The sequence below is a fragment of the Capra hircus genome, chromosome 4 (genome assembly GCF_001704415.2).
Source record: "Capra hircus breed San Clemente chromosome 4, ASM170441v1, whole genome shotgun sequence".
In the NCBI taxonomy this organism is placed as follows: Eukaryota; Metazoa; Chordata; class Mammalia; order Artiodactyla; family Bovidae; genus Capra; species Capra hircus.
Window position 1 is genome coordinate 27,585,663 of NC_030811.1, and position 71,575 is coordinate 27,657,237.

The 71,575-nt window shown below is 45.1% G+C and overlaps 1 protein-coding gene across 1 annotated transcript; it reads left to right on the forward strand.

The window, feature by feature from the left end:
• RBM28 (RNA binding motif protein 28) lies at positions 4,444 to 37,442 on the forward strand. The gene is made up of 19 exons (XM_005679435.3): positions 4,444 to 4,676; positions 8,289 to 8,447; positions 8,745 to 8,839; positions 9,270 to 9,345; positions 9,761 to 9,853; positions 10,631 to 10,702; positions 11,336 to 11,507; positions 11,676 to 11,818; positions 17,243 to 17,315; positions 19,450 to 19,559; positions 22,084 to 22,157; positions 23,165 to 23,300; positions 24,321 to 24,385; positions 26,102 to 26,260; positions 29,317 to 29,466; positions 29,765 to 29,839; positions 32,251 to 32,507; positions 33,076 to 33,175; positions 35,618 to 37,442. Exons 1-19 carry the CDS (start codon positions 4,559 to 4,561, stop codon positions 35,750 to 35,752), a joined length of 2,262 nt encoding a protein of 753 aa, XP_005679492.2. The 5' UTR covers positions 4,444 to 4,558; the 3' UTR covers positions 35,753 to 37,442.

Below are 71,575 nucleotides of genomic sequence, written 5' to 3' on the forward strand. Positions count from 1 at the left end.
TTGGAAAAGCCTAGATGAGGCAACAGCAGCAGTGGTTCTGCAAGAACAGAAAGAGCAGCAGTGTTTGGGTGGGGTGGGTCCATCTCACACCCTAGTGAGTCCTGACCCAAGCGAGTCTTATCCTCCACATGACCTTTCCCCATAGATGGCTCCATGGCCCATCGGGATGGGTGAAGGTCCTGGGAGTGGCCCCTTGAAGATCCTTCTGACTCCCCAGGAAGTGGCTTTTCAGAGATGGAACACAGCTCTGAGAGGTGAGGCAGAAACTCTGCAGTAGTTGGTGGAAATGTCTGTATTCCTAAGGACCTAGCTTTACATCCTGGGGGACAACTGGTTAGGGACTAGTTAGTGGCAAAGTCCTTCATGGAAACGTTGATATGCATCTCAAGAGCATGATCACCTTGAGCTGGGATTCCCAGTAATCTCCCTGCCACATATCTAGAGTAATTCACAGAGGCCTTTTGGATTCACAGAAGAAATTGCTCGCTCCATCTACCAACAGGACCTCTTCAAGTCTGCACTCACAACCCTCTTCCCTGGAGAACATTCATCTCCAACAGGTGCAGAGCCTCCCTGGGGAAAGCCTGTCTTCCCCAAGCCCCAGCACCATCCTACCCCTCAAAGCAGAGCTCACAGTGCAGAGACCCAGGAATACATCCAGCCACCAGGCACTCTAATCCCTCCCTTGTCCAGGGCATTTGGCTCTGAGCGCTGCAGTGTGCATTTGTCATTTGGCTCAAATGCAGTAAGTTCAGAGTGGCACTAAAACAGAGCTGTAGATTTTAGAACGAAATTCTGGCAGTGTTTTGGCAGATGTCCTGCACATCACAGGGAGACCCACAGGGGCACACATACTAGGCTTGAAGTGGAAAAACAGGAATAGGAATGGTTTTTTCTTCCAACTCTGCTCATCAGCTCATGAGGATTTGAGAAGGGAAGCAAGGGAGCCAAGAGGGAAGCAGGCTGGGAGGGGGTGGGGCGCTCACCAGACCAGGTCTAGTGCTCTAGTGGAAGAATTACAGCACTGCTCAGCTCGCCCCTGAAGCTCTGTCTTGGCTGAAAGGAGCATCCAGGGCTTGGAACCTCAGAAGGAGAAGGGCGGTAAGTGAGGGTCATAGTAGGGAAGAAAAGGAGAGGAGGATAGGGCAGGCACCGCTGAGGGATGGGACCCGAGTGGTTCTGACTGTGTCTTCTCCATCACCTGGCTCAGCTTGGCTCAGAAATTCCTGCTGCATCGTCACCCTGGGCTGAGGCCCAGAGAACTGCCATCCTCCTAATTACAGGCATTTCTCACTGGTGTCGTAGTGGCTGTAGCGGCCCCAGCCTCAGAGCTGCTTTGTGTCATGGAAGGAGTGCTTGTTGCTCTGAGAAATTGTTTCTTTTCTTCCCCACGTACACCTCCATCTGCCTCTGCTCACACTCAGCTCCTCTCTGCTGTCTCTTCCTCATTGTAATGCTTTCCAGCTGCTCTCACTCACTCTTCCCACCATGGGTCCTTGAGTTCAGGTACACACCTCCCAGCAAAGCAGTCCAAGACCCATGTACCTCCAGTCACTCTGTCTCTCTCTCTCTCTCTCTCTCACGCACACACACACATACACACAGGCTCCTTTTCTGTCTGGACATTCTGAATGGGGCTGGTGAGTTGGGAGTGGGGTGGGGGAATAGAGCTTGGTGTACATCAACTCCATCACTTCTTTGATTTTCCTCAGTGGGAATCGCCTAAGCCCTTTGACTTGATCAAGAGGCAGAGGCTTTGGTGAGACAGCCCTTCCCTTTTATCTCATGCCTCAGCCCTTCCTAACCCAAAGCAGCTTCCCAGAAGAGCCTGGGTAGACCAGGATGTACTATATACACCCTCAGTTCCAGTTCTTAGTGCTGTAGGAGACTGAGAGACAAACTCATCTTCATTCATTCAATCTCTTCAAACCATTTTATTGAGTTCTTACAATGTGCTTTGATGCTGGGAGTAAAAAGGTGACCTAGGTGAACAACCGGAGAAGGTGATGGCACCCTACTCCAGTGCTCTTTCCTGGAAGATCCCATGGGCAAAGGAGCCTGGTGGGCTGCAGTCCATGGGGTCGCTGAGGGTCGGACATGACTGAGCGACTTCACTTTACCTTTTCACTTTCACGCATTGGAGAAGGAAATGGCGACCCACTCCAGTGTTCTTACCTGGAGAATCCCAGGGCTGGGGGAGCCTAGTGGGCTGCTGTTTATGGGGTCGCACAGAGTCAGACGCGACTGAAGCGACTTAGCAGCAGCAGCAGCAGCAGCAGCAGGTGGACAACAATCCTGAGCTCGTGAAGCTGAAGCTCTTTGGGAGAAAGTAGACATTAAAGAGCACATCATATAAGTAATTCCAATAACACAAATAATTAAATACAGTGGTGAAAAGTGCTAAGAATGAGAAGTACGCAGTATTATAAGAATGTTTAGCTTGCAGGCAGGAATGGAGCCAAAAGGATGGAGCTTGGGAGAGGCTGGCTGAGTACAGCCCAGCCCTCTCCTACTTCCTTTCCAAGCTGCTGCAAGTGATGGATGAGAGAGAGTCCAGCAGTTTATTTCCCCTGGAAGCCACATTGCTGATGTGGTGCAGGGTACCACGACTCCTGCTATTTAATAAAGAACCCTGCATGTGTCCTGGATAGATGAATGAGCAAATAAATATTCCTGATTGAAGGACCGCATGGCCTTCCTGATATGAGTGGATAGGAGGAGATGCTGCTGAGGCTGAGGCTGGGAGACTGAGATGGGGAGCCAGTTGTGAAAGTCGGGAAGAATACAAAGGGTCAGCTGCACTATTTTCCTTCTCTAGGGGCATGGAGCTCCTCTGCACTGTGGGTGGCTGCTGCCCTCTGATGGGCACAGGACCACAATTTCTTTGTGTTCTGTAGGGAAGGTTTGGGTCCAAAGCATCTCCAACTTAACACTGTAGGGGGTGTCCCAAAGGGATGCTGGAGCAGCCTTCTCAGGATTCTTTCCCCAGTGCACACTGCAGCCAGGACTGGGAAGGTGTCCCCACAGCTAGGGCCCTGACGCTTGTAACTTAGACTCTGGGTATGAAATTTTTATTTCTAAGGTGGTGAGGGGGCAGGAGAGGAGGAGAAAATAAAGGAGAAATGTGGAGTTCCAAATCAACTTTATTTAAAGTGTTCAGTTTCCTTTGTCTATTTGTCTCTGTTAATCCTGGATGGAATTAACCCATGCCCTTATAAATCTGTTTCATATTTCAATACTTCCTCTGCTGAGTTATGTGTTTAAAAATAACTGTGGCATTTTCTTTTAAGCATAAAATACTTCGAGTTAGGGTTTCATAAATCTAATGTTAAACATTTTCCCTTTCCCCTCATCGCTATCAACCAGTTATCCACCAATCCAAAATGTGTGGAAAGTAGATGGGGTTTGAGGAGAAAGGGAAACCTTTTCACTGTACCTTCTGTACTTTTTGAATGTTCTACCTGCCCTGTGTTCAGGTTATACCGTTTAAAAGTAATTACTAAAAAAATCACATTGGGTACTTTTGTTCTGTACAAATATTCTGCAGGGTGCTGCAGTCTTGCACACAGGTCAGTTCCTGAACCCAATGGGGTAGCAAACACTGTCTGTGTTCCAGGATCCAGGAGCACCCAGATCTCCTGGCCAGTGAGATTACACAGCCTTGGGTCCATCTAATAAGCTGACCTGAGGAAAGCTGTCTGTGGGAAGACCTGGGTTCTAGGTCTGTGTAAGCTGGATGTATTGCTTGTTCCGGGTGTGTTCTCTTGTGATCTTGCATGGTGCAGGCTTTGATTTACTTGTAAGTTTTTTTTGTACTGATGTTTGTCTATCTCCACAAGACTATTCTCCATGAAGGCAGGAGCCCTGTCTTTTTTTAGCTCATCAATTTTATCTTTAGTGCCTGGCACATAGTAGGAGCTCAGTAAATATTTTTTGAAAGGATGATTATGTGTGACCTGCGCCTATTTGAACCTTAATAGCTATAATTTGTCAGCGAAGTGTTAAAGGCACAGATACAGTTATCTGTTAAAGTGTGACAGATGTCTCATATTCTCTGAGAACTGGAGATTTGTTCGAATGATATATGACTTGTGTTGACTTGCATTATGGCTGTGTTTTATGCACGTAATCTGGGTGCTCCTGGATCCTGGAACACAGGCAGTTTAGAAAATATTTATTAAACATCCACTATATGTCAGATCCTGTTGACCCAGAGCAAAAACAGCTTCTCTGGCCTGCCCTGCTGAGTTTGGTATCGATCCCCAGCAGGTTAGATTGTAATAAGCCTAGAAACTAAGCGAAGCCAAATTTCCGTACAGAGGCGGGGGCGGTACTTGGGTTAGGGGGTGGAGCCTCGCTCAAGAAGCTCCGCCCTCAGGCGGCACGATTTTTCTTCCCTTCCGGAATGGTTTTTCCCTTTCTACGACGTCTTCCTCCGGACTCTTTTGAGTGACGCGCACTTCCGGAGTCTCCCGGCAACTTTAGTAAGCGTGGTCCGCTTACTAAAGCCAGTTAGTTGACTCGCGTGCGCGACCTTGCCCGCGCGTTTCTCGGCCTCATGGCCGGACTGACCCTGTTTGTGGGCCGCCTCCCGCCCTCGGCTCGCAGCGAGCAACTGGAAGAACTATTCAGTCAGGTGGGCCCGGTCAAGCAGTGCTTCGTGGTGACTGAAAAAGGTAGGGGGCGGGGCGATCGAGAACAGAGTTGGGGTTCCTGGGAGCCGGATGGAGGCAGAGGACATTCTCCCAGCCTTAAGTGAGCCCTTAAATGAAAGGCCTTGGAAGTTGAATTTCTTTTCCAAACGGACTCTACACTAGATAAATCCATAGGAGCCGTTTCTGAAAGTCAAGTCAGCCCCTTAAGTTTATGTTAAGTCGCTCAGGCTCCTGTTTATCATTCGCGCTCACATACAAGATCTCATTTATTAGTGAATAACTTAATAAATGTGATGGACAGGGAGGCCTGGCGTGCTCCAGTCCATGGGGTTGCAAAGAGTCAGACACGACTAGGCGACTGAACTGAACTGAACTTGGTAAAACACCACTAAGACTTACTGAGAAGCAGCTGATTGCCGGGTACGGTGCTTGAGTTTCATCTGTGCTGCAGCTGCTAAGTCTCTTCAGTCGTGTCCGACTCTGTGCGACCCCATGGACTGCAGCCTACCAGGCACCTCCGCCCATAGGATTTTCCAGGCAAGAGGACTTTGATCTGTAAGCTCCTTTAATTTCCCCATCAGTCTTGTTGAGTCGAGAGTAAACTCTATTTTACAGATGAGAAATCTAGGGCTTAGAGAAATTTAGTAACTTCAGCTTAAGTTCGTATTGCTAGTAAGAATCGGATTCAGAATTTGATCACCAGACCCGGAGCTCTTAACCAATATGTTATTCATTCCCCCATTTATGTATTCCATAAATATTAATTGGATGTTTATACTAGATTCCAGGCAACTGTTGTAGGTCCTCGGGATACAGTAGTGCACAGACCAAATTCAGAATGTGGAAGATGGGCAATGAGCAAAATACATAGTGACGATGGTGATAGATATTGAGGAGAAAAATAAGTCAGGGAAGAAAGAAAGGGAGTCTCTGTAGTGTGTGTGGTGGTGGTGGGGAAGCTGTAGAAGAGTGAAGAATAGACAGGGGAAACCTTACTGATGTGAGAGAGTGAACTTGGGTTTCTCAGTGCGAGGAACAGCTTAGGCAGAGGGAGCTCAAGGATACTGAAGAGGAGTGTGTGTAGTATATTGGAGGAATATAGATGAGACCAGGGTTACTGGAGTGCACTGAGTGAAGGAAAGAGAATTAGCAGATGCCACCTGGTCCTTCCAGATCATGTAGGACCTTACAGGCCATCAAAAGGACTTTGACTTTTACTCTGAGATAGGAAACCACTGATTTTGAGCAGGGAGCAGTGAATATGATCTGCCTCGCGTTTTGAAAGATTCTCTGAGGCAGCCATGCTGAGAATAGGCCGTTGATAATAGGACAGGAGCCAGGAGACCAGGTATTAGGCTCTTGTGGTAATCCAGGTGAAAGGTCATGGGGTTGGACCATGTGCTCTAGCAGTGAAGAAGGTAAAACATGATTGGAATATGGATCAGATTTGGGGTCTGAGAAAAAAAGTGTCAAGTCTGACTCCAAGGGTTTTGACTTGAGCCATGGGAGGTATTTACTGACTTGTGGAATACTGCCATATGCCTCTCATTTTATATGATATTCATGGCATCACTATGAAGGAGGGTTAGTATGTATTAGAATCAGTAAGAATTGTAAGGATTTTAATTGTAGAAGCATTTCTTCTTCTTACTTAGACTGTATTACATGACACCTGATGTTGCCCAGAACACAAATTTAGCTTCCTTCCAAGTCATCAGTCTGTTGCAGTAGGTGGCTGCCTTCTTGCCTTTCAGGCTAGCAACTGGTTTGAAGTAATATCTTGGGTACCCTCTTTCCCCCCATGGTACCAGAGTGTGTGAGTAGGCAGGCTAACAGTGCGCTAATAATCATGCCATCGTTATCTTCTGTTTTCTTAGTAACAGAAATTAGATTTAAGATCATTGACATGGCTCTGATTGCTATACACACAGCTGGGGCCTTTATCATTTTAAGTATAGATACAGGCGAATGAGAGAATGAGAGTGCTGTACAGCAGTGTTTCTTAAACGGCAGATCATTGTCCATTTGTGGGTCTTGCGTGGCTCATGACTCGAGTTTGTTGGTTGTTTTTTTTTTAATGAAATAGGAGTATATCTATATATGGTAAAGGAGAAGTTTTCATAAGACTTTTTTGTTTTTTTCAGTATATAAACAACTGGGTCCACTGTAAATTGCATTTGTTGCTGTGGGTCACCAAACCAGTCTGAGAAACACTGCTCTACAATGGTTGGTTGCGTTCCAGGGAGGAGCAGGCCTTTGATTAGGAATTCTCCTTTGGGTCCTGAGAATATAGGCTACGTGTAACCTTACCTGTAGCTATGTACGTAGCCAGCATCTTTAACAAAAGCTCCTATTCCTTTTAAACAGCAACAATAAAAAACCTGCTTTCCTGTCTACACAGCCAAATGTATTGAGTACTCTACTTCAAAGGATGGGAGAGAGGGGGTGGCGGATGAGGTCTTACCAGTAGTGGTGACTTGAACGTGCCACTTACCCTCTTTAAGATGGGAATAAGTTCACAGTATTGTTGTAATTGTTTGTAACAGTGGTGTTTTTGTGAGCACATGCTTTTATTTTGTCAGCAAACTCCTTCACGTTTCAGCTGCTTTTTATTTTTGGTTGTGCTGATCAGGAGGGGCCCTGATTTTTCTTGTTCTTGTTTTCTGAAAGGTGAGTGGGTAGGCTTTTGTGAGAAGGAGTTTCAAGGATAAAGAAATATAGTATGCTTTCCTAGTGCCAGGTGTCAACTTTAACCAGTGTATGTGGCTCAGCGTCCTGTGTTAGAAGGCTTGCACCCTAAAGCAGGTTAGTGTGTAGTTGTAAAGGAGAGCGTGTGGAGTTTTGTTTCTTTTTCAGGTAACAGGCAGACTGCTTGGTCTGTCTTTTTCTTTTTTGATGCAGTAAATTACTTAAAATCTTACTACACAAAAATATTAAACTAAAAAAAAAAAAAGCATACCAGAAAGGGCAAAAAGGTGGGTTACAGCTGACATTTGCAACTGTTCATCTTCAATAATTCCTTTGGAAAAAAGCGATGATAATATTGGCTTTTCCCTTCTTGGTATGTTCTGACAAAATGGGATAAGAGATTTTCAGCTGCTTTGGAAAGGTTTAATTTGATATTGATTTCTAAGGCTTGGTAATAACAGTAATAGTATCTGCAGGCTCCTGAAGCAGTGTTTATTGTTTGAGGTTCTTTTCTCAGGGCCCCCAGCATTCACTGCTGATCTGTCCTCTTCTGAGGAGAGGTAACTGAATTATTTCATTGTAGTTTTTGAAGCTACCATCCTTATCTTTCCTACCTTCTCTGGTGATGTTTTGTTCTGTGTGATGCTGAGATCTTCTTTGGAGGTGTAATGCATATTATGGGTCCTCCATATTCTTGAGATTGCCAGGAAAGATGGAAGAAAGGGAGCTAACAGCCAAGACACCACATTAGAAGAGGAAGCCTAACAGATTTTGAGATGGGGGGCGAGGGGCTCTCATGTTAATCTTGTCTCTTTCCCTCTTCAGAACTTTGGGCAACTGATAACTGGCTGGCCTGATTGTATATCTGCCAGTTTAGGGCTGTGAGAATTTACTGGTTTAGAGATCTTGGCTTACTGTTAACCCCTCCCCCCCATACTGTTCCAGGGAGTAAGGCATGTCGAGGCTTCGGCTATGTCACTTTTTCTATGCTGGAGGACGTTCAGAGGGCCCTCAAGGAGATTACCACCTTTGAAGGCCACAAGATCAACGTGACTGTTGCCAAGAAAAAACTGAGAAATAAGTCCAAGGAAAAGGGGAAAACTGGTGAGTTTCTAGTAACTGAAAGGAGTTTTCCCCCAGGATTGAGGGGGCAGTGGATTGGCTGGGGGTGGCATCTAGACTTAAAAGCTTCCTGAATTTTCTCTTGATGTCCAGAATCATCCAGTGTGTTTTGTTACTCATTTTAGTCTTTTGTTTACTTATGAGTTTGGAAAACCTGGTGTTGCTGGACATTGCCATACATAACCCTGTGATAAATGCCTTCTGTTGCTAGTACTTCTTTCCTGTGATATTCTGGGCTCAGAGGATCACAGACTTACTTCATTGCCTGTTATTTTTCAGAAAATTCAGGGTCCCCAAAGAAGGAGCTGAAGCCTAAAAAAGCCAAAGTGGCAGATAAGAAAGCCAGATTAATTATTCGAAACCTGAGCTTTAAGGTAAGAGAGAGAAAACTAACAGTGAGTGTTCTGAAGGCTCTTGGAGCCAAGGCCTGCTTGCTGGTTGAACTCCCCACCAAGGTAGTATAATTGGGCTTCATTCCTCCTGGGAATGAATTTTAGCAGCGTTGAATTCAGAAAATGGGCCTGTATAAACAAGAATTTATTGAGGACAGAAAGCATGAAGATGTCTTCCTTTTGCAGAAACTACTGCTAAGATTGGGAGAGGAGGACAAGCTCTCTCATGTCTGTCCTTTTTACCTTTTGGGTACAAAGCAAGATGTCCGCTACTTGGGAATGTTTGATGTCCTAGTCTCAAAATTTTAAAAGGAGTAAAAATACTCAAGCTCTTCCCAGTGAACTAATTTAATAGTTGTTTTATATTTATTTGCTGTGATAACATCTCTTTCTTTCTCACTTTCTGCTTCAGTGCTCAGAAGATGACTTGAAGACAGTATTTTCTCAATTTGGAACTATCCTGGAAGTAAATATCCCTAGGAAACCAGGTACCTGCCAAGCTTTATTTTGTGTGGATTAGATTATTTTACATAATGGTGTTTTTCCATGTCACCTTTCAACTAAGCACTATTTGAAATAGAAATATAAGTTTTGGGTCATAATCTCCAAGCCCCAGATGATATGGTATATATATAAGTATAGTGCTTGACACAGAACAATGTTTATTCCCCAGATGGTGTTTTTAGTTCGATCAGAACTCCTTTTAGAAGAGGAGTTAAATGCATTGCTCTCCTGAGCCTGTGTCAGGCTAACGTCAGCAGGATAAAGGCTCTTGCTTTGGGCAGGGGCTGACTGGCTGGCAGGATTTGAGCCTTCTCGCCAGTCCAGGTTGCTGTATAGTCCTTTTTAGTGTCTGTTGGTTCCTCCTGCTACCTCTAATTTCTTTGTTATGTTTGCACACAGATGGAAAGATGCGTGGTTTTGCTTTTGTTCAGTTCAAAAACCTCCTAGAAGCAGGAAAGGCTCTCAAAGGCATGAACATGAAAGAGATAAAAGGTAAGATTTCTGTGCCCATACTATCGACTCAGATATTTCTGGTGTTCATGCAGATTAACACAGTAACCCGCTTTCTACACTTCCGAAAGGTGTTTGCCTTGTTGAGAGTTTCACTGCTAATATAGAAGCTGCTTTGGTGAACTGTTCTTAGGGTTAACCTCGACAGGACCCTTCCCAGCCTTCTCTTTTTCTTTTTTCGGTAATGAGTGTCCTTTAAATCTCTTAATGAAAAACCGTTGCTGAAATAATTATTAATATACAGGCAGATTGCTGTCTAGGGGATGTGGGATTAGCACATTCTTCCTTCGTGACTATGATCCCTATTCAGCATATGTGGGCTCCTAAACTGACCTTGAGGTTACTCTGGGTATTAATTTACCAGGTACTATGCCTAAAGAAGGGATTGGAGACTTCCTAACTTCTGAGTAATGTGCAGATTATTCCAGAATGTCTGTTTTCCCTCTTGCTAATATAACTAGAAACTTGATCTAACTAGAAGCACTGTACTAACACTTTATTTTTTTTAGTCTATATTTTATTCCAGGTTTAGTGACTGTGTAGAAAGGCAAAACTTCTGTTCATTGATAAAACAATGGTTAAGGGTTAAAAAATAGACACCTACCAGGAGTTTTGTTTTAGGACCAATAGCCTCTGAATCTGCAGTTTATCTGCCTCCTTTGGTTCCATTACTGTCTTCGATGACTAGGAAGTTGTTTATAGGAAATAGGAATGTTAAAGAGAAGAACGCCTTTCTGATGCTACTTTTGTGTCTGACAGGGCGGACAGTGGCTGTGGATTGGGCTGTGGCAAAGGATAAATATAAAAATACACAGTCTACTTCTCTCCCAGGTAAGATGCAGTGGTGTTGAGTAGGAGGGGCTATGTGTCCTAACTGTGTGTCAGTCCTCATTGTATCATCTGGTGATCTGGTCCCAAAACAGGACTTTTTGAGTCTAAGCTCACTCCTCGATGTGGATGTGAGTAATGGAGCCCAAGTTCATTATCCCTACTATTTGCTGTCCTTTCCCAGCTTTCATAATACGGAGTAATGGAACATTATAAATAGGAAAGCTTAAGACTTGAGTTTTATTTAGAAAACAGTTGGCTTTTAAGCCATCAGGAGCTCAGAGAACAGAACTCACAGAGGTTAAAGCTCATGGCTGGGCTCCAGAGTGTTCCCTGTGCTGGCTGTGGCACACAGTGGTGGACTGTTTGCAGAGGCTCAGTTGCTGAGCCAGGTTAACCTTAAGGCTTCTGATGAATGGAACAGCCTGGAGGAAACCTCAGGGATGAGGGGTTTTTGTTGTTTGTTTTTTGCTTTTTTTTTTTCCTCATACTTTCTCCTGTTGGGTAGAGTAAGAAAAATATATGAGGGTCTGTAAGACTATAGGAACCAGTAACTTGGAGTGTTAGGAACTCTTGTTTAAATGACCTTGTTTTGGATACCTGATGAATTCCTAACTTTCTTTATCGACTGTGAAGGTGAGGAGAAGAGGCCTGAACCTGAACATCAGGAATTGGGTCAAGAGAATGGCAGGGAAGAAGAGGATATGGAGGAGGAGGAGAATGGGAGTGATTATGATAATGACGAGGAGGATGAGGAGGAGGAGGATAAAGGATCAAAGCTGCCCAAGCCTGTACAGATTCACAAGAGGTAAGTGGCTCAGTGTGTTCTGAGACAACAGAGGAAGATTTAGGACTGTCCCTAAGAGGAAGATGGTATCTTTCCCTGGCCCGAACATTGAAGAATTGGCATGAGTGGTGAAGTTGGATAGGGCCCCCTCTCAACCCAGAACCTCAGTTCTGATCTGTGCCATTGCAGGGCAGTCAAGAAGCCAGCACCTGCAGAAAGCAGTGATGAGGAGCATTCTGATGACGACAGCGACCTGGAAGAAAGAGATAGTATTGATGGTGGAGAGGACCTGGCTCAGAGTGATACCAGCAGTGAAGAGCAAGGGGAGGAAGGTTTGCCTGGACTTTTTGTAGACACCTTTAAATTTGAAATAGTTTACTGAGAAATGGGCATCAGTTCCACTCAGGCCTCTTTGTCAAACTTGTGTTTAAATGCTGAAAGTGAAACCTTTATATTCCTTTCTTCTAAAGATATTTTTTGTTTTTTAAATGAGTTTGGAGTGGTTTTGAGGATTAAGATTCTTAGGGAATTTGAAACCTAGCTTACTGCTGAGGTCTTGCCTCTCTCTCTCTCTGAATTATCCATGTTGAATGAATAACTGGATAAACAGGATATTGCATCCTGCCACCAAAGTAGGTCCTCTTTCATTAATCTAATTATTTTATTTTTGTACTAAAATTACATTCTATTAAATGTGACAAACTCATTTTCCCATCCCTGCTGTATTTTTCCATTCTTGCTGTTGTCTGTAAACAACAAATTATATGAAGTAGATTTGAAAACCCAAAGAGGGTGTTTTTTCCCCTCAGTGATTAAGAGATATTATTTGAAGTATCTACAGTGTTAGCAGTGGAGAAGGAAATGGCAACCTATTCCAGTATTCTTGCCTGGGAAATCCCATGGACAGAGGAGCCTGGTGGGCTGCAGCTCTTAGGGTCGCAAAAGAGTCAGACACGACATAGTTACTAAAACAACAACAACAGTGTTAGCAAACCCCAGAAACTCAGCTTAGTATATGCTACTCAAAATCAGAGGTACTTGAATCACTGACGTACTCCTTTTCCTATTTGGAACCAGTCTGTTGCTCCATGTCCAGTTCTAACTGTTGCTTACTGACCTGCATACAGATTTCTCAAGAGGCAGGTTAGGTGGTCTGGTATTCCCATCTGTTTCAGAATTTTCCACAGTTGATTGTGATCCACACAGTCAAAGGCTTTGGCATAGTCAATAAAGCAGAAACAGATGTTTTTCTGGAACTCTCTTGCTTTTTCCATGATCCAGCGGATGTTGGCAATTTGATCTCTGGTTTCTCTGCCTTTTCTAAAACTAGCTTGAACATCAGGGAGTTCACGGTTCACATGTTGCTGAAGTCTGGCTTGGAAAATTTTGAGCATTACTTTATTGTATATTGTCACCCTGCTTATTTAACTTATATGCAGAGTACATCATGAGAAACGCTGGACTGGAAGAAACACAAGCTGGAATCAAGATTGCCGGGAGAAATATCAATAACCTCAGATATGCAGATGACACCACCCTTATGGCAGAAAGTGAAGAGGAGCTAAAAAGCCTCTTGATGAAAGTGAAAGAGGAGAGTGAAAAAGTTGGCTTAAAGCTCAACATTCAGAAAACGAAGATCATGGCATCTGGTCCCATCACTTCATGGGAAATAGATGGGGAAACAGTAGAAACTGTGTCAGACTTTATTTTTGGGGCTCCAAAATCACTGCAGATGGTGATTGCAGCCATGAAATTAAAAGACTCTTACTGCTTGGAAGGAAAGTTATGACCAACCTAGATAGTATATTCAAAAGCAGAGACATTACTTTGCCGACTAAGGTCCATCTAGTCAAGGCTATGGTTTTTCCTGTGGTCATGTATGGATGTGAGAGTTGGACTGTGAAGAAGGCTGAGCACCGAAGAATTGATGCTTTTGAACTGTGGTGTTGGAGAAGACTCTTGAAAGTCCCTTGGACTGCAAGGAGATCCAACCAGTCCATTCTGAAGGAGATCAACCCTGGGATTTCCTTGGAAGGAATGATGCTAAAGCTGAAGCTCCAGTACTTTGGCCACCTCATGTGAAGAGTTGACTCATTGGAAAAGACTCTGATGCTAGGAGGGATTGGGGGCAGGAGGAGAAGGGGACGACCGAGGATGAGATGGCTGAATGGCATCACGGACTCGATGGACGTGAGTCTGAGTGAACTCCGGGAGATGGTGATGGACAGGGAGGCCTGGCGTGCTACAATTCATGGGGTCCCAAAGAGTCGGACACGACTGAGCGACTGAACTGAACTGAACTGAATCACTGACACCTTCCAAGACGGAGACTAACAACAGCAATAAAGTAATCCATTATTATAGCAACAAACTACTGAATTCAGAATTTTTTATCTGGAAAAGCTCAGGTCTTTTTAGCAGTCATCTCTGCCTTTTATTGCATGGGCTTAGGAGTCACATCACATGGGTTCAAGTCCTGACTCTCTTATTTCCAGTTGTATGGGTCTGTCAAGTCCTTGCTTCTGGTGTCCTCATTACTTCATCTGTGACTGGATATCAGAGGTCCTCATCTGATATTTAGAAGAGTACCTTCCCTATAGTAGACTTTCAATGATACTAGTTGCCTTTGTTGCTACTGTCTTCTTTTTATGGCCTCCTCCTCCAACAGTCTTCTAAAAAATGTGTGAGTCTCATCAAGTTAGATGTGAGATGGCTGCTGATAGAATCTTCTGGCTTTAGCGGTAACTAGGATGGATGTAGAGGCAGTTTTTGAGTTCTGCTAACTAGAATGTAACCTTGGCATTCCACTGCTCCATTCAGTTCAGTGAAACAAGTCCCCTCTCCTCTTCATTCAGTTAAAAGAAATACTTATTGAACACCTACTAATGTTAAACTTTGAACTGAAAAAAAAAAAAAAAAAAAAAAAAAAAACCAATCCTTGTTCTCCTGGAAGTTTTGATCTGGCTCATGACTTTCAGTCCCAAAGAATTGGCAAGAAAACAAGCAAAGACCAACAAACACTTCTGCATTTGTAGAGGTGGTTTTTTTTTTTTAATGTAGATAAACAAATTTGAAACTGATGAATGAATGTTATTCTGTGCATACCCTTCCAAATTGTGTGCAAATAAATGCCCACGTGTTTGCTCTTTGAACTGTTGCAATAGATGCTGCATGTGACAGTGATTTTTGAACCTGTCAGGATAGAAAAATGTACCTTTTCTTTTTTAACTGTTGTTTAGTTGCTCAGTTGTGTTTGCCTCTTTGTGACCCCATGGACTGCAGCACGCCAGGCTTCCCTGTCCTTCACCATCTCCCGGAGTTTACTCAAACTCATGTTCATTGGTGATGCCATCCAACTGTCTCATCCTCTGTCGTCCCCTTCTCCCACCTTCAATCTTTCCCAGCATCAGGCTCTTTTCCAGAGTCAGTTCTTCGCATCAGGTGGCCAAAGTATTGGAGCTTCAGCGTCAGTCCTTCCAATGAATATTCAGGACTGATTTCCTTTAGGATTGACTGGTTTGATCTCCTTGCAGTCCAAGAAACTCTCAAGAGTCTTCTCCAACACCACAGTTCAAAAGCATCAATTTTTCAGTGCTCAGCTTTCTTTACGGTCCAGCTGATTTCTCTGTAGCTCAGATGGTAAAGAATTTGCCTGCAATGCAGGAGACTTGGGTTTGATCCCTGGGTCGGGAAGACTATCTGGAAAAGGGAATGGCAACCCACTCCAGTATTCTTGCCTGGAGAATCTCATGGACAGAGGAGCCTGGCGAGCTAGTCTTGGGGTCACAAAGAGTCAGACACAACTGAGTGACTAACACTACTACTACTCACATCCATACGTCTGACTACTGGAAAAACCATAGCTTTGACTATACAGACCTTTGTCAGGAAAGTGATGTCTCTGCTTTTTAATACGCTGTCCAGGTTTGTCATAGCTTTTTTCCCAGGGAGCAAGCGTCTTGATGGCTGCATTCACCATCTGCAGTGATTTTGGAACCCAAGAAAATAAAATATGTCACTGATTCGACTTTTCCCCATCTATTTGGCATGAAGTGATGAGACCAGATGCCATGAAATTAGTTTTTTGAATGTTGAGTTTTAGGCCTGCTTTTTCACTCTCCTCTCTCACCCTCTTCAAGGGCTCTTTAGTTCCTCTTCTGTTTCTGCCATTAGAGTGGTATCATGCGCATATCTGAGGTTGTTGACATTTTTTCTGATATGCACACCTTGATTTATTCAGACAGCAGATACTCAGAATGCCTGCAGTGCTGGATACTGGGTGAACAGGAGTGAATTAAGAGAATAAAACCCCATGTTTCCTAGAGATCACAGGTGCAGCTTGTTTAGCAAAGAGTTACAAATCCTGTTTCTGCTCCTTTCTTGAGGTATGACTTTGGGGCAAGTTACTTAACCTCTTTATGCCTCAGTTTCTTCGTCTATAAAATGGCTCTAGTAATCACATAGGATTGTGAAGATTAAATTATCTGTACTACTAATGACTACCAATATTATCATTGTTACTGTTCTCTGCCAGTAGTGGAGTATAAACAACAATTTTGAATTGAAATGGGGATAAAGGACCTCCTGGGGCATTTTGTAAAACTGTAACCAAACCATATTACTACTTTCATCAAGAATGTTGGGTTTAAACTCCATTTATTTATTGAGTGAGGCAGGTCATTACAGAATCAAGAGTGGTCAGTAAGTGGTCCTTTGGTTTCCTTGGAGGTTTTTATTCACTAATCAGGTCTCCCTTCTCCCTTTTTTGTAAGTCTGGCATGTTGATTTGACCATATGAGAAATCTGAGGAAATAAACTTTTTCTATGAGGAGAGAATGGTAGACACCTTAGAAGCAAAGAAGCTTTTACACTGAGAGAACTGAGAGACCTTTCATTCTGCAGCGAGATTCAGCTGTCTCTTCTTCACTTGGAAAAATGACTGATAGACACTAATGAGAGAAAATTAATTTAAAATATATGTGTGGTGCAAAAGGATGTAACACAGAAAAGTAGAAGTTCCTCACCAGTCCTCCCAGCGGTCCCCCAAAGTTCAGTTCTGTTCAGTTCAGTTGCTCCCCCAAAGTAGCCTCTGTTATTTCTTTTGTATCCTTCCAGAAATTTTCTTCATATATATAAGCATATATGTCAATTCTTAAAATCAATGAATCTCCCTTAAACCCAAATCCACAGCCACTTAAGGCCCTTTCCCAGAAACAACCTGATGGGCTACAATCCATGGAGTCACAAGAGTTGGACACAACTTAGCAAGTAAACCACCAGACAACCAGGGTTTCTTGTGTATCTGAGGATAGTTAATATAATACTTCTGTAAGCTAAAACATGAATGTATATGCACTGGTGTACAGTGTAATGTATATTTGTCTATGTGAATGTATTTTTTTTTTCTCTTCGGATGTTCTACATTTTACATTTCTAGAAAGTTTACCATCAGACAGTGTAGGGGAATCTCTCATTTTCCCCCACACCCTTACCACAATGAATTTCATCTGTCTTTTTTGATTTTTGCCAATCTTCGGTGAAAAATAATATCTCATTTCTGGTGCTATGTCTTTCTTTAATTATGAGTGAATTTGAGCATTTTCATATATTTAGTTGCATATCCTTTGTTCATTTTTAATTGGATTTCTTCTTAATTTATGTAAGATCTTTATATATTTAACAACTTAGCTCTTTGTTGTAAGGCTTGCACTAGTCCTAAATTCAGTTTGTTGCTTTTCTTTTTACTTTGAATATAGAAGTCTCAAAGAAGAAGAGGAAGAAGAGGAAATTACCCTCTGATGTGAATGAAGGGAAGACTGTCTTTATCAGGTATGAGTTTCTATCTGGAGAACTGCTGTTTCTGTTACCTTCATAAGTTTTTCTTCTCTTCTTCCTCTCTCCCTTCTTTCTTCTTCTTGTTCTTCTTTTTTCACTAATTCTGTTAGCTAGGCCAAAAAGTTAGATACATGTAAGACCATCAGCACATCTGCCTAGGAACATAGCACCACTGAGAAACGTGTAGGAGAATCAACTATACACAGGAGGTAAGCAGCAGGGGTCTTTGTATCTTGTCCCCATTTAGATGTCATTCTTTGTAATTGGGGTGGCGTCATTGGAACAAATGAATTCTTCAACTCTTATTAATAGAAGCGTCTTGCTTCTGGCCTTTGTTTTAGGGTGAATGCTGGGGAGGGATTGTACCTCTTGTCCCTAATTCTCTCCTCACGCCTGACTGATCTAAAGTCATGTCCATAAAGTGAAGCATCCTGTCTGTTTCCTGGAAAACCGAGAGAAGGGGATACCGTGTCAATGTTGCCTTTGCTGTTTCAGTTGCACTGACTGCCGTAGGTTGGCATTTTCAGGAAGTCGGGATGTCCTTGGCACCCCTCAATGGCCTTTTCATCCTTTCTTGAGTACCGTTTTTGCTCGGGCTATTTGGGTCTTATTTTAGAGATTTCTGTTTTATTCTCTTGTACAGTCTTTTAAAGATGGTCTTCATTATGCAAGTAATTTATGTTTATTGTGGGAAATTTAGGACATGAGTAGGCAAAAAGACATACACACAAAATTAACTTTCATCACTACTCAAGGAATACCCACTCATGTGTTCGTATCATAAATACTTAACAAGGATGATTTCAGCTTATACATGCTGTGCTGTAGCCCATTTTCTTCCTTTATAGCACGTCTCCATTTTTTTTTTTCTTCTGTGTTATTTGGAATTTCCATATAAACAATTTCATGTTTGTAGAGGATTCTGTGTAATAGGAATGAGGAATGTCACACTTAGAAGCCTGTGACCTCAGTACCAAGATTCCCTTCCTTATACATCTTTTTAATTTAAAGAGAACTTAGGAAAGTAAAGGGATGGAAGAGAGAAGGCTATGAACACGATGAGGCAAATTAGAAGCAATAATGTAGCTAGGATGTGTCTTATTGCAGAAAATCTTTTTTATCTTGGTTGCCTAATAAGATAAAACTGTTTATGGACCTGTTAATTGAGCAAAAGAGAAGTAAAATTGTAGATATTTATTTGGAACTCTTTTTCTTGCCCCTGGAAGGCTGTATAACTGGGTTAAGAACCTTTACACTGTGTTGAAATTTAGTAGAACAATGTCTCCTTCTAACATTTTTTAATCCCATTAAGGGAAATAGTAGTTTTCTCTCCCCACCCCCCCTGCTTTTTTTTTTGCACTTAGCTAATAAACTTTACCATGTTTGGTTTTGAGATACTATTTTGAAAGATTTTCTGACTTTTGTAAAGTTTTAACTGAAACCTAGATTTCATAGGAGTACAGAGGAGACATTGAGAGATGTTTGATTTCTCATTTGCTGTCAGTCTTTTGGTTCTAAGGGAAACTAATTTTGGCCAATTTAAGTGAAAAACCTTGTTTGTCGGATGAACGTTAGGGTAGCTCACAGAATCAAAGTTGTCAAAGAGCAACCTCAGAAAGGGACCTTTGCTGGGTCCTTTGCTGTGGAAGACTGTGTGATCCTTTCTCTGAAGACACTCATTCTTGTTTCATCCCTTGTTAAGGTATAACATGTATTCTGTAAAGTATGTGTACAACCCAGTGACATTTTTCATATATATAGCCACAGATATACATATACCTTTATATGTGGAGATACATATATATGTTATAGAACATGTTCAGCTCCCCACACTGCTGTTTTGAGATAAATCTGTATCTGCAACTTCCGGTCTTTGTATATGTGCGTTCAAGTTTTATATTCCTGGGAGAGAGAATCTGATTAACAGAGGAAGTTCAGTCGGTTATGGCCAGTGGCCAGAGTCATACATCGGTGGCCTGGCTAGTGGGGGTCACCCCTTGGTGCTATCCTTGGGGAGGGTGGTTCCAAGGAACCACTCCAGATGATGTCTGACTCATTCACCTTGTACTGGAGCGCAGGGTCTCACTTTTGTAATTGAGCTCTCTTGTGACCTGATTGTCCTCCATAGAAACCTGTCCTTCGACTCAGAGGAAGAAGACCTTGGAGAGCTCCTGCAGCAATTTGGAGATCTTAAATATGTCCGCATTGTCTTGCATCCAGACACAGAGCATTCTAAAGGTATTTGCTGTCATCTGGTTAGGCCCAAAAGGATTGAGACCACTGCCATGGGCACTGACTAGGTTACATGAGGGCATAATGTGTGCCCTCCGAGGGGTCCACCATTATCCAGGTTTCTGTGATCCATAGAAGCACCAAGGACATTCTGAGGTTGTCTTCCAGTGATGTCAAACTCAGCATCTGTCATGGTGTTGCCAGCTGTAATTTTGTCTAAGCTTTTTAAGCTCTTGCTTATTTACTTTAGGGTAATGAATTCCATTTGTTGTTCTTTGAATTTCAAATGTGATAGTATCTCATGGGTATTAATCATTCCACAGTGCTTGAAATTAGGGAGCTATTTTTCAGTTGCTTTTGTTAGTGAGGGAAGCTGATGGAAACTTTGTTGCAGTGCCAACAGTCAAAAGGAAAAGCAGAAGTGCTGCCTTAGTGGTGGTGCTGGTTTTTTTTTTTTTCCCCTAAGCTATTTCTTTTGAGCTAAGGGTTGACCACTCCTCATTCTAATATACTGTTGTTAGATAAAACATCTTTTCAACCCATTCATAATCTTTGATTTTTATCAAGTGCAATTGTTCTGCTATAGCAGTGACTTTTTAATTCATTCTGGTTCTTGATCCCTTTGAGATCTAGCAAGAACTCTGAACCCTATCCTCATAAAAATGCCATTTCTGAGTGTTTTGGAGCTCTCTGGAGGCTATCTATGGATTAATTACTTCCATTCTAAATCTTATTTTCCAGTTTGATGAAACCTGATCATTTTTAGTTTCATTAGCTTTAGAAGATGTAAAATGAGGTAGTATAATGGAAAGGTTAGGTTAGGGGTCTAATCCCAGCTAAATCACCAGCTGGGTGATTTTTTGGCACCCATTTAACCACTGTGGGCTTCCGTTCCTTATCTGTAAAATGAGTGGGTTCAACTAGAGTAATCACTTAAGGTGCCTTTAGCTCTGATACTCAATTATACTTCTTGGACCTTCTCCATTTTTATTTTTCTGAAAATGGGCAACTAGAATTGCATAGAATGTTGCAAGTACTGTCTGATTCTGCTTGACTTTGGTCATCTCTTTTATCTCTTTCTGAGTGCCCTAATGTATTGGGTTGACATTTTTAGAATGGAGTCTGTGGTTGAAATGCTCAATCTCTTTCTTGGTCTGTTAATGTTAGCTGAGAGTTAATGGTTTTAATTTTTTTCCCCCATGATATGTTGTCTTTCCCTAGCTGATATTAGATTTTCCTGGCACTTTCTGCCTACTCACACAGCCTTGGCTGCCTCCTACCCCTCATCCCTGTTAGCTGCTATTTTGCTGCCTGGAAGGGCTAAGTATTATCTGAAGACTTTTGGGGAAGTGTTAAAACTGACCCAGTGGATACCCTGGCAATTCCCATGGTAGCATTCTTACCCATTCAGAGAGAAGAACCCACCTCATTTTCTTCATATTGGACTTCTTTCTATATTACTTGTTGCTTCCTATTGAGTATCTTCTAATGGTGGATGTTATGGTACATGCTTTGGATGTAGAAACAGCCAAGAAACATGAGCTTTCTTCCTGAGACGTTCAAGTCTTTTGAGGAAGATGCTCCCTGACATCCATAATAGAAATGGGAGTGGAGGATGGCTGGGGTGGAGTGTGGGGGCAGGGGAGGGATGCAGGGGTGCTTAGTTCTGCCTGCAGGAGGCAGGGAAGACCTCACTAGACGAGGCCTTTGGCCTGCCACCTGCATCCTTGCAGTTAGTTGGCTGCCATTCATTTTTAGAGGGGCAAAAGGTCAGTGCCCCAGTAGCTCTAGGAAATATGGCACTGCCTTCCTCTGTGAGGGAAGAATTAAGGTTTTTAGGAATGTTAACAAAATATTATGGAACTTAATTTTTTTTTTTTAGTTTACTATAAAGTCAACTTTTTTTTTTTCCTTTATCAAAAGCAAAAGATTAGGATAGTTGATAGGTCCTGCCTCTAACCAGTGAAAGGTATGCCTGTGGAAATTCTATAGCAGGAGTCAAAAGCTGAGCTCATGACTTTCCAGTTCACCACTATATTCACAGGATAGAGGCCAGGGACTTTTACTCCAGGAACTAGACCTGCCCTCATCTGATGCCTCCTTAGGCACTCTGATGATAGTGAGATCTGTAGTTTCAGGCTTAAGTGATTGCTACTTCATTTTCTTTTTTTGTAAGTCCTCTAACAAGCACGTAGAATGTGATACTGAAACATTAGGCTGGGATTTCTCTAGTATTTCTTGTGGATATTTCTCGTTGCATGAGATGGTGCGACTAAAGTTTCTAAGAAGCATTAGAAAAGATGAAGGCAATAATAATAAAATTTCATTATGAGCAGGTGTGCTGTCTTGCCTGTCTTGAACCCCTGGTGCTGGACACAGTGCTTTTTAGTTAAGTTTCATTGTACTTAACACAAGGGTGCTACTACCCCTTGCGCTTCATGCCAGGCTGCCACCATGCATAGTGTTGTCTTTGGCTTCCAGGTGGGCCGTGAGAGCCTGGGATCCCACTTAGTTTTGTCTCTCTGTGCAGGCTGTGCATTTGCCCAGTTCATGACTCAAGAAGCAGCCCAAAAATGCCTTGAAGCTGCTTCTCCAGAGGCCGAGGTAAGGAAGACATTTCCTTTACTCTGTAATTTAGGTGATTGCCTTCCAGGGGCAACAGCTGATATTTCCACAAAACTTTATTATTATTATTGTCAATGATATGAAAATAATAAAGCTAAGACTTATTGAATACATAGTGTGTGTTAGGACTTCCCTGGTGTCTCAGATGGTAAAGAATCTGCCTATAATACGTGAGACCTGGGTTTGATCCCTGGGTGGGGAAGCTCCCCTGCAGGAAGGCATGGCAACCCACTCCAGTATTCTTGCCTGGAGAATCCCATGGACAGAGGAGCGTGGTGGGCTTCCAGTCCATGGGGTCACAAAGAGTCAGACACGACTGAGGGACTAAGCACAGCAGAGTGTGTGTTAGGCACTGAGCTTTACATGCATGACCTTGTTTAATCCTCACATCAGTCCTATAGGTGTTTATAAGATGAGTAATCCTTTATAGGTGAGGAAGTAGGTATAATAATCTATATTATGGGTCAGTTTCTTTTATCAGTCTCTGTTCTAGGCTGATGGCGTGAAAGACTGGGACAAGAAGGGATTAAGGCCATCTATGAAGTGGAGTAAATGTTTGAGAGAGAAAGTGTGTAGGTGATAGAGAATTTTTCTGTGTATTCTATAACCAAGTATAAATTGTTTTGAGCTGAGTTATCGTGTATTGCCATTGTCTCTTAAATTCTCATGAGTAGAGTTATCACTACTATTTCATTACCTTTCTTTAGCATACTAAAAATTTGCCTATTTACAGATCATTTTTCTTAATTTGGTCCTACTTTGGGACTAATCAACTCCCTGAAAACCAATATGTGGCCTTTGCACAGCTGTGCTAAATACTGTTCAGCTCAGTGATCCACTTGCATCCGGCTGGCCTAAAACATCCTAGCGGCGGGGGTCCGCACAACAGTGGGGGTTTGCTGGTTTTCCTTTCCTTGGTGCTCCTTGTCAGGTGTTTAGTTTCTACTCACCATGAATTTTAAGAGAGAGGTCGCAATCTGTTTCAGGGTGGCGGACTTAAACTGGATGGCCGGCAGCTTAAGGTTGACTTGGCAGTGACCCGTGATGAGGCTGCAAAACTCCGGACAAAGAAGGTGAAGAAGCCGACTGGGACCCGTAACCTCTACCTGGCGCGAGAAGGCTGTGAGTAGTGGCAGGGAGAGGGGAACCAGGCTCTGGAGTGGTTGCCATGCCACTTGCCATGACAGCAACCTGACAGCAGTATGTTTGAAGCATGTTTCAAATTAAAAGCCCTGCACCCTCCTTAATGGTGGTATACTATTATTATTGTACTTTAGCAGATGTAGCAGATATTCCACTTTAACAGAAGCACAGCTTTCTGATAGGAAGCCTTCACCCAATTCATGGATTAGCCACTCCCCATTCTCCTTTCTGACTGATTGCTTTTAGACCTTTTCATCAGAAGATTATTTCATCAGAGGGAGGAAAAACCCAAATTACCTTTGTCCCTTGTCATCATTTCTGATAGGTTTTTTGAAGGAGTTGAAAATTATGACTAAAAGTACTCTTTTGGATTACTCATGGATTTAAAATATGCACTGAGCACCTTTCCCTTAGTGTCAGAAAGATAATCAGAAATTAGCTTTAATTAAGACAAAGGAGAGAATTCCTTCCTTTAGGTCACACAGTACTGCCACCTGCTGCACAACCTTACCGCCTGGACTAGCAAATGGGAGGCCGTTAACCTTGGAGGCCGGGCCCGGTGTTATACACTGTGGCTGTTCTCTTGGTTGGCTTATCTCACCGCTTAGAAATGGCTCCCGAAATATATGAGCAGGGAGATTTCCAAGGACAGGTCATAGGTAGAGCATATTGGCATTCCAAATGCCTAAAATGTACTTATTTCCAAAACTTCCTTTAGGCCTTCCCATCTGACTTTGGGCATGACATGAACTTTTTTGAAGGGAAGGAAGAAGAAGAACAAAATCACAAAATGTTCAGTTTTAGTCCTTGAGAGCAGCTCATAGACAAGAACTTAGCCCTGTAGCCTATTTCTGGACCTACCCAGATAACCACTGTGTCCTGGCCAGCATAGTCCTCTGGGCCCTCTATAGAGAGCTTGCATCATTCACATCACATTCCTCTTATTGCTCAGTGAAAATTCCCTTGCTGATGTCTTGGCCTTTTTCCCTCTTTCTGCAGTGATTCGTGCTGGGACGAAGGCTGCAGAGGGTGTGAGCGCTGCTGATATGGCCAAGAGAGAACGAGTGAGTAGATTAGGCACCAGCTTCAGGTTCTGCAGGACTTAATATAAATCGATAAATAATAATGCTAAAGGAGCTCATCAAAGAGCCAAGCAAGTATCGGTCACAGATGCTACTTACACTATTGTTAGGAAACAGGTGTACAGGTGGAACAGCCACTAACCCGACATTATACATCATACCATGTCAACATTATGTACTGGGTCTTATTCTTTGTTTTTGTAATGCTCAACAGTATGTGTTTGCCAGATAGTATGCTTCTAGATCATGAAGTAGACAGAGGTTCAGGCTATATATAATTAGGTGTCAGTATAAGTGCAGAATAATATGAGAAAGGAAGGTCAGTGTGGGCTAGAGTAAATAGGAAGGGAAGTGTGGATGTAGGTCTTGGAAGGGAGAGAGAAGATGTATTTTGGTGGAGGGAGGGTGGTATCTCCAGAATATGAAATCATTTTAGGAAAACCCCATATTATGGGATTTCTAGTGATAACTAATATTGTTGAGTTCCTTTGCTGCTTAGCAATCTTTGTTCCAATAATTTTTGCTTTTGCCCGTATAGTTTACTTTCACAAAGCTAAGCCAGCCTAGAATAGTAAAGATGCATGATCATTAATAGAATTAGCTCCGGAGCCTGGAAGTGCAAAAGATGACGGACAGAGATGAGAATATAGTGATGGCTGGAGGCAGCATGTCTTTTCTGTGCAGGCTCTAGACTGGTGTCCTCGACAGGTGTTGGTAGTGAGCATCTGGAGATCATGGTATGTGGGGGGCATTGAATGTCCTTTTCTGATCACAGTGCGATAGTGACACATTTAATTCTCTTTAAAGTGAATTTTCCTAGCAAAAGGCTCACTAGATTATATGCATTATAATTAAACAGCAGACACAGCTTTTCCTGGGAGAAAAATCGCACTGTTGAATTTAAGCACGATAGCCCTTCAGATAGCCCTTTTAATATTTCCAGGGTATTTATTTTGTGAGTTTCTGTAATAGTATCTTTACCAAGTAAGAAGTGGCAAAAATGAAACTTGATAAAAGTTTAGCTTAAAACTTTTCTGCTGAGCTGCTCTTAAGAAACAAGTCAGGAGAAGGTCACCCTTTGACTTTAGAGAGAGGTTGTCCTGGGGCCAGTGCTTTGTGCAACATAGGTCAGGCTCTGGAAACTGTTTGTTTCTATTGACGTTTCTTTGCCTCAAGGTGGCAGAGTTGAGACAAGATAGTATTCTGTCGCGTATTCTTTAAGTAAATCCATTTCCTTTTGGAAGGAGTAAATAATCAGTTTGAGTTGGTGGATAGGTAAGGACTTGGCATAGATGTTAACTACAGTATTATTTATCATTTGCTCTGGGCCAGATATGAGCTTGGGATTTTATGCATGTTACCTTATTTCAGCCTCACATCAGTACTGAAAAATCGGTATTATATTTTGATCTGCAGTTCTACCCTGTAGGTGAAATTATTGAGGCTTAAAAAGTGTTACGTAACTTCTCAAATTCAGCCCGACTCCATGATCTTATCACCCACCCGCCCTCTTGCCGCCTCGAACCTTTCTTTCGCTGTGTGCTGGGCATCACCAAAAGGCTGCAGCATGAGTGATTCCCTTATCTTTTCTAGATGTGTGGTTACTGGATTGGGGTCATGGTTCTTTCCTGTTGGAGAATTATGTGCCTATATCTTTAAAGGGTGGATTGTACTGTTAACAGTTTGTTATTTTTTCAGTTCGAGCTGCTGAAGCATCAGAAACTCAAGGACCAAAATATCTTTGTCTCCCGGACCAGGCTGTGCCTGCACAATCTCCCAAAGGCCGTGGATGACAAACAGCTCAGAAAGCTGCTGCTGAATGCCACCAGAGGGGAGAAGGTGGTGCGCATCAAAGAGGTGAGAGTTGGCCCTGCCCACTGGGGGCTTTGGTGCTCGTCCTGGGCCAGAGCACATGTTTAGTTCAGGCTATGGTGCTAGTGGGTTTCGCTGATGGCTCAGCAGTAAAGAATCCACCTGCGTTGCAGGAGACATAGGAGACGCAGGTTTGATCCCTGGATCGCGAAGATCCCCTGGAGGAAGAAATGGCAACCCACTCCAGTATTCTTGCCTGGGAAATCCCATGGGCAGAGGAGCTTGGCGGGCTACAGTCCACGGGGTCACAAAGAGTCGGACACTACTGACGCAACTGAGTGCGCATGCCCAAGGTGCTAATAGATTGACAGATTTTCTTTTGGGCTCATTGTCAGCAGACAAGACTGAGTTTAGTGATTTTCATGGTTTGGGGAGGTTTAAAAAACTTTTTTCCCCTCTTCTAAGAACTGCTTTTCATATCTGACCAGTTGCAGCAGAATGTGCAGAAGTATCTGCGCTCATGACTTAATTCAGCAAGCATTTATTGGGTACCTGCTGCCTTCTCAGCATTATACCAGGTGCTGTAATGTTAGTTTTCTTGCAGAGAAGATAATCTATGTCCTCTGCTCCTTAGAGGAGCATTTCACTACCATTTAGGCTCTTGCACTATAGTAAGTTCTCAGTGCCCTGTGGTGAGCACAGGGAGTCACTCGGGTCTTCGGCAGTTGTGTTAGACAAACTCTGAATTCACACCAAGACTTAGTCAGGCTCTGTATGACTACAGGAACTGCTGTCCTGCCCCCGCAGCACCCCCACATGCCTCTTGTGGCGTTTATTACTACACTGTCCTGTAATTGTTCGTCAGTCATTTCTCCCAACCACACTGAGCTCTTTGAGGGCAGGTGTCATCTCATTGTTCCCAGTTGTTGGCATAGTACCTGGCACATAGTCATCTCTTGATCAGTGTTTATTGAATAAGTAGCATAGCCAGTATTATGAATCTGCTTTGCTCTGATTCATCACCATAAACTATTTTCCTACTCCTGGAAATCCTCTTCAAAATGTAAGATATTGCTGTTCAGGGAATTATAGGAGAGAATGTGAACATAGCTGACACCACTCTTGGTAAAACCATTCAAAGAGTTACTGTCATAAGAGTCAGTTATGTAATTTCTCATCAGCATCTGCAGTACTTAGTAAGAGCCTGCATATCTAACACCTGTCATTGCTTAGAGACATGTATGTGTGTTTTACAGTATTTGCATTATATTGAATTTTCTCTTTAAATCTTTTGTATGTGTAAGTATAGTGTTCAGCTAAGATAGTAAGCTTTTTGAAGATCAGAGCCTCATTTTATGCTTTTCTTTTTTTAAATGAATACCTGAATCATTTTACTATACACTGAAAGCTAACAACATTGTAAATTAATTATACTTCAATAAAAATTTTTTAAACAGCAAAAAAAATCAGTTATATTTTCTTTTGAAATACAATCCAAATTTCTTAATCACTAAGAAAGCTAAGGAAAAAAAGAGTATCAAGACACAGTTTCTGTGGCTCTGTTATAAAGCACGCCAGACGAGCCACAGGTTAATATAAATGTTCATCTCAAAAATAAAAACAACCCACCAGTAGTGCCAAGGGATGGAGTATTTAGTAACATCCCCACTGAGGATAAGAATATTTCCACATTGTTTTGAGTGTACAATTTTAATGTTTTGCTAAGGTGAGTCTTCATCACATACCACTTCATCAATGCTGTGCCCAGCCAGTCTGTCATCTGCAGTGGGCCAGTATCTCTTGATGGCCCCTCTTCTAGCTACAGGTGGTAATCACTTCACCTGCTCAGTACTGTCCTGACTCAGTCCTTTCATTCTTCTACTGTGTTTAAAAGACTGTCAGCTTCTTTGCCTTGGGCATCACAGTCGTAACTCTGAAGGTCCAGAATAAATCTGGATCCGGGCGGGTAAATTCTCAAATTGGCAAAAGCTGCCATTTTTATGTAGGTTGCTAAATAGCCATGGTCCTGCCAGGTGTGCACTGACTCCATCATCACCTGCTCCCAGAAAATGGACTAGAGGCCTTTGGAATGGACTTACCATCCAATGATCTCACTTTGGCTCTGAGCATGAAGTCGAGGGTGCTGTGCCATGCTGCATCGAGGCGAGACCTGGCCAGGCCTAGGGGCGGCAGCTGAGGAGACTGGAGGGCTGCGCAGCGTGTCTGGCTGCCAAAATGCTTTTCTCGATTTCCCTGCAGTACATGGCACCGTTTTAGGCACAGAGTGGATACTGGACATATACCAAATGCGGCATCCACATGTCCCTAATACCTAGACTTCTCCATTACCCAGCAAACACAGCTTCCTGGGAGTGAAACCCCGTAAATGGTCAGTTTTCCCAAAATACCCCACCATTCCTCGGTGCCCCAAGATGCCTGGTACAGCTTAAAGTTTTAGGAAAAAATCATACAGGAGAAGATCTGAGCTCTGAGCAGATACAGGTGAAGCTCCTTCCTGTATTTCTGAGGCTATTTGTTGGTCAGGATCTTCCTCCTGCCAGAACTTTCTTATCAAAGCCATCAGGCCTTCATCCTTCCCTTCTTGAGTAATATCTCTTTTGAGTGACTTCTTCAGTGAGGAGACCTGCAGACAGCACTTGAGGCCTGGGGCTGATCTATATACCACCCCAGGTACCACGTACCTCTCGGCTAGCATGTGCTGTCATGTCACTAGTTACCATTAAAATTCTTCCTTGGGAAGTTTCTCTGCATGCTTATTTGGAGGTCTGTGTGGATGTTTGTAAACCCTTAGGAAGCAAGCAAATACCTATTTAATGTGTTCTGTGCTCTCAGGTATATTCTAATAAAACAGACATTCATAAGTGTTACTCCAGTAAAACTCTTGTGATGGTGATATAGATGAAGACTGTTTCAATAACCTGATTTCTTGTTGAAGCTGTTAAGGATCTTTATCCTCTATCTATGGCTGATTCATGTCAATGTATGGCAAAAACTACTACAATATTGTAAAGTAATTAGTCTCTAATCAAAATAAAAATAAATCCTTTAACGATTATTTCTTTTCCTCACTCTACTGGTAGTGTCGGGTGATGCGAGACCTGAAAGGAGCTTACGGGAAGATTAAGGGTCAGTCCTTGGGCTACGCCTTTGCAGAGTTCCAGGAGCACGAGCATGCCCTAGCGGCACTACGCCACATCAACAACAATCCAGAGATCTTCGGGCCGCAGAAGGTGAGCCTTGTCCGGGGGCCATTTATGGGAAGCCCTCTGACACTTGTGTGATGGGTAAGAGTGGCAAGGCCTTGGAAAAGTGAGCGGTGATTCAGGTGACGGGATGACTGGAGGGAACTCTAAATTGGGTAGTCTGCTTGCTGAACCGGTCCCTTGCCTTTAGGCAGAGGGAAGTGATCAGCACCCTCTGACTTGCAAGCAAGAGGGTAGTGGGGGCGGGGGTGGTGAGCTTCTCAGCTCCATTGCATGCAGAGATTAAGAAATCAAATGAATGACAATCTGCCTCCTTCTGTCACAGAGACCAATAGTGGAATTCTCTTTGGAAGATCGAAGGAAACTTAAAGTCAAGGAACTGAGGATCCAGCGCAGCCAGGTACAGAATTGAAATTTTTTTCTTTTCTCTTTGCTTTTTTAATTTTGGTAATGTACGCATCAAATAAACTCTACTGTTTTTAAGCATACAGTTCAATTTTTTTTTCAGACCATATTTAAACTCCTGTTTTGTTCAGTTGTGGTTCTGTTCCCTTAAATTAGGTCTCTGCCTTGCTAGGTTCTTGGGTACCCTTTCCTCTTAGTTCCCTAGAACTCTGCAGGCCGTCTCTCCTCTGCTGGGCTGGCTGGTGATAGCTCCACAGAAGGAAAGGGAGAGGAGAATCAGCCCGATGCTGTTACCGGTCAGCAGTGCTTGCACTGCCGTGTTTGGTGATGGTACCTGTCAGAATTAATAGCCAAGGTTAAGTTGTCCGTTACCTGTAGATTTCAGCTCTCTCTTGCGTAATGCTCTTTCCATCCTGTATGCTCCAGAGGTGTGATGCCTGGTAGTTTCAGTACTGTTTCTAATCTAGTGTAGTGTAGAGGAACTCTGGGAACAGGAAGACTCATATTCAGACTCAGGCTCTGCCCCTTTCTGAGTTCCTTGGCAAGTTACTCCCCGCCTCAGCTTCAGCTTCTGGTTTATAAAAATAGGTTTAATATCATCTGTGTTTAACATGTGTAAGTTGTCTCACAAGCTACATGGTCAGTACACAGTCGGTAGTTATTCTCCTGTCCATCATGCCACAGGACATTGAAGGCCAGGTTATTCTTGATACCATAACTCTTACAGATCTCATCGATACTGTACCTTAACTTGCATATATAACACACTTGCTGTGTTCTGGGCCTTTATGATGTATATCATGAGCATGACCCATAGAAGAGGAGTTTCAGTGATTCATACCATTACCCTAGGTTGGAAAAATCTGGGTTCTGCTTATTATTTAAGGCAGCTTTGTTACTGTAGTTATAGAATTATTTACTGCCTCAATCAGAGGTGATTCTATAGCTTCTGGCTTAAAAAAAAAATTCAGGTGGCCTTATTTGTTGTCTATACTTACGTACATACCTGTCTTTCTGTGTAGAAGTGCCCCTTTCCCCTGACTCAGGGATACTTCTCAATCTCCATACTCATATTCCCCAAGTAGCATTTCCCCACCTGTCTCAGAAGAGATAAGATTTTATTACTTGTGCTTTCATGAACGTCCTTAGGCTCTTTTTCAGTTTTTTACTTGGTTTATATCTCTTTTCTCCACTGGGCTGCGAGTTCTAAAAGGTAGACACTTCATTCTTTCATCTGTACCCTTACCACTAGAGACTGGCACATAAGAGGCATAAAATAGATCTTTGTTCTCCCACTATGCCTGTTTAGATTTCTGAGGTGAAAAGGACAGAATAACATTATTATTATCGCATTGATTTCACATGAATCTTCTTTGTCTTACCCCACTTGTGCAAAATAAATATGTAACATACTTTATGTCCTCCTCCTCATGTCTTTTCCTTATCTTCATTTATTTTTTTCTCTAAGGTTCTTCCTTTTTTTTTTAATGTGGATTTGAGTTTCTAACCTGTCATTTTGCCTTTCTTAGTAAATTCATTTAGTATTTCTTGCGATGCAAATCTACCAGTGATAAAGTTCCTTAATTGTTTCTTGGAGGTGGGTAGGTGCCTCACCGAGCAGCTTGCAGGGTCCTAGTTCTCTGACCAGGGATCAAACCTAGGGCCCTGTGAGAGCACCAAGTTCTAACTCCTGGGCCCCAGAGAATCCCCAGATTTCTTTAATTTTTGTTTGTCTGGGAAAGTTTTGTTTTTCCTTCACTTTTGAAGGATAATGACATGGATACAGAGCTCTAGGTTGGCGATTCCCCTGCCACGCACACATACTTTAAACACTTTATTCTGTTTTCTTCTTGCTTACATAAGGGAAATCCAATGTAATCTTAACTTTGTTCCTTTGTGGGTAATGAGTTTTCCCTACCTCTGGGGAAAGATTTTTCTCCTTGATTTCTTGCAATTTGATATGATATGCCTAGATGTACTTTTTTCTTTCATCCTGTTTGGTGTTTGTCTGAGCTTTCTGAATCTGTGGTTTAGTGTCTGTCCTTAAGTTTGAAAATCTTCAACTCTCATTGCTTCAGGTATTTCTTCTCATTCCCATTACACCTTTGGCCCATGCTGCTGGCCCTTTCTTGTTTGTTTTTTGCTGGCTGTTGAGTTTGGGATGTACCTACACTGTCCCCTCGTTTCTGTGTGGGAAAAGGAAAATGGTTGTTTTGTGTCCCCTACCCAGTAACCCTCTGTTACGATGTCAGGGCCTGTGAACTGCTTGTGTTCACTTTCTTAAAGTCTCTGACTATTTGGGGGAAGAATTCCCCTTCTCTCACCAAACTAAGTCCTCTTCTCCTGAGTGTTTCCAGCAAATAAATCTCACCTAGTAACCAAGTAGCATTCTCTCGTCTTCTGCAGCAAAAAGTGAAATCCAAGCCTGAAACTGGTGAGCCCCAGCAGGTACTACCAGAGCCTGGGAAAAAGCAGCAACAGAAAGCAGCTCAGAACCACATGCAGAAACAAAGCCAGGCCTCCGTGCAGCAGAAGAGGACGGCGGACTCTGTCTCGTGGGCAGGGTTCCAGACCAAGGCTGAAGTGGAGCACGTGGAGCTGCCTGATGGGAAGAAGAGAAGAAAGGTCCTGGCGCTCCCTTCACACCGAGGCCCCAAAATTAGGTGAGATGTGGGATGGCTTCTCAGAGGGTTTGTCTTACTTTGCTGTGTTCCCTCTTTGGGGCTTTTGTGTGGATGAAAGGGATGCTGGTTGCTCCAGTCCCGCATGCAGTATCTCTATGCCGGCAGTCACTCTTGGACCAGATGGAGGCCAGAACAGGACTGGCCTTGGGCGCCTCAGAGGAGCCTTCCAGGGTGGGCTCTCATGCAATTTTTCTCCTCCTCTGAAGCGCTTCCTCTTGTCTTGATGGCTGTCTCAAGTAGGAGGCCCACCTACTTGAGGTTTCTGTCTGGAACAACAGATTAATGCTGTCAACAGAAACCAATCTTTACGAAATTTTTGCTAAGTAAACAATGGTTTTTGAAAGTCCCTTGAGGTTTTTAAGCCAAAGCAAAAAGACAAGTATACAAATGTTGAGCCCTAGGACATTCTGTTGCAGTATCCCTTGATTTCTCAGGGGCTTAGAAAGAGCCAGTGTGAGAAAAGGCCTTTTATCTTTTGGGCTGAGAAAACCTCAGGAGTGCCAATTAGAGGAAGAACTCAGGGTGACACTTGACCACGTTGTTTCAGGTTGCGGGACAAAGGCAAAACGAAGCCCCTCCCTCCCAAGAAGCCAAAGCCCCAGACAAGCCACCAGAAGCAAGAGAAGCAGAAGTTACCTTCCAGGCAGGTAAGTTCTGTAGGCCCTGAGGCTTCGGTATGGCACAGCTCTGCCGGGGTCGGCAGCCGCTTGAGCCTTGATTAGTTAAGCAAAGGAAAAAGCTTCTTCTAGATTGCAGTTACGTACAGGGCTGCAGATGTGGAGGTACACAGTCCTAAAAGTAGGGAGAAGAATACAATGAACCCCATGATTTTGTTACTCTGCTTCAACAATTATCTTGTTTTACTTACCCACCCCCCACCCCATCCTGTGAGTATATTACAGTGCACTCTACCTCACTTGTAGATGTACCCCATGTAGAAAGGTATCTCAGGATTCATCTCCAGCTGATCAGGCCTTAAACACACATATGGTGGCTCAGGTGGTAAAGAATCTGCCTGCAGGGTGGAAGACCTGAGTTTGATCCCTGGGTTGGGAAGATCCCCCTGGAGAAGAGAATGGGTACCTACTCCAGTATTGCATGGAGAAGTCCACAGACAGCAGAAGCCTGGTGGGCTGCAGTTTGTGGGGTCACAAAGATTGAGACACGACTGAGCGACTAGCACTTGCTTTCACTTTAAACACACATATACAGACACATGTTATACGATCATCACATCTAATGAAATTAATAAGAAACCCTTACTAGCTAATATGTGGCCCATATTAAAACACTCCCAGTTACCTCAAAAATACATATTTTAAGTTGGTTTGTATAAATCGGGTTCCAAACAAAAAGCCTGGTTACTTCTTCGACCAGGGATTGAAGCAGTGCCGCAGCAGTGAGTGTCGAGTCCTAACCACTGGACCACCAGGGAATTCCCTGTATTTGGTTTTTAAATCTCTTATATCTTTTTTCCCCTATAATATCCAGTTTTCCTTACTACACCCTTTTTTCCATGCTATTAATTAGCTGGATCACCCAGGTCCTTGGCCTGTTAGAATATATTACCTTTTGAATTTAGCTGCTTTCTTCCTTGTTGCTATCATTGAACTTGTTCCTGTAGTACCCCATGTTGCTTACAAACGGGATGTTAGCTCTAGAGCCTTGATTAGATCTAGGTTCAGTTTTCTTGGTGAGAGTATTTCATAGGTGGGGCTGTGTGCTTTCTGTTGTATTGTACCATAAGGTGCATACTGTCTGGTTGCCCCTTTTTTTTTTTACTTTTTATTTTACTTTGGATTATAACTGATTAACAATGTTGTGATAGTTTTAGGCGGACAGCAAAGGGACTCGGCTACATATACATGTACCCATTGTATACATGGGTCTAGGCTGCCACATAACATTGAGCAGAGTTCCCTGTGCAATGCGGCAGGACCTTGTTGGATATCCATTTTAAACAATACTGCAATATGTGTCTGTCAATCCAAACTCCCTAACTGCCCTGTCACCCCATTCTTCCTTGCTTGCTCCATTTTCAGTGATGCTCTGATTCATCAGTAGCCTTAGAGATTGTCTGCTTCATCCCTCCATTTGTAAAGTCTTAGCACCCATTGATGATTGCTGTTTACTTAGATCTATATTTCAGTACGAGTTGCAGAATGTAATTTCTTAATTTTATCAATCCTTATGTGTTTTTTAAGTAAAATTCTAGAAAAAAGAGCCTTCCCTTATCAACTGTTTGGTTACCAAGAAATAGCATTTGTGTAGGAAAAGCAAGGTGATTGCTTGAGTTTGTTTTTTTCTTTTTATCAGTTCCCAGAGTAATGAGTTGTTGCCCTACCAACCTTCTCTGAGAAAGTAAGGTTTTTGTAGCATTGTGAATTCACGAGTTTCTGTGTACTTGACATGTTTCAGCCAGATGCAGTCATTATTCTGTCCCATCTGAGGCCAGCAGAAGCCCCTTCAGGCTGACTCCTGAGTCCTGATGTAACCTTGCCTGTGGTAGTGTCCTTGCTTCTAACACAGCGGGATGTCCCCACTTATCTATTACTTTGTCAGTTCTGGCATTAGCTTCCAAGGGGCCCTGGTTCTTTTTAGTAGAAAGTGGTAGTCATGCGTTCTTGATCATTTGAGCTCAAATTTTCTTTTTTCCTTGCCTAGTGCCTTTATTTTAAGGGTACAAGATGCATTTGCCTTCTCATCCCACTCAAGGAATCTTTGTCTCTGGGAAGCCTCTGACCCAGCAGACTATCTTATAGAGGTCTCTTTGAAGCCCTGTAATCCTTGGTGAAGGAAAGGGCAAGCGAGACCATCTGGACTCGAGTCTGACTCATCCTTGAGGAGATCTGTGTGAGCATTCGGGAGTTGGAGTGGGAGCGGTGTTTTAGCGGGGTCCTTCTCTTAGGCATTCCTGGTCTGTTTTCTCACCAATGGATGATCATTTTGGGGTCACTCCCTGGAAGTCCCTCATGTGGTGGACAAGATCTCTGAACCTAACTCTCTTTCTCCCTTGGCTGGCCTGAGGGTAAAGTAATGCTTAATGCTTGAAACTGATTATCTTATGTTTCCTTTCCTTTCATTTGTAGGTACCTAGAAAAAAAGCTAAAGGAAATAAGACAGAAGTTCGCTTCAACCAGCTGGTGGAACAATATAAGCAGAAATTACTGGGACCTTCTAAAGGAGCTCCTCTTGCAAAGCGGAGCAAATGGTTTGACAGTTGATGCTAGAAGACTGGGTAAGGAGCTGGACTGTGTGCATCTTGGTAACGCTTCCTCCCCCCGCCGCTTGTCACTTACGAGGGAAGAAGCCCCCTGAGAGCACTGCCACTTCGGGATGTGAATGTTTGGACTTTGGTTCCTCCTGTGCATGGTTAGCTAACCACAAAGAGGAATATCAGAAAAACTTGTGATGCTTTTTACATATTCTGAGTGAAGTTGTGTCTATTAATTCTTACCCATTTTAATTGTGTTTCTCAAATGGAAACAATTATAAAAAGCATTCTTGACTGCCGAAGTTTTAAGATGTATATTTTGTTAAGTGTCTTCTCTAAATGAGATAATTTGTGGCTTTTTGAATAACAGACTCTCATTTTTAACATATGTGACTTCTTTATTATAATTTATAAATGTCTTTAAGATTCCCAACTCTCGTTCAGTCATGTAGGTCTACATACTGCAGGAATTAAGAAAGAGCAGAGAAAAATGATTTCCAACCTAATCTCTGAGGTTGGGAGAAACTTGGAAAGTAATCGAGGGCATGGGGCCTGGCCAGGAGCAGCGCTTGATAATTGTCTGCCAAGTGAGTGGGGAGTAGCTGGTAGTTACTTGAAGTCAGTTTGCAGTGACCCACAGACACCAGCCTGGCTGGTGCTAGCCTGCATCTCCTGTCTTCCAGTACCACCTCCTGTGGACTCAGAGATGTCATGGGTAGTGGAGAGAGCAGTGAGCAGGCCGGAGATAGGGAAATACAGCAGAGTTCTTAGTTCCCCAGTCCAGTCCGGTGCTGTCATGAGAGATGCTTTCTTCAGAACCACTGCTGACCGACCTAGGGATATCACTATTTCATTGCAGTGTCTTGGGAAACCCGTGAATGCTCAGAAATGCTCTTAACTGGCTTAATGATGGGTAAAAGAGAGACCATGAAAATGCTGAAAGCTTTTGGAGAGAACTCTGTCTGCAGAGTTACCTTGAGACTGTGTGACCTGGGGAATCCTGGCAGCAGCTTGGCAGCCCATCAACCCTAGGATGGAGTCAGACATGTTATTAAGGGTGTATTAATGCATAGAATATCCACAGCCTGTCTGTCCTTTGCTCTGTTTTTCCTTCTCCAACTCTCTGCCCACCAGACAGTTTTTCGCCTGTTGTCCAAATATCTATAAATTAACCTTTAAAAATAATCTTAACATTTAGGATAGAGAACAGTTGGTGTTCATTCAGATAGCTTTGCCAGATTTTCTCAGATCCAGATGTTTCTCCTGACAGGTTTAGCAACCCGGTATATTTAAAACATCATTCAGTTGCCCGAAAAGTTCTTTAAAAAGTTCTAGGGTGAATCATCCACTTTCTCAACACCCAGATTCCTTGTGTGACGTCCTCCTCGGGGGCACGTTACCACTGGTTATCTGGGCAGCCTCTTATGCTTGCCTTGGGAGTTTTAATGCAAGGAGAATTGTGCCCGCTTCTTCACTTCAGAGCCTGATGTTTCATGAAATGGAATTTTCTGAATTAAACATGAAAGTGGACTTCTGGGCTCCTTGGTTCAAAAACAACGTCAAAACAACCATTTCATTTAACATCCAAGACTGAAGGCTGTTGGTCAGAACTGTCAAGTGTCAGTAGATATTCTGGCTCGATTATGTAGCAGCTTGCCCCAGAGATACTTCTTTTAAATAAAGAGTCTTAAGATTGTGTACTGGCTGTTTCTTTGCTTTTTTTTTTTTCATAAGGGGGTGTGTAAGGGGGAGACTCGGTCGATGTGAAGACTCTGCTTTGATCCACAGTGTACAAGTCCCTTCCTCTAGACTTCGCCTGCGGCAAGGATTCTGCCTCCACTGTCTTGAAGTGAGGTTTCCAACTCCCTCTATTACAAAGTCAGGGCATGTGAAGTTGTTCTTGGAAATACTTCCAAATGTCCTCTGGTATGTTTTTGTCTTGAAAAGAGGTTTTCCAACTAAAAATTCAGAGTACAGAACCTCAAGGCTCCAGAGAGCTCCTTCTCAGCATGTATTTGACCTTCAGTCATCTGAGGAAGCAGGAGGTCACTTAGGCCTCTGTAAGTGCTGACCACTCAGAATCTTTGGTTCATAGGCCCTCTGGCTGACCCATATAGCTAGTTCATTGCTTAATATTCTTGTCACTCACTTTTTGAGAAGTGACTGACAGGCTTCTGCCAATTTTGTTGTGTAACTGTGACGCTGCCCACCCAGCTTGGAAGGTTCCTGAGACTCCTCCATGGACTGCCACACCACGGCAGGAGCCACATCATCAGACTGAGGATTCCCGAGGTAGGACTGCACTTCCGTCTATCTCAGATGATGCTCAACTGTGCTTTCTCTCACTCAGTCCTCACTGGCACTTAAAGGGCCAGGATAAGGTTGCTTTGTTACCTTTGGGCAGAGTAAAAATTTCCAAACCTCTCTTTGCCCATGGTTGACTAATTTAGAAGTTACACAGATGCACTGTCTTATTTTGGTTCTTTTGTGTTTGTCCTGACGCCTCTTCCTCTCCAGGATTAATTGCAGAGTCCGAGACTGCTCATTAATTGGGATGTTATTCAGTGGCCCAGCGGAGGATGAGGTATAAGTACATCTACAGTGACTTCGGCTCTTGATTCTGAACTGGTGTTTGGCTGCAGACGGGCTTCTGTGTGGAGTAATATAGTGGGAAGAATGTGAAGGACAGACTGACTCGAGCTCGGTAATTCTGAGAAGGAAACTGCAGAGTCACCAGAATAACCTTTTGGACCACCCCCAAATGGAGCATTTTGATGGATGGTAAATCCAATTTTCCTCAGGTTTGTCCACGCCACCCAGAGCCTGCTGCCTTTTGTCAGACATAAGACTTCACTGCTGCAGAGTCGTCCCGGGATCTCCTTCCGTGGCCTTTTGACAGAAGGGAAATCCTTTTTGTCCTTGAGGGCAGGGACTATATTTTACACTTTTCTATATACCCTGCAATACTCAACAATGATTTACCCATCGTAGGAATTCGTTTAACTCCATTGAACTCCCTGGAACAGAAGGCCATCTGTTCCAGGGTTTAGCAGGGTTTGTGAAGGACAGCAGAGTCATTTCCTGGGGTGATGTATGTGAAAGGGATCCAAAATACAAAGTGATAGAAAAAGAGTAATAAATTGTTGGTCACAGTCCCTTGAGCGTGCCACCTGTGTTCTCTCTGCTGTCCCTTGTCCATGCCAAACTGTCCCTCTCCACTCATATCCACCATTTCTCCCTGGGGACTTCATCCAACGCAGGGCATTACAGCCCCTTCCCTGGTCCCTGACGCTTTCTGGTTGGTGTCCTACTCTTTCTGTAATAATGCAACTAGCTTACTAGTCATTTCGTTGGGTCTGACCTCCCCGAGTAGACTGAACCCCCATGATGGCAATCCCAGCCCCAGGGCATGGCCGATGGTGCCCTTAGTGATTGCTAATAAGGATGATGAAGATAGGGGGTACAGCAGTCACCTGCTGTAGTGACGTCTCCCCAGCCTATCATTTGAAGTATTTCCTTTTTTCTTTCTAGTTCAACCTTGTTCCTCATAGTAGGTGCTCAGTTAATGTCAGTTCCTGTCTCATTTTCATCTTCCCTGGATTACTGTCTGAGCCTCAGTCCACAGCAACTTCCCTCAGATATTGTTCAATCTGCCTTGTGGCTGGTGCCCATCCCATTCCTGTTCCCCTCTGACCAAGGGACTCCCAGCCCTTATGTACAGGGCTGTACATTAAAGGCTGTGTGCAGAAACCCTATTAAGAAGCTGATTCTCAAGTGTCACCTTCTCACTCTCAGCCTCACTACTTTCCCCTCTTATTTTCCTCTGTCCTGGGTCTGCCACTCCATTGTCTGCATGCATTTTTCAACCAAAAGATACTCAGGTGCTGGGCTTTTGATGAGGTTTTCCCCTTGGAAGTACTGCAGGACAGATGCTTTCTATTTTAACCTGTGTTGGGGAAGACCCTATCGTGGCAATTGGCACCTCAGATGGAGGAAGAAGTCCAGAACATTGTTCCTATGAGAGGATTTAGGTGTACCCTTCTTATAAGGTAGTGTCATGTTGTGATTTATAATTTGAAATATATATTTGGTCTTTGTCCCTGTTCGTGGAACAGAGGTCCTAAAACTCTTGGAACTTCCTGTGCAGGGAGCAATAGAGGTGTCTTGTGATAAGGTGACTTTTAGAAAGTCCCTAAAGATGCCAGTGGAGCCAACCCAGCGATTGGAAAGTTGGAATTTTCAGGCCTCACCTCCCATCTCCCTTGCAGGGAAATGGGATGAAGATTCAGTCGTCAGTGGCCAGTGATTTAATCAATCACACCTCTGAGGAAGCCTCCATAGAAACCTGGAAGAACAAGGTTCTCAGGACTTCTGGGTTGATAACGTGAAAGGAGATCTGGGGAAGGTGGCTCACTTGGAGAGGGCATGGAAGCCCCCTGCCCCTTCCCAATGCTTTGTCCTGTGCATCTCTTCCATCTGGCTGTTCCTGAGTTACATCCTCTTATGATTAACTGGTAATCCAGTTTCTCTGGGTTCTGTGAGCTGCTTTAGGAGGGGGTCACTGGAACTGCGATTGGTCAGAAGCACAGGTGACATCCTGAATGTGTGATTGGTTTCTGGATTTGGGGGTGGGGAGCAGTCTTACGGGACTGGGCCTTTAACCTGTGGGATCTGATGCTATCTCCAAGTAGATAGTGTCAGAACTCAGTTGGAATGTAGGACACCAGCTGGTGTTGGAGAGTTGCTTAGTGTGGGGAAAAAAACACACCCTTTGGAGTTGGATGCAAAATTGTAGTTAGAATTATAGACAATATTCTTTTAAAAGTGCCCCAACAAACACCTCCTCCAGGAGTGCAGTGGCCATCAGTTGCTGGAGTATATGTACTTGTCCTGCCCTCACGATACCGCCGCTGCACGGCCCTAGGGAGCAAAGTAGGCCTGTGTCTTTAGAGGTGGGTAATGCCACGAAGCAAGCTCCTGGAGATGGTGAAGGACAGGGAGGCCTGGCGTGCTGCAGTCCATGGGGTCGCAGAGTTGGGCACGACTGAGCGACTGAACAACAACGCCACAAAGGAAAAGAGCAATTCCAAGGCAGAGTGCTCTGGCTCCTCCCAAGCCAGCAGCAGCCAACTCCCTCGTTATATCAGACCCCAGACGCACTTTTATGTGGTAGGCAAGCCAGAGAGCACCGTCTCTTTCAGAGATGGCAAATTGAGGCCCAGACAGGGGAGCCGGTGCAGGACGGGGCTGGGAGGTGAGCCCAGACCATCTGACACCCAGGCCAGTGCTCTGTCCTCCTCTGTTCTCTGCTGCCACCCAACCTGCCCCGCTCAGGGCCTCCATGTCCCCCTTTGCATAAAAAGAGTTACTTGAAGGAGCATGGGTTTCACTTGTCCTGGTTGTCACCAGCTATGGGAGGATGTGGCCCGGAAGAGCCTGTGACTGTTGAGAGGGATGGGGCCACAGCCACATGGGCCTCTGGATCAAAATAGCGGAGTGTGGGCAAAGGCAGGGCTGAGGGGCGGCCAGTCAACTTCATCCTGGGGCTCCAGGCTTTCTTGGGGCCATCCACCCCATGGGAGTGTGCAGACGAAACCCTGGGGTAAAGTAGTGGGCATGATGGTGGGCCCCTCCATCCCCTCCTAGCTTGAAGCTTTGCTAATGATGGGGAAGACACCATGAAGAAAAACATCTCTCCTGATTTCTTTTGCCCAAGCCGAACAGCAGGTGGGACCCTAGTTCCCTGACCTGGGATTGAACCCGTGCCCTGCTGCAGTGGAAGTGCGGAGTCTAAACCCCTAGAATGCCAGGGAAGTCCAACAAAAACAATCACAACAGTTTTTTGTTTTTTTTTTTTTTTTTTGCCTGCACCACATGACATGTAGGATCTTAGTTCCTCCACCAGGGATTGAATCCACACTCCCTGTGATGGGCGCACAGGGTCCTAACCACTAAACCACCAGGTAAGTCCACACTGAGTTTCTCATTTCCCTTCCTGGCCCTTCCCAGGCAGGGTGAGGACAGCCCAGTCATTTGAGAATAGATGAAGCTTGCCTGAGGGAAGGTGGCCTGGCTGTGACAGGCATTTAATTCGGCTTTGCAGCCTTGTGATCACGGCTCCCTTGGTGCCCACTGGGTTTGAGCATTGCTCCTTTCTCATGAAGACTGCCTGGGCAGGGCTTTCATATCGCTCATCTCAGGTGATCTTCACAACAGTCCTGGCTTGGATCACCACGGGGTGATTGTTCCATCCCTGTCTTACAGCTGACAGAAACAGAATGACGCTGTCCTAGGAGCCCTTGGCAGCTGAGAATAGGACCAGAGCAGGGCTCTGACCTGGCCCAGAGCTCTGTCTCTGGGGACTCTAAAAGGAACTTCTATTTGAAAATACTTTTTCCCGGGCACACCATGTGTTTTTAGGGTAAAAAAGAATGGTTTCTCCTTTTCAAATTACATGATGAGAAAAGGAAGGACATTTTCATCGTCACACGTTCTTTGGAAGCAGTGAACAGTTTAAGTCCTTTGCTTCCCAGCTCCTTTCCCCCCAACCCCAGGGCAATAGACAACAGTCTTCACATCTTTTTGTAGTTGTTTTCCTCTCTCTCTCTCCCTCTCTTCTCTCTCTTTCTTTGGCTACCAGAAGCCAGATGTACTCATATACATCAAAATAGGTGAAGAGAAAATTTGAGCGCCTGCTATACTTATTTTGTGATTTCTTTAGCAGTCGCCAGGGCTCCATACCTTCTGTTTGCATTGGGGCTGTAAATACCGAAAGGACAGATTGACTCTACGCAGTTTTATAACTGCCTTTCCGGGAATTCTGCAGACATCTCCATTCCCCTGGAGGTCAGATAATGGCTATTTATTTTCCATCGTATGAAAACCTCTGGGGAGAGCCATGGCAATTTGACGAGGACTATTAAAGGGACATTAGAATTGAAGTGGCTGCTCAGGAAATCACAGACCCTTGCTCCCGTCTGTGGGGACAGCTGCCAGCAGGGCTTTCCTGCCCACGGCCAGCTGTGCACGGATGCAGCTGGCGAAGGGGAAGAACCCTTCACTTCTCTTTCTCTCTGCAAGAGGATGGATGCACTAAACTCAAATATATAATGGTTCATAGCAGCAGCAGACAATTGGCGACCACATACTCTGTGTCAGGCGTGCACTGAGGATTATCTTTTTGAGTACAATGCATATCCTGTCCCTACCCCCAAGGCCAGAGGCCAGAAGAAAGGGACAGAAGGGACTTAAGTCTGTATAAGAAGGCTAGAGGTCCCTTTCCCTCCACTTGCAGACCTTCTGGGACGGGGAGCTCAGTGTCTGCCACAAACACCCCATGCATTGTCACACAGCTTGGAATGCATGTTCGCACTTGACTAATTAGCTGGGAACCCAGGGCACCTATGATGCCCTCCATGGGGCCCTTGAAAGTCTATTACTGGGCCAGCCTTCTGTGCTAGGGTGTGAGCTGCAGCAGGATGGGCGGGGTGGGGTGACTTTCCTTCCATCTGCCCGACCCCAGGCATACTTGGTAGCTAGAAGGCACTTAAGAGAATGCATTGAGGGTGCCCTCCAGGGGTGGCCCCCAACAGGTCCTCTGTCTTTTCAGGAGGCATGAATTTTCTGGGGCTGAGATGGTATTGGGAGAGCGTCCACACAACTCCCAGGGACCCGCTGCAGGGCCTCTGGGGTTTGAGCTCCTTAGTGAGATTTAGGCAATTTAGGGTTTTAACAAGGGACCCATGTTAAAACCCTTCCTTTCTTTCCCAAGGAAGCAGTGAAAGATCTGAGCTGTTCTAAGCCGGCGAGGGACAAAAGGGGAAAAGATTCTAGGGCTGCTCCCCAGAGATTCCAAATTCTGGAGGACAGGAAGCACTGGAAAACTCACCCTCTGCCCACCTTCACAGTCCCTCTTCCCGGAATAAAAGGCCAAGGGGCAAAGGGGTGGTCTTGGACAAATCACTCAGACTCTCCATTCTTCTATTTGAAAGTGAAAGTGAAATCACTCAGTCATGTCTGACTCTTTGTGACCCCATGGACTGTAGCCCACCAGGCTCCTCCATCCATGGAATTTTCCAGGGAAGAGTACTGGAGTGGGTTGCCATTTCCTTCTCCAGGGGATCTTCCCGACCCAGGGATCGAACCCAGGTCTCTTGCATTCCAGGCAGATGCTTTACCGTCTGAGCCAGTAGAGGAAATAAAGCCCATTTGCAAAGTTGTTAGCACTAAGTGAATGAAAGTGCTGTTGGAGGGGAGTGTGGAAGTTGATGGTGGAGACCAGCAGCATCTGGGGAAGAAGGTCTCTAGGAGGTCTTTTGCCCTCAGTGACCTGAGTGAATTCACAGGGAAGAGAAGGAAGGATGATTGTCCCAGAAGGACTTTGCCCACCTCCAGAGGACTGGCTAATTTCCACCTTTCTCCTGCCTGGAGTCCAGAGCCCAGAGCCCACTGCCTGTTCTCACGGGAGGGATGGCCTCACTTCTGCAGGGAGACGCAGATACGTGGGTGAGGCTCTGCTCTCGGGGCAACCTGCCCTCATTGGAGACAGTCCTGCTTCCTAAATGGCCAGGAGGATGAATCTGTCTTGTCTGGACGTTTTACCTCTGTGAGGAGCTGGCTATGCCATTTGAGGAGGTCTGTGGGTAGGAATGCTGTAAGGAGACAGCAAAGATGGGGCATCCAAGCCACCCTACTTCCTCCTTTGCTCGGGGCAATCATTGCTAACTCATCATGTCACTCCTGCCATCCGGCCTCAAGATTCTTTTCAACAAAACAGTCCAGGCAACCATACCAACAATTGAAGCTGGCACGTGAGGGGATGCCTACTTGCCAATTTTGCTGTAAGGGAACAGTCTTCTTTGTCAAAACATAACCCAATATTAGTTATTAATATTGGGTTAACTAATAACTAACATTATTAAGTTCCTGTTTTTTTCCAGCCATCGTGTAGAGTTTCATGAGCATGAGTGTAACTTCAGTCCCCACAAGGTCAGGAGGTGGATGCTGTTAGTGTGCTTATTTAATGATCTTGTGAGGCCTGAGAAAGGTCAGACCTTCTTTCACTCAGCAAGTATTAATTGATCACCTCTAGGAGTGGCAGACGGAGAAGGCAATGGCACCCCACTCCAGTACTCTTGCCTGGAAAATCCATGGACGGAGGAGCCTGGTAGGCTGCAATCCTTGGGATCGCTGAGAGTCGGATACGACTGAGCAACTTCACTTTCCCTTTTCACTTTCATGCATTGGAGAAGGAAACGGCAACCCACTCCAGTGTTCTTGCCTGGAGAATCCGAGGGATGGGGAAGCCTGGTGGGCTGCCGTCTCTGGGGTCACACAGAGCTGGACACGGCTGAAGCAACTTAGCAGCAGCAGCAGCAGTGGCAGAAAGCACTGAATAGAACTGAGCTCCTACCATCATGGACCTCACATTCTAGACACCAAGCCCTAATTTAAAAGATACTGCTCCTCTGTCCCTCCTAACCTAGGTCTTCAGCAACTGAGTTCCCTTCCCTAGAGGCACCACCATCAGGGATTCTTGTGGGTCCTTCTAGAGAGATTCTGTACTGACAAGCACATAGGTATGTACAGGGGAGAATATTGCACTTGGTGATTTCCACCAAGGTTTTTCCTTTTTATGACGTCTCCTGGAGACGGTCCATTCTTTTTCATGGCTGCATAGCATTTTATTGTATATATTTTTTTACCAGCACTTATTTACCCTGCTCCTTATTTGGTGACAATTCCATTGGTTTCTAATCTTTGCTATTACAAACTGCTAAAAAGAGAAACCTTGCATGTACATCACTGTGTTAATAAGGTTTTTTATTTTCTCTGGGCTTCCCTGATAGCTCAGTTGGTACAGAATCCACCTGTAATGCAGGAGAGCCCAGTTTGATTCCTGGGTTGGGAAGAGCCCCTGGAGAAGGGATAAGCCACCCACTTCAGTATTCTAGGGCTTCCCTTGTGGCTCAGCTGGTAAAGAATCTGCCTGCAATGTGGGAGACCTGGGTTCAATTTCATGATACTTTGACATATGGGGCTTGATCATCTGGCTTGACCTGTGGCTTGACATGTGGCATGATCACCCTGTCCCTTTCAGGGTTGTTGTTGTTTAGTTGCCCAGTTGTGTCCGACCTTTTCAGGGTTAGCTGATTCCTAAAGACAGTGAACAACTCAGCAGAGAGCATGCCTTTCATATGTAAACCAGTCAGTCCAAGCCAACCACCTCCTTGGCCTAGCTCACACACCAAGTCAATATTGCCCCTGTCCCTGGTACCCAGGACCAGGTACCTAACAACTAGGGGCCACCCTTTTAGCCTAGAGCCTGCAGAAATTATTCAGACTAGTCAATCGTAAATCTATCTGCTCTGGCTTGCCTTGTCTTTCTCGTGGAAACCATAATAAAAGCTTGTGCCCATCCTTTCTCCCCACTCTTGTCTTCTAACTGACCCTGGAGCTTCCTGCATGGCACAGCATGCATGCTTCCTGCCCTTGAGAATTGTTAAGTAACAAACTCATCTCTTAAAAAAACAGTTGTCATGGTAAATGTGTGACGTGATGGATGTGTTAACCAACCTTATTGTGTTAATCATTTCACAATATAGACATATATCAAATCAGCGTGTTGTATACCTTAAGCTTATACAATGTTGCATGTCAATCATATTTCACTAAAACAGGAAGAAAATAAAAAAGCAATTGTCTCCACATCTATCATGTCACCACGTCCGATTAAAACGAATCCCAAGTTCATTTAAAAACAGTCATTTTGTGCATGTGCAGCCCTTGCTGTCAGTTAAAGGGAAAATTTGAGCAATTCTTAAATGCAAACTCACTCCAATATTCTTGCCTGGAGAATCCCAATGGACAGAGGAGCCTGCCCAGAGGTGGGCTACAGTCCATAGGCTTGCAAAGAGTTAGACATGGATGAGAAACTAACACTTGTTTGACTCCAGGGAAGGAGTGTTTATGCATAGAGAAAAGGAAAAAAAAAAAAAGTAAGATGAGGCATCTGAAAATAAATGTTTTTTTAATGCTAAAAATAATGCATGCACAGTAGAAAAATCTGAAAAATGCAGAAGAAAACTTAAAAACTTAAAACCAACCATTCATCAAAAAGTTAAACATGTAATTATCACATAATACATACAGCAATTCTATTCCTAGGTATATGCCCCCCAAAAATTGAAACCAGAGACTTAGATACCTGTACACTAATGTTAACAGTAGCATTATTCATAACAGCCAAAGGGGAAAACAATTCAAAAGTCCACCAAAGGATAGATTGATAAACAAAATGTGGTATGTAAATTACATATAATGGAATATCAGCTATAAAAAGGAATGATATTCTGATGCATGCTATAACATGAATGAATCTTAAAAACATTGTGCCAAGTGTCTTAGTCCATTCAGGCTGCTAAAACAAAATACCATTGAATGGGTGGCTTATAAACAACAGAAAATTATTTCTTACAGACCTGGAGGCTGGAAGCCCAAAGTCATGGCACCTGCAGATTCCGTGTCTGCATGCTAAGTTGCTTCAGTCAGGTCCAACTCTTTGCAAACCTATGGACTCTAGCCTACCAGGCTCCTCTGTTCATAGGGTTCTCCAGGCAAGTATCTTGGAGTGGATTTCCATGCCCTCCTCCAGATGATCTTCCCGATCCAGGGAATCAAGCACAAGTCTCTTGATTTTCCTGCATTGGCAGGTGGATTCTGTACCACTAACACACCCTGAGCGAGAGTCCAGTTTCCTACTGATAGCCCCCTTCTCACAGTAACTTCACATGACTGAAGGGGTGAGGGAGCTCTCTGGGGTCTCGTATAAGTGCACCAATTGCCTTCATGAGCGCTCCACCCTTATGACCTAGTCACCTCCCAAAGTTCCTGTCTCCAAGTATTACCTCGTCAAGGGCTAACATTTCAATATATGAGTTTAGGGGGGATATAAACATTCAATTCACTGATCTAAGTGAAATAAGCCACAAAAGGAAAATACTGTTTGACTCCACATATATAATAAAGTACCTAGAAGAGGCAAACTCATAGAGACGGAAAATTAGAACAGGGGTTACCAAGGGCTATGCAGAAGGGAGCATGCGAGCATAGGGAGTTATTGCTTAAAAGGCATAAGAGTCTTGGTATAAATTCTGGAAATAGTGGTGATGATCACACAACATTGTGAATATACTTAATGCCACTAAGTTATTTAGCTAAAGATTACAATGGTAAATGTTATGCTATATATATATTTTACCACAATAAAAAATTAAAATAGTCAAAAATCATGCTGCCCAGAAGAGAAGATAAATATTCTGGCTTATTTTAATCCATTTTTTCCCCTACAGTTCTGTGTTTTATAAAGATTAGTTTATAATATACATATTATAGTGAGCTTTTTGGTCTTAGAGTTTTATTGTGACTATTTCATTAATTACATTGAAATCACCACCTTTAGTGATTGTGTAATTTAACATTACATAGTTGTGCAGGATTCTCCTGTCTTTGGACAGCGGTGGTGCAGTGGTAGGGAGTCTGCCTGCCAATGTAGGAGATGCGGGATACGCTGGCTTTGATCCCTGGGTTAAGGAAGAGGCAGCCCACTCCAGCATTCTTGCCTGGAAAATTCCATGGACAGAGGAGCCTGGCAGGCTACAGTCCAGAGGGTTGCAAAGAGTTGGACATGACTGAGCACGAGGATATTTCTAATTTGTCATTATTATAAACTATAATAATGAACATCTTCATATGTAAATATTTGCCTAAATTTGGTTTGTTTCCTTAAGCTAGACTTTTAGAAGAATTTCTCTATCAAGGGTGTGAATTTTAAATATCTATTTATACCTAGCCCCAGAATGCATTCTTAAAAATATAATTTAAACTTTGAACAGTATTATTGGGCGCATACAAGTTTTACTGTACCCTTATCTGTACTAAGTAGTATCACATGGCTAATTTGGAAGGCAAAATTTACCATCTTTCAATTTACATGAATTTGATTACTAATAGGTTTAAACATTTTTTATGTTTACAGTCATGTGCATTCTGTGAGTTTTCTGTTTGTGTTCACCTGATTTTCTCCTGGGTTTTAGAGTTCTTATATATTAAGAATAATGTCCACTTACAAACCGAAAAGACAACCTTCAGAATGGGAAAATATTTGCATATGAAACAACTGACAAGGGATTAATCTCCAAAATATACAAATAGCTCATGCAGAACAATATAAAAAAAAAAACAGCACAATGAAAGAAATGGGTGGAAGACCTGAATAGACAGTTTTCCAAAGAAGAGATACAGATGGCCAGCAAGCACGTGAAGATGATTAACATCACTAGTTATTAGAGAAATATAAATCAAAACTATGTGAAGTATAACCACACACTGATCAGAATGGCCATCATCAAAAAAATCTACAAACAATAAATTCTGTAGAGGATAAAGAGAAAAGGGAACCCTCCTACACTGTTGGTGGCAATGTAAATTGGTACAGTCAGTATGTAGAACAGTATGGAGGTGCCTCAAAAAATTAAAAATAGGGCTATAATGACCCAATAATCCCACTACTGGGCATATACCCAGAGAAAACCATAATTAAAAAATATACCTGCATCCCAATGTTCATTGCAGCATTACTTACAATATCTGGGACATGTAATCAGCTTAAATGTCCATCAACAGAGGAATGGACAAAGAAGCTCTGGTACATACGTGCAGTGGAATATTACTCAGCCATAAAAAGGAATGGAATAGTGCCATTTGCAGAAACGTGGATAAACTAGACTGTCATAGAGGGAAGTTAGAAAGATAAAAACGTATATAGTATAATGTTGCTTATACGTGGTATATGTGGTGAAAGCGTTTGTCACTCAGTCATGTCCGACTCCTTGTGACCCCACAGACTGTAGCCCCCCAGGCTCTCTATCCATGGAATTCTCCAGGCAAGAATACTGGAGTGGGTAGCCATTCCCTTCTCCGGGGGATCTTCCCAACCTAGGGACTGAACCCAGGACTCCTGCATTGTGGGCAGATTCTTTACTGCCTGATCCACCAAGGAAGAAAACTGGTACTGATGAACTTATTTGTAAAGCAGAAATAGAGACACAGCTATAGAGAACAAACATGATACCAAGTGGGGAAGAGGGGTGGGTGAGATAAACTGGGAGACTGACATATATACACTATTATGCATACAATAGATCACTAATGAGAATCTACTGGATAGCACAGGGAATTCCAGTCAATGCTCGGTGGTGAGCTAAATGGAAAGGAAACCTAAGAAAGAGGGGATATAGGTACACATGAACTGATTCACTTTGTTGTACAGTAGAAACTAACACAACATTGTAAAGCAACGGAGTGAGTGAGTGAGTGAAGCCACTCAGTCGTGTCCGACTCTTTGCGACCCCGTGGACTGTAGCCCACCAGGCGCCTCAGTCCACGGGATTCTCCAGGCAAGAATACTGGAGTGGGTTGCCATTTCCTTCTCCAGGGGATCTTCTCAACCCAGGGATCGAACCCAGGTCTCCCGCATTGTGGCAGACGCTTTAACCTCTGAGCCACCAGGGAAGCACTATACCCCAATAAAAATTTTTTTTTAAAAAAAGAATAATGGTCACTTATCATGTTGTAGCAGTTATATCTTCTCCTAGTTTGTTGTTTACCTTTTAGTTTTTGGCAAAGCTATTTTTTATGTTAGCTTAAGTTTTTTAATGTATAACAAATATTGATTTTCCCTTTGGATTTTTCCCATCACTTTTATGCTTATAAAGTCCTTATTGCTTTTGGAAGCGCATGCATTTTTCACCTATATTTTCTTTAAAAATTTAAACGGTTCTAATTTATACACGATATTAGTTTCCTTGGGCTTCTGTAACTAAGTACCATGAAGTAGGTGGTTTATTTTTGTTTGATTTTTTGGTGTTCTTGGCGTCATGGACCATGCAGGATCTTAGTTCCCCAACCAGGGGTTGAACCTGTGTCCCCTGCATTCGGAGCTCGGAGTCTTAACCACTGGACTCCATGGAAGTCTCAAGAACTGTCTCACAGTTTTGGAGGCTAGAAGTCCGGTGATGGTAGGGCCACACACCCTCTGAAACTTCTAGAGAAGAGTCCTTCCTTGCCTTCTCCTGCTTCGGGTAGCCGCAGATGTTCCTTGGTTTGCAGCTCTGCGTAACTCCCACCTCCGCTTCTGTCTTCCGGTGCTGCCTTCTTGTAAGGATACCAGTCCTACTGAATAAGGGACCCATCCCTAATTATTGACCTTATCTTAATTAATTACATATGCAATGACCCTGTTTTCAGACAAGGTCACATTCCAAGGTGCTGGGGGTTAGGATATATATGTTCAACCCATAATGCTGAACTCTTTCATCTTCTGGAATTTACTTATTTGGATGAGTGGTGTGAAAGAAGGTATAATTTTTCCTCCCAAATAGTTAGTTAACCAGCTGTCTCCATACTATTTATCAAAAGACGCTGCCTCTTCTGACAGGATTACAATCCCCTTGACCTGTCTTCCAATTCTTGCATTATTTTAGCTTCATTGTGTATTTAATAGCTGGTGGGATAAAATTCCTTTTCATTCCTCTACACATTTTTTTTTCTTAACTATTCTTGCCTATGTGTTTCTTCTGAGTAAACTTTAGGATAAGTGTGGCATGTTTAACGAGAAAATGACCAACTTCCTTGGACTTTTAATTGGATTGTGTTTAATTTATAGGTTAAACCTACAGTACAGTCACCCTTCCCACTTGGGAACATGTCATGCCTTTTCTGTCTAACTATTTCATATATATTAGAGCAGTTTATATATTTTTAAGATCTAGTTTTCCTGTTTCCCACACTTGTTGGTAAGGTCAATCTTGGGTATTTTCATTACTGTTATTGTTTTTCAACTGATTTCTCTGCTCCCTCTATCCATCCACCCTCATTTTATTTTCTAATTGGTTGTGGCTAGTTGATGAGGAAGCTATTGAATTTTGCATGCAGCCACTTTATTAAATTCGCCTGTTAGTTCTAATAGCTTTTCCATTTATTCTTGTAGGCTCTCTGGAGTCTTTTGCACAAACCAATTCAGATGAATAATTAACTGTAGCTGAATCAATGACCTTCCCTAAACTGAGTCTCTTATAAATTTAGGAGTTTGACTGAAAGAGAATGCTGTGTAAATGCAGTGTGAATAGGGGTCTTAGAAAGTTCTGGTAGTCTCTATAGAAAACTTACATTCTTTCATTCATAATTTCGCTGCTCAAGATCTGTCCTAAAAAGTTATCAGAACTGTGAACAAAAGAATTTAGGAATCAAGACATGCATTACAATGTTTTTTATTTATCACCATGAACAGGGAGACAACTAAATGATTAACATTTGCAGGTTGGTTAGATCAATGCTTACTTTGTTTCTACCTGTCTCCTAATCCTCTCATTCTACCCACTCCACGTCTTGCTCAGCTGCAGCCTCTCCAATCCCACAGAAAGTTCTGATTGTATTTCAGAGTCTGTCTACGGGGATACTTGCCTTGCTCAGAGTTCAGTTCCCCCTCGGAACTCAGCTTCTCCCTCCTCCGGCTAGGTCAGGCTGGTGGGAAACACTTGAGACAGAGATCTGTGTCTGATTATTGGGGAGACTTTGAGAGCAGCATCTGCCAGGAAGTGAGGGAAGAGGAGTGGGCAGGAGGTGACTTGAACTGTGATATAGTTACAACAGAGTCACCAGCTAATCCCGTGGGGAGACCTAAAGCTGGGAGGGCCCTTCAGAGTTGTTCCAAGTAGAGGGAAGGGGGCTCTGGCATCCCCCACATGCACCAGACATTGGGAGGGAGCTGTGCTTTGAGTGGGGGGATCTTTGGGGGAGAACAGCTCCTGGAAAGACACCCAGCTGTGAGCAATCACTCTACCAGCTGGGAAACAAATGTCTTCATCTGGAAGGAGGTGCTGGATGGCTGGGATGCTTAATTTTATGAGTTAACTTGACTCAGTCACAGGATGCCCAGATATTTATTTGGTTAAGTATTACTCTGGGTGTTGTCTGTGAGGGTGTTTCTGGATGAGAAACATCACTGGATGTTAATTTCCGATTAACATCATTGGAAAAGACCCTGATGTCAGGAAAGATTGAGGGCAGAAGGAGAAGGGGCCAAAAGAGGATGAAATGGTTCAAGGGCTTCATGACTTAATGGACGTGAGTTTGAGCAAGCTCCGGGAGATCGTGAAAGACAGGGAGGCCTGGCGTGCTTCAGTTCATGGGGTCACAAAGAGTCAGACACGACTGAGCGATGACAACAGCAACACTGAGTAAAGCAGATTTCCGTCCCCAGGGTGGGTGGACCTCATCCAATCTGCTGAAAGCTGGAATAAAATAGAAGACTGAGTGATAAGGGGTTCTTTCTCTGCCTTTCTTTGAGCTGGGGTATCAGTCTTCAGCCTTCAGACTCAGCCTAGAATTGGAACTTGCACCACTGACTGGTCTCTAGCTTGCTAACTTCAGATCCTGGACTTCTCAGCATCCACAGTTGCATGAACCAATTTCTCACAGTAATTGTAAATGAGATAGATACTATGACTGTATTTGTATCTGTATCTGTGTCTACGTCTCCTCCTGGTTCTGGTTTTCCGTGGTGCACCGTAGCATTCATATACCTGCTGTGGTGAATTACAGATGACTGCGAAGGACTTCCCTGGTGATCCAGTGGTTGACTCCTCCTGCCAAGGCAGGGGACATGGGTTCCATCCCTGATTCAGTAAGATCCCATATGCTACAGGCACCGAAGCCCGTGTGCCACAACCACTGAGCCCATGCTCTAGAGCCTGTGCTGCACAGCAAGAGAAACGACCACAACGAGAAGCCTGCGGACCCCAAGCAGAGAAACCCTCGTCTCTGAAACAAAGACCCAGTGCAATTAAAAAAAAAAAAAGTGTTAGAGAAAAAGAAGGCTGCCAATTCTTTACTGCTCTGTCCACTGAGAGGTGGAAAGTATTTTCACTTCTTCTATATGAGATGGCTCAGTGACAGCTTTTGTATTAGTCAGGGTTCTTCAGACTGGAGACAGAGATCTATCGATCCCCAAGACGCATTACAGAGAATTGGCTCATATGATTATGGAGGCTGAGAAGTCTCACAGTCTGTAATCTGCAAGGTGGAGACCCAGGAAAGATGGTGGTGAAATTTAGTTCAAGTCTAAAGGCCCAGGAAGCAGGGGAGCCAGTGGTATAAAGCCAGTCTGAGGGCAAGAGAAGATGAAATAAGATGTTCCAGCTCCAGTCGTAAGGCAGAAAAAAAGCATCAAATTCCTCTTTCTTCCTTCCCCTTTTTTCCTATTCAGGTCCTTTACTGAGTCCACTGATTCAAATGCTAACTTCATCCAGAAACCACCTCACAGACACATCCAGACATAATGTTTAATCTGGGCACCCATGGCCAGTCAAGCCGACACATGAAAGTAAATTAGCCATCACACACAGTCTTTAAAATAACATTATGAAATGCTTAATACCATAGAGAATGTCTTATCATCTACTGTTAAGAGAAACAAGCAGGGCACAAAAGCAGGACGACAGTTTGAGCTCAAACCGCGTGAAGGCAAAGAAGCAGCAGAGAAGCTTGGAAGACAAAATGCTGGAGGTTTACTAGTGGTCGCTTCCAGGTAAGGGACACTCCACAACCATTTTTTGTCGTCTTTATATTTTTTTGAATTTTTCACCTTTTCTACAATAAGCATGTATAGTGATAAGGAAAAGATTTCAGAAAGCAAACTCTGAGGGCTTGGACAGTATTGGTATCTCTTTGGTCCCCAGAAAAGTCAGTGTAAGGTGGCATCAGGGAGCCTCCAGCCATGACCACCTGGATGACCCTCAGCTGGGCCAGCAGCCACAGCCCCCTCCTCAGTGCGGAGCAGCCCCCTCAAATGGGAGAATCAAGCTGCTGCAGGGCCAGACTGGGGTGCTGGGGACTCCTATAGGCTCCCCCCTCCTGTGACCCACCATAGGAGGGAAGGGCAGTCACAGGAGGCCTGGGCCTCAGCTCCGTCTGCACCACCTCCCTTCACAATTCTGTGAACGCACCTGGGACACAGCTCCATCCTGTGCTCCTGTGCAAGCTGGCGGAGAAGCAGAGAGAGACATGGAGATGGGGTGTGTGTGTGCATGTGTGTGAGTGTGTGTGTGTGTGTGCATGTGTGTGCGCTTGTGTGTAGGATGCTGACTCTGCAGGGGAACCCGTGCGACATGGGAGGCCCTTGTTTGTGGTGAGTTCCTGTAGCCGCCACACCAAGACCTGGACTTCCTCTGCCTCCCTAAGTCTTTCTGATGCAGAGCTGCCAGGGAGAACCGCAGGCCACAGGAGAAAGGCCACGGATAAAATCTAAATAAAATAGAACCCCAGACCCTCTTCTTTCTAAATTTCCAAACAATTAAAAGCCAAACACTTCTTGGTGACAAATACCAACCTTGACAAAAATGATCTGTGGGCAACTTTATTTTTAATTCACCATGGAATAATTTCTTTCTTTTTTAAAATGAAAGTGAAAGTCTCTTAGTCGTGTCCGACTCTTTGCGACCCCATGGACTATACAGTTCATGGAATTCTCCAGGCCAGAATACTGGAGTGGGTAGCCGTTCCCTTCTCCAGGGGATCTTCCCAACCAAGGGATCGAACCCAGGTCTCCTGCATAGCAGGCGGATTCTTTACCAGTTGAGCTACCACGGAAACCCATATTTTTAAAAAATATTCATTTGATTTATTCTTTATTTGGCTGTGCTGGGTCTTAGTTGTCCCCAGGCACATGGGGACCTTCAGTCTTTGTTGTAGCAAGCAGATTCTTTCTAGCTGTGATATGTGATATGCGGGATTTTTTTGTTTTTAAAGTTGTAGCATGTGGGATCTAGTTCCCTGACCAGAGGTTTAACCTGGACCCCTGCACTGGAAGTGTGGCGTCTTAGCCACGGGACCACCAGGGAAGTCCCCACGGGCAAGTTTAGAGTTACCTGGTTCCCAGTTTCAGATGAGTAAGAGTAGAAATGGTTTTCTGCACCAAAGGGGCAACCAAATAGGAAAGAAATTTCACTTGCCCCCAGGAAAGAGAGAGCAGCTTCTGGACACTGCTGCTGCTGCTGCTAAGTCACTTCAGTCGTGTTCAACTCTGTGCGACCCCTTAGATGGCAGCCCACCAGGCTCCCCCGTCCCTGGGATTCTCCAGACAAGAGTACTGGAGTAGGTTGCCATATCCTTCTCCAGCAGCTTCTGGACTCATGTACAAATGATTAAATACCTTTCCACCTTTCCCCTCCCTCCAGCCCCGACCTGCCATCGGGCTGTTGTCATTCTACCCTGGCTTCCCAGACAATGGGCTCACAGGTGAATTCAGAAGGCCCAAGACAATACTCTTTAAACGAACATCATTGGTCTTCCTTAGGCCTCGTCTACTGGGGAAATAATACAAAAACTTTCTAGTCTGAGGCATGGGATCCAGCTGCTAGAGTATTAGTGCCTACAGTATTTAGTGCCTGTGGCGTTCAGTGTCCACAGTATTTAGTGACTGTTGTATTTGGTGTCTACCATATTTAGGGACCACATTATTGAGTGGCAGTAGAATCTGGTGACCTCCTGGAATTCAGTGGTTAAGAATGTGCTCTGAGTTCTGACGTATGACCCTGCAATCCCACTCCTGGGCATATATCTGGAGAAAAACATGATTTGAAAGGATACACGCACCCCAGTGTTCATTGCAGCACTGTTTGCAATAGCCAAGACATGGAACCATCCTAAATATCTATAGACAGAGGAATGAATATAGAAGATATGATACATATATACAGTGGAATAATACTGAGCCTTTAAAAAGAATGAAATGATACCATTTGTAGTAACACGGATGGACCTAGAGATTGTCATATTGAGTGAAATAAGTCAGACAGAGGAGGAGAAATATTGTATAACATCCTTTAAATGGGGACTCTAAACAGAAACGATGCAAATGAAACTATTTACAAAACAGAAGGAGACTCACAGACTTAGAATGAACTTATGGTTGGCTGAGGGGAGGGAAGGGGGTAAGGAACAGTTAGGGCGTTTGGGATGGACATGTGCACACTGCTAAATTTAAAACTGATAACCAACAAGGGCCTGCTCTATAGCCAGTGGAACTCTGCTCAGTGTTACGTGGTCGCCTGGACGGGAGGGGAGTTTGGGGGAGCATGGATATATGCATATGTGAGGCTGAGTCCCTCGGATGTTCACTGGAAACTATCACAACGTTGTTAACTGGCTATATTCCAACAGAAAATAAAAAGTTAAAAAGAGAAAGGGTTAAAGTAAAAAAAATAAAAAGTGCTCTGAGTTTCCTTTGCTGCCTCTGAGCAAACTGCCCTCCCAGCAGTTCTTCTGTCTGCCCTGTCAGTTCAACCGCTCCCTGGGCCAATGCCCTCTGCTTATAAGCAATTTTTCATTCCCTTGGGCACAGCTTCATTAAAAAAAATATACTACTGTGCAGCACCCGAAAGATTTTTCTGCTGTTCTCCTAAGTTCAGCTGTTTCTGAGTCATTTCCTCTACTTTTCTCTGCCTTCCACCCCTGCCTGGCCCCCCAGTTGAAGCTCTTCTGGCAGTGAAATCTGGATTTTCCCATCTCTGGCTTCAACCTCCAGAACCAGAATGTGATTTGGCACAAGTTTTGGGACAAGATGGGGCGAGTGTTTATCCAAAGGGTGACAGCAACTGAGCTCTGAGTTGCTGAGAGGAGGGCCACTTGCTGTGACTTCAGCCCTAGGGTCCGTGGGGAACAGGTGTGGGGTGACAGGCTCAGACTCTGTGGGCGAAGGCGGGTGGGTGGCCCATGCCCACCCCTTGGCCAGTGGTGTCACGCAGGGGCCTCTGGGAACCCAAAGGTGCTGACTGATACAGTGGACATAACAGCATCCCTCCCTCCTAGGACTGTGATGAGGTTGGAACGGGGCCCGGGGTCGGCTCGTTGGACAGTGCTAGTTTGGTGGCCTGCATTCCTAGCTGCAGGATTAGCTGAGCAGTGACAAGGGCAAGGCTCGTTGAACTGACTGCTGGAGCAGCCACACCCCTTGGGGTAATTTGAGAAGCAAAGGAAAGGTTCTTTCCACCTTTTCTCCACCAACCAGAAAACTTTCCATTGAGAGCTGGAAGTCCACTGGTGAAGAGTTCATTGTGCTCATATCTCCTTCGCTTTCCCATTTGGAATTTAAAATTTATCTGGAAGAGAAACACATCAACCAATTGGTGGAAACTCTGTTTATTAATAATTATTAGTAATTAACAAATAAAATATACTTAATTCTACAAACACTGACTGAGCACCTGCTGACTTACTATATATGAGACACTGGGCCAGGCCCCATAAATCTGAGCGAGAAAGATATAGTTTCAGTGGGAAGGAGGCTCAAAAGGGAGGGAATATATGTATATTTATGGCTGATTCACATTGTTGTATGGTAGAAACCAACACAACATTGTAACATTGGAAATAAATGTTTCCATTTCTAAATGTTTCCATTAGAAATAAACAACATTTATTTCTAATTGGAGCAATTATGCTCCAATTAGAAATAAATTAAAAAAAAAGAAAGATAAGGTTTCTGCAACTTGACAGAACTTCCCACCATCCCTTCACTCCCAGAGCTTGAGGAGGGGGTTCCTGGGTCCCTGTTTGGGTCCTTGGGGGAGTCAGACTTGTCTCCTTGAGATTCCGTCCCAGATCCTACCTTCTGGCTGATGCTCCCCTTTGAAGCCTCCTGCCTCACTGTAGCCCGGAGAGCAGACACTCATGCCTGGGAGCTGTGGTCCCCGTGCACTGATAGAATGGCCCTTTTCACTCTTCATTTTCTTGCTTATCCTTTGTCCTGTGATTTGGGACGCACTCTGAAGTGTCTGATAATTTCCGACTTCTATGACAACTTAAGAATTGCAAAGGCAGCAATTAAGCTTGGTCCCTGGGGTAATTTAGACTCGCAATCAAGCCTTTTAGGCTTTTTGATTAAAATAGAGACATTTAATATCATTAAATGATGCCCCCAAACATCCTCCAGCTTTACACATTAGTCTCCCTTTCTTGCCCTCTCAAAGAATATTTTATTTCCTCTCTTGGGTCCTTTTCTCCCTCCCTCCCTCTCCATTTTCCTTTCTCCTTCTTCTTCATGTCCTGCCACAATCCTGGGAGACACCAGCATCCAAGGAAATGACCTGTTGAACTCCTAGCCTCTCACATCCTTGACTCCTCACCCACAGGGCCCTGTCCTCCATTCCAGCCCCTGCTGTGGATTTTGGTTGTCCCCTGATAACACCTGCAGTCAACGTGCCCCCTAGCTGCAGCCCCCGTCCTTTCAGCTCACCTGCTTGGCCACCCGTAACACCCTGCTCCTTAGGTCCTTTGGGACCACCAGCCCATAATGCATCCATGCTGTCTCCATCCCCTGGTCCCCACTGTCTGCACATGCCTCCCTTCCCAGCTCAGAGTCCACACTCCAGCTCCAGGCACCAGACTCCCTCTCTCCGAGCTCGTCCTTCCCTTGAATGCTCCTGGCAAAACTCCAACCGTCAACAAAGGTAGCCAACGACTTTCCATAATGCTTGGCAGGCAGGCGGGGAAGACCCGGTCTCCACCACAACGGGGCCCAGCAGTCTCACTAGCCCATGTGCCCAGTCAACTGTTGCTTCTGTCCTCCAGAAAGACTGCTTCACCTTCTCAGACTCTGACAAGCTGGCCAGCCCAGTGGTGTGCCAGCAGCCTTTTGAAAAGGGGCTCTGGAGGGGGCGGGGAAAACCCTGGTTTGTAGTATTTCCTGACTCCCACGGTATAAATACTCCCACTGTGGCCTATTTCAAGCTACTGACATGATATCAGTTACCATAGATGTAATATCCTTAAAAGCTGAGTATGTGTGTGCTTAGTCGCTCAGTCATGTCCTACTCTTTGCGACCCCATGGGCTGTAGCCCACCAGGCTCCTCTGGCCATGGGATCCTCCAGGCAAGAATACTGGATTCCCTTCTCCAGAGGATCTTTCCGAACCAGGGATTGAACCTAGATCTCCTGCACTGCTGGCAGATTCTCTCCTGAAATAGAGTGAAATAATTAGGGAGTAATGATTTTATAATATTTATCTTTAAAACTATAACTTATTTAATTGTAATATATATAACTTAATTTTTAATTATTTTTAGTTTAAAATCCATCTGTCTATTTTTTATTCTTTGGTCATGCTGAACAGCAGATCTTAGTTCCTTGTCCAGGGATAGAAACCTCACCTCCTACATGGGCAGCATGGAGTCTTAACCACTGGACCCCCAGGAAAGTCTTGATTTAATTTTTAAAATATTTTATTTTGCAATAATTATACATTCACACACAGCTATAGGAAATAATACAGAGAGAACCATTATACCCTTCTGCCCTTCACCCACCTTGGCCCTGCTTCTTCTTCCTTCCTGTTCCGCATCCTTCCTCCCATCTGAGGCCAGACTATCACACGCTATGAATTCTGGCTCCACCCAGTTCCTTAGAAATCTCTGCACAACTTTTATCTCTTGTCTCTTGGGGATCTCAGAATTCCCTACTACCCTTAGTCCTCTTTCGGGTTCTCCCTGCCCAAACAAATCATTTCCATGTCTTCCTCCTCCGTCTACTCCAGTCTTCAGGTCGTGGTGCTAACTCAGACCTTCTCAGGGTCACCTGTTACTGACCTCTCCCTGAACCCTGAGGATACATGCGTGTCCCCACTGGCTGAGCCCCCAGTAGTGTTCACATGGCTGATCACTCCCTCTTCTCAAGACTTGCCCTCCCTTAGACCTCCATGTGCGCCTCTCGTCTAGTTGGCTCCTGATTTCTCCTTCTCAGGCTCCCTGAAAGGCCTTTTCCTCATTTTGTGCTCAGGTACTGGGTTCCCAAAGGCTCTGGCTGGCTTCTCCCTCTCCTTGGAGTGGGGGGGGGGCTCCCTCACTCCCAAGGCCTCAGTGACCTCACATGCCGCTGCCTTCAGGGTCTTCCTGCCAGCCCAGGTTGCCTCCTGAGCACTTGTCTCTGAGAGCCCGGTCGTCCCCCTGAGTACCTTGCAGGCTCCACCTGCTCCAAGTGGATGCAACACGGTTCTTCTGCCCCTGCTCCCCCAGGCTCCCTCCTCTCAATACTTGACCCCAGTCTCACCTGCCCTGGCACCTCATCCTCAGTGCCATTTGCCTCCTCACCCCCAACGCCTTCCTCTCCTCATCCCTCCCTTTACAACCCCCCTGTCAGCTCCGCCCCCTATCCCCCTCAAATCCTGCTTTTCTCCTCCCCTGCTGCTCCTGGGTCAGGGTCCCACAGTCCCTTATCTGAGTCGTAGCAGCCTCCTAACTGGTCTTCCCAGCCTCCATTCAATGCATCCTCCACTGCAGCCAGAGCCATCTTCCTAAAGTACCAACGTGATCATGTCACTCTCTAGCTTCAAACCTTTGGCTGGTTTCCATGGTCCTTTGATCTGATCAAGCTCCTCTGAAGGAGGTTCTGCAGGCTCTGGTCTTGCCCAGCTCCCTCTTGTCCCATGTGAGCTGAGCGTCATTCAGATGCTCAGTGGGCCTCAGGCTGTCCCCCTACCTTAAAAAAATTGAGATAATTCACATACCATACAATTCACCATTTTAAAGTGTAAAATTCAGTGTCTTTTCGTACATAAGTATCTCCTGCTTTTTGAAAGTTTGCTTTAGTCCCCTCACTTTTATGAAAGAGTTATGTTAGTACCTGTTTTCACTAATGGAAAGCAATCTCAAGTGGACGAAAAGAGGTGAAATACAAAAACGTGGCTCAGCATTGATTTTGCAGTGGGTGGTTAGAGAGGCGTGTGTACCCTGAGCAATGAGAGGGCCCTGCGACTCCCTCCTTGGCAACTACACTCAGCATCAAGCTGCCAGAGCTTTACATTGTGTCTGTGAGCATCTGTGCTTTAACCTGATCTATTCTATGCATCCATTAGCTGGATGTGTCCTAAGGAAATTGTTTCTTTGCTTTACGCCATCTTGGCTAACAAAAGGTTTCATAGGAACACTTTACTTTTGGATGTTGGGGGACACCTGTATTCACAAGGGTGTGTGATCATCCTCACTGTTTAATTCTGCAACACTTTTATCACCCCAGAAGGTAACCTGAACCCCTCAGCAGTCATTCTTTATAAGCCCCATCATCCCAGCCGCTAATATGCTTTCTTTCTCCATGAATTTGCCAATTCTGAACATTTAATATCAATGGAATCATACAAGCATCATGTTCTCAAGGTTCTAGAGCCTCTCTCCTGCACTGGGAATTTCAAAACACTGTTACTCTGTCTCCTCCTCTGCCTGGAGAGCCCCTGCTCAGCCTTCGGTTCTCAGTCACCTCATCTTTGGGGGAGTCCTTCTCTCTCTGTGTTTTTAAAAAAATATTTACTTGGCCACGCCAGGTCTTAGTTGTGGCACTCAGGATCTTCAATCATCATTGCAGCATGAAAGATCTTTAGATGTGGCACGTGACCACTCAGTTGTGGCATAAGGGGTCTGGTTCCCTGGCCAGGGGTCGAAACTGGGCCCTTTGCTTTGGGAGCATGAAGTCTTAGTCACTAGACCAGCAGTGAAGTCCCTGGGGAGCCCTTTTCTGCCCCAGATACCAAACCCCTAGGTTTGGCTGAGACCCCTGGTTTATGCCACAGCAGTTTCACTTCTCTTAGCATAATCCTCATCATGTTGTAATTATTTATCTGTTATGACCTATATTGTTACTATTACCTAATTTATTATTAAATCATTATTACTTATCTGTTCTCACACTAGATCCACCGTAAGCTCCATCAGCGCAAGGGTCGCTGTCCTGTTTACTCCTACAGCCCTAGGGCCTGGGACATAAAAGCCCTTAATAGACACGTGCTACATGTAAAAAGGCAGTCTAGGTTTCTGGGGTCTTTGGCAGAGTCTATTGATAAGTTAGCCTCACTGTGCAGTTGCTTGTTCTTACCCTGTCTTTCTCCTCACTGACATCTGGATGGAATTAGGGGTGTGTAGGGAAGGGCTTTGGATAAGGCAATGGCAACCCAATCCAGGACTCTTGCCTGGCAAATCCCATGGACAGAGGAGCCTGGTAGGCTGCAGTCCATGGGGTTGCTAGGAGTCGGACACAACTGAGTGACTTCACTTTCCCTTTTCACTTTCATGCATTGGAGAAGGAAATGGCAACTCACTCCAGTGTTCTTGCCTGGAGAATCCCAGGGACGGGGGAGCCTGGTGAGCTGGCATCTGTGGGGTTGCACAGAGTCAGACACGACTGAAGTGACTTAGCAGCAGCAGGGAAGGGCTTTGGACAAGACCCCATATCTCAGAGAATCTGGGACAGGGGGAGGGGAAGCTGCCAGCCCCAGAGCTGAAGCAGGTTTTGTGGCGAGACGTTCAGGAGAGACAAACCACGAGGGACCAGGCTGTAAGCTCCTGTGTTTGTCTTTGTCTCTCTATCTGCTGTGATGGGGGAGAAGGCAGTGCCCAATATGTGTCTGGTGAATGAATTAATAGAGACAGACAGGTCTCAGCTTTGGGATTTGCAGCTCAGAGCACCCTGATTCCCCCTGTGTTTCTGCAGAGCGAGGATGAGGTTCTACCCAGAGCCTGGCATATTGCAGTGTGTCTACCCTTCCTGTCCATGCTGGCACCGTGTGGGCCTCAAGGCAGTCCCTCAGGAGGGACCTATACCCTGAGAGTTGTGTTGGGCCCAAGGAGGAGAGGATGGAATCCTAGAGTCTGGGCTAAAGACTGCTAGATCCTAGGCTGAAAAGGCAGCCGTCACCCTGGGGAGGTTTACAGGATGTAGTCAGCCCCAAAAGCTGCCTTACAGGAGGAGGCATCTGCTCTTCACATCAGCAATAGCTCAGAAAGCAAAGCTGGAGACCTTGTTTCCAGAAGGTTCAGTTCTGCGGCCCATTTGGATCTTGATCACTGTCATTTGGGGTTCTGTCAAATGATCACTGGAGGATATTTCTTTAAGAGGTGTACATGCTGCTCAAACAGTTCCTGAATTGGAGGGTGGGAATGAGAAAGACGGGATGATGAAGATCTGCATGTTTGGTCAGTTATTCATTCTTGAGGCTTGTATATCACTCTCACTCCAGTGGAGTTAGCCGGGTATTATCAGCACTGTTGCAGATGAGGCAATGAAGGATCCAAATGCCTGGAGTTACTGAGAAGGCTGGGAGCAGTATTCAACTGAGTGAGTGAGTGAAAGTTGCTCAGTTGTGTCCGACTCTGTGACCCCATGGACTATACAGTCCATGGAATTCTCCAGGCCAGAATACTGGAGTGGGTAGCCTTTCCCTTCTCCAGGGAATCTTCCAGACCCAGGAATCGAACCCAGGTCTCCCACATTGCAGGCACATTCTTTACCAACTGAGCTATCAGGGAAGCCCTTGTATTCAGCTGGGATGGAATCAAAGTTTCCAGACTCTAAGTCCTTTTCACTCCTCTCTAGCAGGCCCCTCCCAATGTTGCTATGAGAGGAGGAATCCCCTTGTCTTCCAGTGGGGCAAGAAAGAGGGTCTTAGGAAGTAGCCCAAACTGCAGAAGTCCCAGCTGGAGGGATTGGTTTACTCAGCACCACCCCCACCCCCAGCTCTTTGCAGATTACTGTCTACTGGGCACGTTGCTCACCTGGGCAAGTTGGGCTGGGGTTTTGTGAGCCTGGGAAGAGGCTGTAGCGTAGAAGGAGGAGAAAGAAGAGATCCTAAGTGAGCCTACTCAGTAGAATGGAAGAGAAACAAAGCCCACCTGGGAGGGGGGTCCCCCACAGCTGGGGGTGCTGTGGTTGTGCCTGGAATGGGCATTTCTTGGAAATGGAGGCTCTTCTGCAATCTTAGTTCAGGGCTCATGGGGCTAAGATTATGTATCAAATATAGCAGATGAAAAACCAGGGGGCCCAGTTAAATTTGAATTTCAGATAGAATGTATCATTTTTAGCACAAGTATATCCCAGATAAACAATAGATAAATTTTTAGTATAAGTCCCAAATATTGCATGGGACATACTTATGCTAAATATACTTATTGATAGACTTTTAAGACCCGAGCGTAAGGTAGTACTTTTTGGGCAGGATTCTTCCAAATGTCCCTTCAAATCTTTATGCTCAGATGAAAAGTCACTGGTTTACTGATTACTATTTTATTACTATTGCTCAGTTGGGCTGCTTACAGTAACAAGTCAGGTAACAGGACCTACTCAAAGTTTTAGTGAGAACAAAGCGCATTGTAAAGCACTGTGTTAAAGGGTCCGAAGTGATCCAAGTCCAAAGAGCTGGGAATGAGCTTCAGAAAAGGGAGCCAGGGGGCTGGCAAGCAGGCAGGGTGCCCAGGAGACCGCAGGTGCCTAGTGCCTGCTCTCCCTCTGCCAGCGCCCTTGCACCAGCCCCAGGCAGGGGCAGATGTTTACTTGTCTGGGCAGAAAAGGGGGCCCAAAGTGCAGGTCGCCATAGTGCAGAGCTGGCCTGGGTGAAGGGAAAGTCACTCGGTCGTCTTCGACTCTTTGGGACCCATGGACTCTATAGTCCATGGAATTCTCCAGGCCAGAATACCGGAGTGGGTAGCCATGCCCTTCTCCAGGGGATCTTCCCCACCCAGGGATCGAACCCTGATCTCTCATATTGCAGGCCTATTCTTTACTAGCTGAACCACCAGGGAAGCTGGCCTGGGGTATGCAGCTAAAGGGATCTGGGTGCACCCTGGACAGTCTCTCTTTCTCTTCACTCCATCTGAGTCGCTGGGCTCAGCATCGCTGACTCAACGGAAGAAGGAAAAAGAGAACATGGGGGAAAGCCAGCAGACAAAACCAACAAGAAAAGGAAATGTGCTGATGGAGTGAAATTCTCTCCTGACACCCAGCAAGTTGAGCACATGACTGGAAGCCAGTGGGGGCCCACGGTGGGGCATTTTTTTTGCAGTGAACCTGGCTGTTCTCCTCGTTGCCTCTCGAGGCCCGGGGCAGGAAACTGGAAGACCCCTACAGAAGACAGGCCTGAGACCCTCAGGACTGGGTCAGAGGAGGGACGATGGCAACCAGTCTCCTGTCTATGGCCGGATAAACGGGCACAGGGTGGGCTCCCTGAAGAGCAGGGGGCGGGGGTCACAAAGGCATTTCTGGAAATAAATTCCATCCAGGAAATTCCATTCCATTCCACAAATTCCATTCCAAAGGAAAACGAAAGGGGCAACTCAAAGTTTCATGCGGATTTGGGGGTGGGCTGTCTCCTCTGACTCCTCTCTCACCTGTGAGGTGCCTGATCTCCCTCTGAGAGAAACAGCTCCCTCATCACCAGAAATGAGCCCTGGGAAGAGAGAGAAAAGATTACGTGGCTAGTAAAGTCCCTCTGTTTTGCTGCCCCCCACCCCCCGCTTCCATGCCCACCCCAGGCAGCCCTGGCTCTTCCCAGCAGGGCACTGATTATGTACCAGACCCCATAAGAGCAGTTTTCCGTGCATTATCTCATTCATCAGCACAACCAACCCTGGGAAGCAGGCAGTTACCATCCCCTGGGCTGGGGGAGATGGAGTAACTTGCCCGATTCACACAACTGGCAAAGGCTACTGCCTGTGAGCCCAGCTTTTAACCCTCAACCATCCTGTCTCTCCCTGGACCCAGATAAGGCTTCAGCTTCCTTCTCAGCACAGCAGTGCGGATGGCTACTACCCACAGATCTAAGTTGGCACAAGAAACACAACTGTTTTCCAGATGTGTTACATTGGCACGTTGGCTCAGACGCAAGTTGTGGCTGCTGGATAATTGGACCCGGGCTGTAGAAGGGCCTCACCTCTCACCTGTAAGTTTATGTATGGAATCATAGAATAATAAACCTAGAATAGACCTAAAAAATGGACTGTAGAGTGTGGATTTTTCAGATGAGGAAGCTGAGGCCCAGAGACGCCCAGCCTTAAGATTAGAATCTGGTATCTGGCATCCCAGTGTGGGGCCCTTGATTAACTCTTCCCGAGGACGTCTGCACTCCTGTCGGTGAGCCCAGACCTCGCTTCTGGCCAGCCCCCTTTCAGCGGGGTTTGGAAGTTTGCAGGCAGAGCCGGAGCCCAGCGCCTCGGGCCCCGGCGCCGCGGTTTCTGGAGGGGGCGTAGGCCAGCGGGAGAGGCGGTGGAGGAGTTCCCGTGGCCGAGCTCGGGTCTTGGAGGACCAGGCTGGACGACCCCGGCCAAACGCCCCCTGGCGGTGAGAACCGAGGGAGGGCGCTGGGCCTCGCCCAGCCCCCAGCATCAGGGCATGTTTGAGAGAGGGGAATGAGGCACCGTTTGTTGGGCAGCCCCCAGGCGCTGGCCAAAAATCCATATCAGATCAGCTTAAAGGATTGACAGCCAGACAGCTGAGCCCCACTGCCTTCCCAGCCCAGGTTCCAGGGAAACCTGGTTCCTGTCTACCAGGATTAGATAGCCCCGAAGCTGCCTTTTCAGACACCGGATTACAAAATGTGGCAGACCTCCCCTCCACTCACACTTCCTCATGAAAGCCCCTTCTCTGCTGTTTACCCTTATCAGATATTGTATTATTTCAACAACTTTTTACATATAAAGAAATGTGAACAGTGATCATATAAACCTCAGTAGCAGGCATACACCTGGGTATGTGGGAAGGGGGTGCTCAGGCTTGGAGTGAGGATAGGAAAGGCTCCCAAGGGTGGAGCCTCCAGTGGTGCCCAGGTCTGTGGTTTCCTCTTTCTCGCTACAGTGGGAGCAGTGAGTGGGCTGGAGAGCTGCTCTGACTTGCCGGGCTCACCCCAGCTAAAGGGAAAGGGCACCATGAACCAGATACCAGATATCCTGATACAGGCCAGACTGTGATTTATTGAAGGCCACTCCTCAAATTCCTCCCCCTAGATCTGTCAGTATTCCTAAAGCATTGCTGTTATAGGCCCCCAACCCCATCTACTGCTGGAGGGTTTGGGGGTTCAAGAATGTCCTCTTTAATCATGCTGGAAGGAACTCTTCACTTGTCACTGTTACTTGTAGAGGATTCTGGCACCTGCAGAGGTGAGGCAGTTGGGGGAGTTCTGGCAGGGACACTGGGACCTCAGAGATCACCTTGGTGTGTTTCCTACAGCTCTGGGAGGCTCTTCTTCCTTCTGTGCAGCTGTCTGCCTAGCTAGAGTAGGAGCTCCTCAGCTTGCTACTATTTGCTGTTGTTTCTCTTGAGTCTGCAGCAGTGCCTGGCACATAGTAGGCACCAGGAAATGTTTGCCAAACAACTCCTTTTACTCCAGCTCCTCACATTTAACTGGCCTGACCCAGAACCTGCCAGGAGTGGCTAAAGAGCTGCCCTTCACATTCCTCCCCCAACCCTCCCACCCTCACCCCCCCACCCCCAATCCCACCCCAGGCAGCCCAAGGATGAGCCCAGTGGCAAGAGAAGCCACAGGACTCCTCTAGAAATGTTTTTCATAAGTTAGGCTCGAGTGAGGGAGTTCGGAATTCCTGAAACAGCCAGTGTGCCTTTGGGCATAAACGCTCGGCTTGCCAGCTCCCCGATGTGTCTATGAAAGGCATCCATCAAGCAGCTTTCCTGGCCTGGAGGGGCTGGGCGGGGAGCTCCACTCTTCCAGGATGCTTCCTAGAACCCCTTGGGGCTGCCTGTTCTGGGCCAGGACCGCCTTCTTCCGGGGCCCGCCTGTGGGCCGCAGCTGGCCCCTGAGAGAGCAGCTGCTTGTCCTTCCTCCTGGGCTAGGAACACATCTGCATTTGGCAGTGCCCAGATTGAGCCCTATTACCCTCCTTGCTGACTGTGCAGGAGCAGAACGTTTTCTCCAGCCCCTACCCTGCCTCCCCTGGGAAAACAAAGCCGATGTTCCCACAGCCAAGGTCCTCACCAACCAAGGAGATGATGGCCATGTCCAGTTCTTGGAAGAGCGAGGCCAGAGTGTGTTCTTAGGAGGGCAGGAAGGCACCGGGGGATCTTGAAGCTCCCCAGATGGGGCAAGTGGAGCGAGGCTGTGAGACTAAGTGATGCAACCGGAACACGAGACAGGAAATTAAGAGAGAGAGAGGGATGGGGGAAGAGGAGAAAAGTCTGATTTGCAGATTTCATTTCTGTTGTCTTTGAAGTGAGACTTCAAGTGAAATCAAGAGCACAAAAGCAACAAAGAAGCAGGAAAAGTTGAGAGATCAGGCAATTGGTGTGTGCTTCGGGGGCTCACAGGAAGACTTGCTCTGTGCTCCACCCCACGCCAAAGGCAGAATACCAGGAGTCACCCCGCCTTAGCGACACCTCAGGAGACTCTGACAGAGGGGCTTCCTGGGTGCCTGCATTCTGCTAGGAGACAGTAACATCCTGGAAGGCAGGGACCTGGCTCTGGTTTATTTTTGTATGTACCATGCCAAGTACAGAACCTGGCATACATTAGTTGCTCAGTAAATAATAGCTATGTGCTCAGAAAATAATAGCTATGTCCCGGGAGTTGTGCAAAGCCTTTTGCACATGTAAATTCATCTTATCCTTTCACAAGGTTATGAGATAGATATTATTATTTTCATTTTACAGAAAAGAAAATGGAAGCACAGAGAGGTTTAGTTACTTGCTCAAGGACACGCAGTTAAATAGCATCAGAGTTGGGATTCAGAACCACAAAGACTGATTTGAAAGACTGCTCTTACTCACCATGCTCTACACTCTTGAAAGAAAAAGAGAGCAAAAAGAAAGAAAAACATCTTAGTCATGGAATTGAAAGAGATCCCCGGGATCACTTAAATCAAGCTCTTTGCTTAATCAGGTAAGGTTTAGCCAGCTATTGGCAGAGTCAGAATTAGAACCTGAATCTCCAGACTTCCGGTCCTGGAGCTTGCTGCTCTACGAGCTTGTCTTGGAAGAGAACAACCAGTGTCCTTCAGGGTTTGTAAACCAGCTATTTAATAGAACCAGTGTCCACTAGGCTTGGGGAAACAGTGGAAACTGGGCCCTTTCTCTCTCTCCCCAGCCGTCCCCACCAACTTGTTCTGGTCAGGCTGGCTCCCTAGGTCACCCAGCACAGCTGGAAGATGGTGAGGCTACAGGTCTCTAGGAGGCAGGCAGGAGGTGTCCCTTAGGGAAGATGCCCAGGCCAGCCCTTGGGAATGTGGGCTCTTTCTGAGGCACAATACTCCGTGGCCCAGCCCGGGACATGAGGGTGTCCCATGTGGACTTTCTGTGCTTAGATTGCAGCATAAATTCCCAGTTCTCTGGCATCCTGACTGCTTACAATTTTCAGGGTAATTTTTCTCCCAGGGCGTTTGTTCTAGATCCCTGTCTGATACATAAGATATCACTTTTGATTCAACATATTTAAAACTCATTTTTCCCCTAGACAAGACAAATTGAATTTGTCTTCCCATATGGGGCCTTTCAAAAAGATTGGTGCTGAGACAGGCTGGGTTCCCAGAGTGATGTAGTTTGATTAGTCCTGACATTCTTTTCCCGCTTATAGTGGGGGGTGGGGGGTGGGGTGGGGGGAGGCGGAGGGAGGTAATTGCAGATATTCCAGCTGGGAGAAGGTGTGATTGGGTTTTTCTCCTATGGGGGAAAAACAAATTCTTTCACATGGATGAGTTTTTGGCATCTGCTGTATGTCTCTGCTGCGAGGCGGAACCTTCTAGAATAGAAACCTCCCTGCAGCACACAGTCTGATGGTTCAGGGAAGCCTTTAGTTCAAGCCGGGGGTGGAGGGGCAGGGTGAGCTGACTGGCTCCTCTTCTGGCCTATGCAGGCTTTGTAAAGCCTTGTCCAGGACTTTCCTAAAGCTCCAGGGGTTAAGACTTTACACTCCCAATGCCAGGAGCTCAGGTTCACTCCCTTGTCAAGGAACTAGATCCCACATGCTGCAACTAAGAGTTTGCATGCCACAATGAAAAGATTCTGCATGCTGCGAGTAAGGATTCCACATGCTGCAACAAAGATCTGAGATCTGAGTGCCACAGCCAAGACCCAGTGGAGCCAAATAAATAAATAAATTTTTTAAATGGGGGGAAAAAGAGAAAAAGAAAAGCCTTGTGTTGCTCATCTCAGATAGCGCTGGAAAAGCTTTCTGACCTACTGAACCCACTGTGGGGTCTGGCATCAACACAGAGTGGGTTTTCTGCATGCTCCTGATGCTAGGCTGCCTCCTCTCTTGCCTGCCATCCCAGGACTTTGACAATGAGTCCAGGGACCGGGCTGGAAGGGCGGAGGCAGGGTCTGCAGGGTCAGGGGGCAGCCTTTATCTTGTCTGCCTGTGCCTTGCCTCAGACACCAGCAGAGGGTCTGGATGAGAGGGTCCCTCGAGGTTTCCAGGGGCAGGCCAAATAGTGGGGTGGGGGTCCCCAAGTCCCCAGAGTCTCTTCCCCTTGTGTCAGGAGGCACTATCTCCTCTGGCCACCGTGCCCCCTAGTGGAATCTGTGAGCTGTGAGGAGGCCAAGGGAGATGGCCAGCTGTTTCTCTGCGGGAGCTTATCAGAGAGGAGGAGAGGCCTTGAGGAAAAGGCCAGGGGTGGGTGGGAGGGGGAGAAGCGAGGCCTTCGACCTTCGAAGCGAAGCCTCCAGCACATCAGGCGGAAGTTTCCACCCAGCCTGGGACTTCCCCAGAACTCCAGACCCTGCTAGACTTGTCCCCTCCCTCTCTGTTATCACAGCCCCAGTCCTACCCCGGTCCAACTACCGGCCTCTTTGAGGAGAGAAGGAGCTGGAAAGTTGTGGAGCAGGTCCATGGCGGGGCCAAGCAGGCTTGCGGGTGACCCCTCAGTGCCAACATGCTGGGCTGGGCTCTAGTCACGGCTCTTGAGGGCCCCGTGACCCAGTGTTTGTTTTTGGGTCCTTCCGAGCTCCTGCAGTGAGCAT

Coding starts and splice junctions, on each gene's coding strand:
- RBM28 (XM_005679435.3), top strand. CDS start 4,559: ATGGCCGGACTGACCCTGTTTGTGGGCCGCCTCCCGCCCTCGGCTCGC. Junction 11,508..11,675: donor CCTGTACAGATTCACAAGAG/GTAAGTGGCTCA, acceptor GTGCCATTGCAG/GGCAGTCAAGAAGCCAGCAC. Junction 26,261..29,316: donor AGGTGGTGCGCATCAAAGAG/GTGAGAGTTGGC, acceptor CTCTACTGGTAG/TGTCGGGTGATGCGAGACCT.